The 72,089-nt window shown below is 42.6% G+C and overlaps 1 long non-coding RNA gene across 2 annotated transcripts; it reads right to left on the reverse strand.

Annotated features, from left to right (window-relative positions):
• Positions 1-33,462: 33,462 nt before the first annotated feature.
• LOC133662834 (uncharacterized) lies at positions 33,463-37,432 on the reverse strand. 2 transcript variants are annotated; one of them, XR_009828172.1, is made up of 3 exons: positions 37,298-37,432; positions 34,365-34,458; positions 33,463-34,238 (listed from the first exon to the last, which is right to left on the reverse strand). It is a non-coding gene; the product is annotated as an uncharacterized LOC133662834 (long non-coding RNA). The 2 variants fall into 2 exon arrangements; XR_009828173.1 differs by lacking the exon at positions 37,298-37,432 and adding an exon at positions 37,189-37,291.
• Between the last annotated feature and the right edge of the window lie 34,657 nt (positions 37,433-72,089).

A 72,089-nucleotide genomic window follows, 5' to 3' on the forward strand; every position in this document is an offset into this window, starting at 1 on the left:
GTTTTTGGTAACACTTTAGTATGGGAAACATATTCTAAGTAACAAAGACTTAATTTAAAGTTTTTTGGACACTAGGGAAACATATTCTAAGTAACAAAGACTTCATTTAGAGTTATTTGGTTAGTTTTAGGGTTAGAGGGTTAGGGCCAGGGTTAGAGGGTTAGGGTTATATTAAGGCCATGCCGAATAAGGCATTAATACGTACTTAATAATGACTAGTTAAGAGCCAATATGTTACTAATTTGCATGTTAATAAGCAACTAATGAATGGTGAATATGTTCCCCATACTAAAGTGTTACCATGTTTTTTTACTGGTGCACAAAATGAACCGTGTATGAACATCACCTTGTTCAAAGAACAAAACCAACACAGTGCATAAACTCACAACACATTACACACCTGCAAATCAGTGTGACTTCTGCTGTTGCTGTATCCGTAATACGCCGATAGGGAAAAGTTTTTATTTACACGATGAGTCGGGTGTGTCTTGACCTCCGCCGAACCCCTGAGCCCGACTCACCGAACCCCAAGGGTTCGATCGAACCCAAGTTAAGAACCACTGGGTTAGAGTTTGTATCCAATCAGAATTCAGCTGGCTTATGTTGCCATGCTGTACCAAATCTGCCCGGGGCCTTCAGAATCAACAATGTCTGTGCACTGTAAGTGAACGGGCACATACGGTTGATAGATAATTGCGATAGCCAATCAGATCATGAGTTGTTGTCAGTAAGACCTTCTAGCTGGCCTCACGTTGAACGTGACATTTACACATCCTGTGATTGGATACTCACTGGTTTGAGCCGCGGCGGTACTATGCAGATCAGCAGAGCCACACCCGGATGGATTTGAGAACACAGAGTTGATAGATAGTTGCGATAGCCAATCAGATCACAAGTTGTTGACAGTAGCCTATCTAGGTAGCCTGATGTTAACGAGACTGTGATTGCATCCTCACTTGTCACTCCAAAGTGAGTATCCAATCACAAGTTGCACTTTACTAAAGGCAGGAAGAGTTGCACCGTAGCCATACCCGGCCAGCGGAGAGATCAGTGGTACTCACTTTTTTAATCCACAAAGAAGGAGAACAAAACGTTGATTGGGTGGCAGATATATATTTGCAAAGCCATTTTCAAGAAGGGATATTTAAAGAGAAACTACACCTTGTGAGACGATGTCGGCGATGAAATGGTGAAATGCTCGCCATTTCCACTCGAATCAGCCGACTACGAGGGGTACCACTGGCTTATACGGCGTCGAATGGGAGCTACAAATTGTGAGTTCAAATATTGTATTTCTTTATTTTTTCACGTTTAATGTTTTTTTACAATTTAAATTTTGACAGTACCACATAAGATATGTTTTAATTGCTGATGCCGGTTCATTGATTTTTAAATGCGCCAGAAAATAACCCGTTTTGTACACTGTTGGTGGTGATTCAATGCCCAGTAATGCGTAAATGCGTTTTTGTATAGTATATCTCCAGCAATGGTCATGTGGGGACATAAATGATGGTATTTTGAGAGGTAATCATTGAAGTCGGACATCACTGAAGGCCTAGGTGGGAAACGCACGGCCCGCCACTGGTCCGTTTTACTCAAACCGTTACGTAACTTCCATGTTTGAGGCAGGGTGAACACATTTATGCAGACATACCGAGTATTGTCATACGGGGTGTCAAACTATCACACAGAGGGCCAACAATTTCCGGAAGTCTTCCATAAAAAAATCCCTAAGTCTGAGCATGCATCTGAGAAGCACGTGTTTCCCAGCATGCCTTTTTGTTACAATGATCAATTTTGACTGTGTTATTAGGAATTTTTCATGTGTTATTTTGAACAGACAAGGTTTAATCCGACACCTTTAGTAAGAATGGTCAGTGCAATGGTTCCTATTAATATAAATTTAGCCACAAATCACAGTCGTTATACTTAAGGTGTTTTTAGATGAGAAAACTAAGGCAAACAAGCTAATATAAAGTATTATTCTTATTTGCTAAAATTAGTCCTTCAGGCAGGCCTCACATTGATTTTTAAATGATCCAATGGGCCAGATGAAATACTGACCAAGGCCAAATCCGGCTGGTATAGTTTTTTGAAGTAGCTCCTTTTTTTTTTTTTGTCCTGTGCAGCTACTCAGGCAAATCATATAGTTGATGTAGATGCCCATATCGGCTGTACAATTTTACTTTACAAAAGAAAAGTGTGGGATACTTCTCTTGTTGCCTTATTTGTATTTGACTTTATTAAATGGATTTATATTTTTATTTGGTGCAGCCGGGCCGGAGCAGGAGGAAGTTAGACAGAGAAAAAAAGGAAGACAGAGGGGGAAATTGCGGGGACAAGAGGGGGATAAGACAGAGAGACAACGCCAACAGCAAACACAACAAAAACAACAACAACAACAGAAAAAACATCAGCAAATAGTATATGTACAAATATGATGGCAAAAGTGATAGCAAAGAAGCAGTTAGTGAAATAAATAACATAGAAATGACAATGAACATTATTACACTACAAATGGAGCAATACAAATACCAATAGAAATAACACTATTGATAATGAATAATAACAATAATTACCTCTATTATCAACAATACAATAGTTCAAATGCAACAATACATATATGTAATGATAACTTGAAATACAAAAGAAGGCAGATAAATGGAGGGGAAGAAAGAGAAGCCAACTATATTAACCTTGTATATTGTTATAGTCGTAGTAGTAGCAGCAGTAGCTCCTTAAAAACAGCTGAGTGCTTCTGTTATATAGAGGATATTTGACTAGCCTCAACATATTGCTTGTGAATGCTGATTGCCAATTGCATGATGTTGAACCTGTAAAGAAATATTCAAAGATTTTGAAGGCCATAAACAGGAACATGGAGGCAAGAGCAGTGCTATGAAAATTACTGGGTACGCAGTTTAGAGATGTTTCATTAGAGAAGAGTGCGTGGGTGTGTGCCTTTAAAAGGCGGTGCCTGTTGCCAAGTGAAGCATGACATCAGCGGCGGTGCCACATGGGCTGTTTTAGCTCAGCATTAGTAGTTTGTGGACTGGAAGGAGACTGTTAATAAAGTGAATAAAGTAATTAAACGTGTGTCAATAGCTGTGTGTCTCCTTGTCCACAAACGGGGTATTGTAGGATTATTATGATTATTCTCACTCTATTAAATGTTCATTATTACCCCATAGTAGTAGCAGTGCATGTGTGTGAGTGTGTGCGAGTGTTTGTGTGTGTGTGTGCGAGTGTGTGTGTGTGTGTGTGTGTGTGTGTGTACGGTAGCTGCCAGTTGCACTAGCTAGTAAAGCGCTACTTCTTGAAGTTAACTTGCTGGGAAACGTAGCGGTAAGAGCGATGTAACGTGCATTTAAAGCAATTATTTACATTACTAGTTACTGGAAAAACTAACAGCGTTAGCAACACTGTTATTATGCAACACCGTTTTTTTCCCAAACACTGGGCAAGAAAAAGTAAAGGAAGAAGAGGAGGAGGAGCAGAATGGCATCATGTGGGGATAATTGAATATTGGAGCATTTTTCCCTTTGAGCCTTTGTTGTCCGATCGATACAACAGTTCCAAGGGGGAGCTAATCTGTATTAGCGGAATTAGCCTGCAGGCTAACTTGGATATCTCAACCAGGCGGGGGTGAGGAGAAGGGGAGGGAGTGATCACCCAGAGTGATGATGATGATGATGATGCCAGGATGTGAGAATTGCAACCTAGTGATGTCATGATTAAAAGTTGTTATCGAGGCCTGAAAAGTTTGTGGACTCAAACCTGTTGTTTATCTTGGATCTGTTCGATATTAGGGTGAGAGGTCATTTCCTGTTTTGCCTCAACTGCAATGAGGAGTGAGCACGACAGCATATAAGTAGTGAAATAGGAAATTAGGATGTCCAGGAAAGGATATTAAACTGGCAATGCATAGTCAAAGACAACCATTATGTATCTCACCAGACATGATGAAATTGTTAGTGATACAGTATATGACGTTATTAACTATTATCATTATTAATATTATTGCATGCACATAAAATATCCTCTAAACCAGGGGTGTCAAACTCATTTTAGATGGGGGGCCACATGGAGAAAAATGTACTCCCAGGTGGGCCAGGCTGGTAAAATCACGGCACGATAACGTAAAAATAAAGACAACTTCAGATTGTTTTCTTTGTTTAAAAATAGAACAAGCACATTCTGAAAATGTACAAATCATAATGTTGTTGGGGGTTTTTTACACTTACATGTTGCGGTTAATAGTATTCTATCTTTATACTTTCTGAATAAATCATGTGATAATGTTCATCAGTCAACTCATCGGTGTTTATTTTAAATCTATCAAGACAAAAAAATATCAAAATCAAATTACAGGACGTTATTTATTTAGTTTGCTCATTTTCCTCGACTGGTGTACCAATTATTTTGTTTTACATATGTAGCATAATCTACAAAGATACAAATAATTGCTATTGCGACATCCAGTGGACACATTTAGAACAGCAATTTCTTTCATTCAAAAATGTCGGTTCATTTTTAAACTTAGCAAACTCATCCCGCGGGCCGGATACTATCTGTTCGCGGGCCTGATCTGGCCCGCGGGCCGTACGTTTGACACCCCTGCTCTAAACAATTGATGTTTTTAGGACTTATTGCAGAAATGCACGTTAAAAGGAACTGCTCCAGTCTTCCAACATATCAACATACATGCATGTTTGTTCAATGCAATCATATCATCCAATCATTAAAGTATCCTTACCATGAATTGATTAACGTGGACCCCCGACTTAAACAAGTTGAAAAACTTATTCAGGTGTTACCATTTAGTGGTCAATTGTACAGATTATGTACTGTACTGTGCAATCTACTGATAAAAGTTTCAATCAATCAATCAAAGCTCCAAAGCACAACTTTGTTGGCTTTTACGTTCTCTCGCCTAAAAAGCCATCATACCTCTTAGCTATTTTCGCTTGGCAGCCAGTGGTCAGCTTAGGTTTACATGGCCCTGGCCATAATAAGATACATAGTCAGGGGGTTAGAGGGTGTTGTAACATTGTCACCACCTAATAACTCAACAGTGTTCACCCTGCCAGCACGCAAGACTCTTAGCGTTTGGGCTATATAATTTGCTGCTAATTATATGTAAGGGGTGCTTGTTAAAAGGCAAAATGTGATCAATGCAGGATATAAATAAGACATCCACAACATACCGTGAGACCCTTGACACCATATATTCTCCAACTCTTTACATTTGTCTTAACCTTGACGACTAAATACTTAACCCTGACCTCCCTCATGGTTGTAGGTGACAATCTTGGGCAAGTTATTTTTGTAATGTATTACGTTACGTGGGACCCACACTGTTATTCACATTGTAATCTCGATCATGATTTTGGTGTCACATGGGGGCATACTTGCCAACCCTCCCGTTTTTACCGGGAGACTCCCGGTATTCAGCGCCTCTCCCGATAGCCTCCCGGCAGAAATTTTCTCCCGACAACCTCCCGGAGGCCATGCCCCCTCCAGCTCAATGCGGACCTGAGCGGGAACAGCCTGTTCTCACGTCTGCTTTCCCACAATATAAACAGCTTGCCTGCCAAATTACGTCATAACTGTAGAATGATCAAGGGCGAGTTCTTGGTTTCTTATGTGGGTTTATTGTTAGGCAGTTTCATTAACGTCCTCCCAGCGCGGTAACAACACACAACAACAGCAGTCACGTTTAGTCTACCGTAAAGCAGTCCGTCTGCCGTAAACAGCAATGTTGTGACACTCTTAAACAGGACAATACTGCCATCTACTGGATAGCCTACAGAACACTGAAATTCAAGTATTTATTTTATTTATATGTATAATACAATATATATATATATATATATATATATATATATATATATATATATATATATATATATATATATATATATATTATATATATATATATATATATATATATATAAATATATATATATATATATATATATATATATAGCTAGAATTCACTGAAAGTCAAGTATTTGATACATATATATATATATATATATATATATATATATATATATATACATATATATATATATATATATATATATATATATATATATATATATATATATATATATATATATGTATATATATATATATATATATATATATATATATGTATCAAATACTTGACTTTCAGTGAATTCTAGCTTAAATATATTCCCCTCTTAACCACACCCCCCGCCCCACCCCCGAACACGCCCCCCACCTCCCGGTATCGGAGGTCTCAAAGTTGGCAAGGATACATGGGGGTCGCATATTTGTGCGGGATCGTTCCTCCCTCCAATGCAACACGGACGGCTCCGGACGACAGCGTGATGGTAGGCTTGGATTTATTAACATAAATCACTCAACTACCACAAACACAAACAACACAACAAAAAAGGCAAGCATGCCTAAAACACAAGGAGCTACTCTTTAGCAGAAGCTATGGCATGGACAAGGAAACTTACTTGGTCAGAACGAGACATAAACCGGTGTGACATAATCACAATGAAGGCAGAACGAGTGATCAACAAAGGTAAGCTTAAATAGAGTCTCTGATGAGTAACAGGTGCGCGTACAAGGCAGGTGAAAATCAAGTAACCATGGTGACGAAACAAACTCACAGGTGCACAAGCAATAACAAAAAGGAGTCCAAAACTAACAGAAAACACAAAAACATGATCCGGACCACGGATCATGACATTTGGCTGTTAAATTAGGATGATTGTCGCAATTAATAAAAGACCCATAACGTTCAGATTGTCAAGGCGCGTGCATAATCCCGCATGTCATCTGCCTTAAGCTCTGCCGGCACCTCCACTGCTCGCTCTGCACGCATTGCGGCCATGCACCTGCAAGGCTGCAGGCTATCAGCGCACCGAGGTCTGATGAGGGCAGGCAGCATAAAGACCAGTGCCGGAACGTAGTTCACTCTTGCAGTAAGCATCTCGTCTTTGGCTTCCCTCCTGCGTACTTGCTCTCTCTGTGCCTTCCCTGTTCTCGTGTCGTATGTCCTTTGTGTTCCCCGCAGTGCTTCCCCTGTTTCCCGTGATCGAACTGTGTGCCTCGACTTCCCTCTGGATTCCGGAATGCCTCCCTCGATCCTCGACCACTGCTTGGACACGGACCTCGTTGCTTCTCTCCAGCCCCCGACCGCTTGCTTGCCCATGGACTGCCTTCTCACCTTGCCCCTTTGGTCTGACGAAGGATTCATCCAACACGCACATACAACAAACTCTGGTAACATTTACATGGTTAATTCTATACATCGTCTTGCGCCTTTCACTTAGAGTAGCATTCACATCCCACCAATTCATCAGTGTCAATAAACCTATTGAACTGATTCCAGCCGTTGTGTCGTCTCCTGCCCCCGCCGTACATAACACAGATAACCAAACCAAAATTTCACCCCTAATGTTTTGCTTCTGTATATGTATCTAGCAGTCAGTTCCCTTAATACGAAATAATTTTTGAGTAATCGCCAGATAACTAACAGCCCCTTTCCATCGCAAGACTGGATATGCCGCACCCTTTTGTGACGACATCTGCAGAACTGGAGCCCATTTCCTTGCATATGTAGTGTGGATAAAGGCAGAGGTTCTTAACATTTTTGAGCTTGGGGTACAAGTTTTCCACAACAGAAGGGCCCGGAGCTCACTCAAATATTAACACTGAATTAGTAATCTTACTCTTGATTTTGATTGTATTCAACAGTTATATCTAGCTTACTATTTAATATATACCAATTCATACTAATATCTACTTACAGTTTACAACCTTGTCAAATGATATGAAACCATGTGTTAATCACAAAACATTTTATTAATTTAACACTAACACAAACTTTAGGCTTAGGTCAGGCTGATTGGAAAAAATAAGTGATAATCAAATATACTGCATAAGAAGGAACTCTTAAATAACTGACGAGAAATACATTTACATACAATTATGGTGTGCTAAAAATAAATGAAATACATCAATAATTAATATTTTTATTCAATAAATTTGTCGTGAACCCGCATGGCTGCAGTAGTCGTGACCCCAAGATGCAGGAAACAGGAGATCGATGTGCGGGTAAGACTTTTTTAATAAACTCAAAATAGAGAGAAGCAGTCATGCATGCAGAGGTCCTAAACATAATCACAATCCTCGAGCACTGGAGAACAGGCGAGGCAGGCATAAATAGCAGCCTGATTGGCAACTGCAACCAGGTGGGCCGGGCTGCCAATCAGGGACAGGTGAGGGAAACGAGCGCTCAGAGGAGACATGCAGGAAATGGAAATTGAGTAAGAGCGCTGACAGGAAATAAGCACAAATAAAGGAAACACAAACAGAAGTGAAGTGACAGATCGTCACAAAACTATCAATAAAATAAAGTGCAAATTAAAATACAGCTTCATCGCTTTAGTCATCTTTGCAATTAAGAGACTTCGCTATGACTTTAGCTTCAGACTTCTTCTGTTTGTTTGAGATTGTCATTACTGCCACAATTGGTGGAAAAGTGTATTACCACTGAGTACAGTCCATACAGACAACAGCTGAGAAACAAATACTTTGTTGGCGGCCTTCTAGGGGGCACTCCCGGCCCAATGGTTAGGAAACACTGGATAAAAGCGTGTACATTTTTGATCACTTAATTGCATGACTTGTTCACCCTCGTCCATGATTACTTCAAAACTAATATGGTTAATATTATGAACACTAAAGAAATCACCATTTCTGGATTTCCCTGCTCTTCCATCTCGTCTTCCAATGACACCGTAGTCGGTGATTCATCATGCTCTTTTAGCATTTTCCCAAGCATCTTGAGGAATACATCAGGAGAAGACAATGCCTGATCTTCTTTTTCTCTAGTTTTTGATCACCAGGTCTGCTATTTTTTTTTTCATCTTTCCGCAGGTTCTGACTCAGACTTTCTCCCCTCGAGGGTGCTCCTGATTGGATCACATTTGGCTTGAGTCTTTACTATTTTTTTTTCTCGTACAAACTAAAGCCCTTCTTCCTGGAAGTCAGAATCATTATAATGATCGCTGGAGAGATCCATCCATACGTTCCTGGTATTTCCATCATTTGGAAATGTATGCAGACTGAACCCTTCTTTAGTTGTATTACTACAACCTGCAACATTACATCTGACAGACACATTTGTTATTAATTCCTTCAAACTATATGTGAAAAAAATCAAGATTCGAGATGGACATGCTACCAAAACACATAATAGGCAATATGAAATTGCCTGCAGTCTTCTGTGGGTGAAGTCAGCGCATTGTGGCCCTCATTTTGGAGATAAAAGTGGAAGTTTGTAAATGTTATGAAACTCGTTAGAAAACAAGCCTAAAATCACTACCGTGTCTATTTTGGGGTAATTTTATCTGCATCAGTTTTAGGTCCAGAACTATGAAATAGGTGCCAATATTGTCAGCATTTCAGGGCCCATTTAACATTTAAAAAGCAGACAAATCAAGCACTTTCACAGTCCGTGGTAACGCGAGAGCAACAGTTACTCCTGCTCATGACGCCAGTTGTCAGTGTTTTGTGTTCGTGACCTCTCGGACCACCTCGCCGGCAATGACAAACGTTTCCTGTATTGTTGCAGCCAGTTGCCTCCTTTCACTGGCCCAACTTCCATAGAGTCTCGCTCGGCGTGCGTCAAAGGGCTTTGCCCTCAATCTAACGATGTCCCGACTGAATCAAAAATCTCCCGGATTGTGATGCTTTTGTGTGGTTTTAAAATACACTTGTTCGTCAAACAAATTGTGGAAGTTATTATTCAATATTGTGTGAATGTGTTATTATAGGGGTGCACACAATTATCGATTCACAACCAAATCGTGATTCTTATTCATCCCCATTTTAAATCGATACATAATTTAAAAAAAATTATTTAAAAAAGATGTTTTGATTTTTTTTTAAATAATTTGTTGTTACACAGCCAGCTTTTCTAACATGTTTTTTTAAAAAACAGTTTAAATATAATTATTATACCAAATAATAGGGGTGTGAATCTTGGAGCACCTAACCATTCGATCGGATTCCCGGGCTGACGATTCGATTAAGAATTAACCCTCGATTCAACACGATTCTTGATTCAAACTGATTCTCGATATGTGTTATTTGGTATAAGGGGGCAACGATACACAAAATGTCACGTTGTGGTCGCATGTTATTGCGCAGGTCGTTCTCCCAAGATGCAGACGGAAAGTCCGAAGGCAAGGTGCAGGTAAGACAGTGATTTATTTCCCATAAATCAGACAGGATACAAACAAAAGGGAAGCGTGCCGATTGCACGGGGAGCTAAGGCAAAACTTAGCAAAGGAACAAGAATCAAAAGCATGGATCAAACGTAAATGTTGCATGAAGCAAATAGGACAGCCAGACTGAGTGTGGCGAAAAACAGGAATAAGTAGCTCTCTGATTAGAACATGACACAAAATGCACAGTTCGTTTCGGTTCAACAGTTTATTGTCATGGTTCGATATTTGTTCGATACAAATACATTTCCAAGCTTTCTTTTACTTGTAGTTTATTGATAATGTCAACGTTTTTGTTTCAACTCAAAAGTACAGTTTTTAAATTACATTAAATGTATCTGGTGCAGCTATACCTGCCCCATTATCTGCTGTGCATACTTTGCACCATATAAAACAAAAACAGCACCTTGTAAAAAATAATAATAAAATAAATGCATCTGATAAATCAATCAAAGTTGACTTATGTAGCCCTTAATCACAAACGTCTCAAAGGGCTGCACAAGCCACAACGACATCTTCGGCTCAAATCCCACATCAGGGCAAGAAAAAATTCAACCCAATGAGAACAACGAGAAACCTTGGAAGGGACCGCAGATGTGAGGAGGGTCCATTGGGTGACCGGTGCAATGGATACAGGTTAATAACGTGAGAGTCCAGTCGATAATGGGGCCAGCAGGGAATCCTCTTGCATGTAGACAAGTTGGGGCGCAGAGACGTCACTGACTGATGCATAAGGAGTGGTCACCCTGGGTCCTAACTTCATTTGAGAATCCAGTCCATTCGAAGACCAGCAGGGGATCGTCTTGAATGGAGACAAGTCAGCAGCGCAGAGACATCACTAACTGATGCAAAGAGGAGTTGTTCATCCTGGGTCCCGACTTTGAACAGCTAGCTCATCATCCATGGAGGCTAATAACCTCTCCACGCAGGAGAGGGGGGCAGAGCAGAAGAGAGAGACGACAGATCAACTGGTCTAAAAAAGGGTCTATTTAGAGGCTAGAGTATACAAATGAATTTTAAGATGGGACTTAAATGCTTCTACTGAGGTAGCATCTCTAACTGTTACCGGGAGGGCTTTTCAGAGTACTGGAGCCCGAATAGCGCGCATCGTCAGAAGTTGATAAAACCGAACCAAGACCATTGTATCGAATAGTTCAATACGAATACGTGTATTGATACACCCCTAATTTGGTATGATTTTAATGGTTACAGGTTAGAAAAGCTCATTCTGGTTGCATGTGGATGGCCTAAAAACATTTTTTTTTAATTGATTCTATTAAAAAAATATTTATATTCTTTTTTAAATAATTTTTTAAAGTTATGAATTGAGTTGGAATTGTGACTTAATAAGAATCGCAATTCGGATGTGAACCGATTTTTTTTTGTGCACCCTTACCAAATAATACAATCGGTTTGAATCTAGAATCCTGTGGAATCGAGAATTTAAAGATTAAAGATTAAAGTACCTGCATTTTCAATTTTGAATCAAATCATCACCCCAGGAATCGGATCGAATCCTTAGGTGCCCAAAGATTCACACCCTTAATATATTAGGCTTCTGATCGAAGTGGCATTAAGGACAGCTGACTGGGTGTACCGCATAGAGCGCATATAGCAAGCTTGACACCATCAGCAAGTGTGCCAACAATCGCTAAGCAATGGCAGTGTTGCACGTGATCACAACTAAATGTGTTCCAAACCTAAACATTATCAAACGTACACAGGAGAGTAAAACAGTGAATGGCCATGCATTCAGAAATCTGTGAATATCACGCATTCTGCATGTAAAAAATATACAACATAAAATAGCAATAAGCACGTCAATAATGAACAAAGCTAAATAAAGTCTAGACCAAAAATCACTTCATATTCTTTACTGCTCACTAGTGTTACCATATCTGAGTTATTGTGTAGAAATATGGGGAAACAACTACAAATGTGCACTTCATTCACTAACTGTTACAAAAAAGATAAATTAGTATGATATATAATGTTGGATATAGACATCATAAAAAACCCTTTATTTATCAAATCACAATTATTGAAATGCAACAATTGTGTGCATTTGCAAACAGCTAAAATGATGTATAAAGCAAACTATAACCTGCTACTCAAGAATGTTCAACAATTCTTCTCAACAAAAGAGGAGACATATAACCTTAGAGGAAAATCAAATTTAAAACATGGGTATGCTCGTACAACACTTAAAACCTTTAGCATATCAGTATGTGGAATTAAATTATCGAATGGATTAACCAAATAAATCAACCAAAGCACCAATATGATTGAGTTTAAGAAACTGTTCAAACTACAAGTGTTCACAAAGTACACAGAATAAGAATGATGATGAACATCTTGAACCCTTTTTTTTTTATTGAGACAAATATTATCTATGTATTTAATATGTGTTTGCTTACTATGGTATATTATTTATTTATTATTTATTTGTTCACTGTTCTGTTACAGAGTACAAGGAAACTGGATGAAATTGTTATGGTATGAAAAGGGGTAGGATTAAATAAGCTCTGCTTCTTCGTACTCCTTTTCGGACGTGCTGTAATTAAATAACTGGAATTGTGTGATGCATTACATTGTATCGTATGCATGTTCCAAATAAACTGAAACTGAACAGAACTGAACTGAACTGCTTCATCTACTGGAAGGCAAACACCAAATACTGGCAGCCATACTGGAGACACTTTTCCATCATGTACCCCCAAAACTTCTTGCCACCCATGGAACGAGGTCAAGTGGGGCTGCCCTTTTAAAGGCCTACTGAAATTAAATGTTGTTATTTAAACAGGGATAGCAGGTCCATTCTATGTGTCATACTTGATCATTTCGCGATATTGCCATATTTTTGCTGAACGGATTTAGTAGAGAACATCGACGATAAAGTTCTCAACTTTTGGTCGCTGATAAAAAAGCCTTGCCTGTACCGGAAGTAGCGTGACGTCACAGGTTGTGGAGCGCCTCACATCTGCACATTGTTTACAATCATGGCCACCAGCAGCGAGAGCGATTCGGACCGAGAAAGCGACGATTACAACATTAATTTGAGCGAGGATGAAAGATTTGTGGATGAGGAAAATGAGAGTAAAGGATTAGAGGGAAGTGGAAGCGATTCAGATAGGGAAGATGCTGTGAGAGGCGGGTGGGACCTTATATTCAGCTGGGAATGACTAAAACAGTAAATAAACACAATACATATATATACTCTATTAGCCACAACACAGCCAGGCTTATATTTAATATGCCACAAATTAATCCGCATAACAAACACCTCCCCCTCCCGTCCATATAACCCACCAATACAACTCAAACACCCGCCCAAAGTACCGTTCACCTCCGTAAAGTTCATACAGCACATATATTTCCCTAAAGTTACGTGCGTGACATGCACATAGCGGCACGCACGTACGGGCAAGCGATCAAATGTTTGGAAGCCAAAGCTGCGTACTCACGGTAGCACGTCTGCTATCCAACTCAAAGTCCTCCTGGTTGTGTTGCTGCAGCCAGCCGCTAATACACTGCTTCCCACCTACAGCTTTCTTCTTTGTGGTCTTCATTGTTCATTAAACAAATTGCAAAAGATTCCCCAACCCAGATGTCCAGAATACTGTGGAATTTTGCGATGAAAACAGACGACTTAATAGCTGGCCACAATGGTGTCCCAATATGTCCGCTACAATCCGTGACGTCACGCGCAAACGTCATCATACCGAGACTTTTTCAGCAGAATATTTCGCGGGAAATTTAAAATTGCACTTTACTAACCTAACCCGGCCGTATTGGCATGTGTTGCAATGTTAAGATTTCATCATTGATATATAAACTATCAGACTGCGTGGTCGGTAGTAGTGGGTTTCAGTAGGCCTTTAACAACACGAGTGCCACCCGCGGATCATGGCTGTTTTTTATGGATATGAAAAGCCCCCATCAAAAATGGATGAACATAGCTGAAGTCTCATGTAATAAGAAACAATTTAAATATTAATACTGGAAATAAACCGACGGTTGTATCTTTAAATGCACGTACAACATGTCTTCAACCTTTGTATAATCATATTTCATTACCACTTACATGGTGATGTCACGCTCATCCCCCTGCCACGGAGACACGCAACTACAACAATTAAACTGCTAAAACAAAAGCATAATCAGGAGTTATGATGCACTTAAATCGACGCACCCTTTCTCTAAAGTGGACTCCTTCGCCTCGCCAGCTTTTCTTTTTGTGACCAATCGCAAAGGAATATATACCCCGACAACTCTTTTAGCAAAGAAAAGGCCAAAAGCCGTGAAGATGGCTGCCTTGGCTCGGCCTTGAATTCACCATTCCTACAGAACTAGGCCTTAAAATACCTGACCATGGTGGTGAGGAAGATTTATGTGCGTTAGGGGAAGGTGAAAGAATGGTGTGGCATATACAGTTTATGAATGTATAAAAAAAGAAACAAGAAAGGTCTCGCCTATATATTTAGGCCAAGGCAGAGAGTGCTCCCCGTTGGGTTTATTTATTATTAGTGATTTGTATTGGTACTGATAAGACAAGAGGGGGCCACAGGAAGAAAAATTATTCGCCATACTTGCTAATGCTGCATTATAAATGCAACATTTAGACAATTTAATGTCTTTTAATTGCTACGTAATTCCAATCCCTCACATTAAACCTCTGTCCTCGCCTCTCCTGGCTATAAACGCCACCAAATGTATTTACGGAGCAGCAGGCGGAGCCAGACAGGCATTGATCACATTTCTCGGCGGTAAACGGGCAAGCGCCAGTGTTTACTGACACAAACTAAACCGACTTGAACTATTGATTTCACCTAGCCGCCGCTGAGGGGGGGGGGCATACACCCAAATCAAGCACATGTGGCGAAAATGTGTTAAAAGGGCAGAAAAGTGTAGATTAATAGCTGCTGGTGGCTAGAGCTCTGTGCTTTTGTATCATCCTTTTGTGTTCTTGGTGTTTCCCTCTTGTTTTAATGTGGGTTTTTTTTGCCTTTTGGTTTGGGACCCTTTGGGACTGTGTGACAAGGGGTGGCGTGGAACACCACGGAGGCCAACACAGTGGACATGTTTTTGTTGTTGTTGTTTTACTTTTTTGGCTGTGTGTAGAAGTGGCTGGTTGCATCAGCTCTGCTCTTTTAGAGGCTTACTGAAATGAAATGTTCTTATTTAAACGGGAATAGCAGATCCATTCTGTGTGTCGTACATGATTATTTCACGATATTGCCATATTTTTGCTGAAAGGATTTAGTAGAGAACATCGACGATAAAGTTTGCAACTTTTGGTCGCTGATAAAAAAAGCCTTGCCTGTACCGGAAGTAGCGTGACGTCGCAGGTTGAAGGGCTCCTCACATTTCCCCATTGTTTACACCAGCAGCGAGAGCGATTCGGACCGAGAAAGCGACGATTACCCCATTAATTTGAGCGAGGATGAATGATTCGTGGATGAGGAACGTGAGAGTGAAGGACTAGAGTGCAGTGCAGGACGTATCTTTTTTCGCTCTGACCGTAACTTAGGTACAAGGGCTCATTGGATTACACACTTTCTCCTTTTTCTATTGTGGATCACGGATTTGTATTTTAAACCACCTCGGATACTATATCCTCTTGAAAATGAGAGTCGAGAATGCGAAATGGACATTCACAGTGACTTTTATCTCCACGAAAATACATCGGCAAAGCACTTTAGCTACTGAGCTAACGTGATAGCATCGTGCTTAAATGCAGATAGAAACAAAAGAAATAAGCCCCTGACTGGAAGGATAGACAGAAGATCAACAATACTACCAAACTCTGGACCTGTAACCACACGGTTAATGCTGTCCAACCTGGCGAAGCCTAGCTATGCTGTTGCTAACGACGCCATTGAAGTTAACTTAGCTACGGGACCTCGACAGAGCTATGCTAAAAACATTAGCTCTCCACCTACCCCAGCCCTCATCTGCTCATCAACACCCGTGCTCACCTGCGTTCCAGCGATCGACGGCGCGACGAAGGACTTCACCCGATCATCGATGCGGTCGGCGGCTAGCGTCGGATAGCGCGTCTGCTATCCAACTCAAAGTCCTCCTGGTTGTGTTGCTGCAGCCAGCCGCTAATACACCGATCTTACCTAGGCAAGGCAAGGCAAGGCAACTTTATTTGTATAGCGCTTTTCATACACAAGGCAGACTCAAAGTGCTTCACAGACAACAAAGTGAAATGAAAGAAAATAAAAGCAAAATTAAAATGCAGACAATAAAAATAAAAACAGTGCAGACGTTAAAAGTTAAAAGATTAAAAGATTTAGCTGAAAGCTAAGGTGAACATAAAAGTCTTCAGTCTAGTTTTAAAAGTAGTGAGAGTTGGGGAGAGTCTGACATCTTCAGGAAGTTTATTCCAGCTATGTGTTGCATAGTGACTGAATGATGATCTCCCTTGATTTGACTTTACTCTGGGAACCGCTAACAGATTGGTCTCAGAAGATCTTAGTGATCTAGAGGGCGTATATAGTGGGAGCATATCAGTGATATACTTGGGCCCTAGACCATGTAGTGATTTATATGTGAGCAGGAGGATTTTGAAATCTATTCTCTGATGTACAGGGAGCCAATGTAAGGATTTAAGAATTGGTGTAATGTGCTCACATTTTTTGGTCTTTGTTAGAACTCTAGCAGCAGCGTTCTGAACAAGCTGTAGCTGCCTGACAGTTTTTTTGGGAAGACCTGCAAGGAGACCATTACAATAGTCTAGCCTACTGGTAATAAAGGCATGTACAAGTTTTTCTAAGTCTTGAGCTGACATGAGCCCTCTAAGTCTTTTTACATTTTTGAGGTGATAGTAGGCCGATTTTGTTACTGATTTGATGTGACTGTCGAAATGTAAATCAGAATCTAAAATAACCCCAAGATTTCTGGCTTTATTTGAGGTTTTCAGGGACAGTGATTGAAGGTGTTGGATGACTTTAAACCTTTCTTTTTTAGCACCAAAAACAATTATCTCAGTTTTATCTTCATTTAGTTGTAGGAAATTTTGGCACATCCAGTGTTTGACTTGCTCAATGCACTGGCACAGAAGATCTATGGGGCGATAGTCATTTGGTGATAGCGCTACATAGATTTGGGTGTCATCGGCATAGCAATGATGGTCAATGTTATTATTTTGCATGATTTGTCCTAGTGGGAGCATATAGATGTTAAATAAAGTCGGCCCCAAGATTGAACCTTGGGGGACTCCACACGTTACGTTGGTTGGTTCTGATACAAAGTCACCAATGGAAACAAAATAGTTCCTATCTTGTAGATATGACTTGAACCAGCTTAAAACTGTGCCTGAGATCCCCACCCAGTTTTCCAACCTGTCCAAAAGTATTGAGTGGTCGACAGTGTCAAATGCAGCACTGAGGTCCAAAAGCATTAATACTGAAGTTTTGCCAGAGTCTGTGTTTAGACGGATGTCATTTATAACTTTAAGAAGGGCCGTCTCTGTGCTATGAAGAGGTCGAAATCCTGACTGGAAGTTGTTGTGGCAGCCAGTAGAAGCCAAGAAGTGATTTAGTTGTTGGAGGACAACTTTCTCAATTATTTTACTTATGAATGGTAGATTTGAAATTGGTCTGTAGTTGTTGATAACAGAGGCATCTAGGCTCTGCTTTTTTAGAAGAGGTTTAATGACTGCAGTTTTGAAAGCCTTCGGGAAATTGCCCGATTTAATAGAATTATTAACTATTTGCAAGATGTCTGTTGATAGGCAGTCAAAAACATTCTTAAAGAAGTTGGTAGGTAAAACATCAAGGCAGCAGGTGGATGACTTTAGAGCTGTCACCGTTTCCACTAGAGTTTTAGAGTCTATGGCATTAAAGCTTGCCATCATTGCTGTGTTACTTTTGCCTAAATGGGGTGGTGATCCAACTTTTTTACTTGAGATATTGATGGTGCGTCTGATGCCTTCAATTTTATCAGTATAAAAGAATGCAAAGTCATTGCATTTCTGCGTGGAATGGAGTTCGGCTGGTATTTGTGTTGGGGGTTTAGTCAGTCTGTCAACGATTGTGAATAGGGTTTTGGCCTTATTTGTGTTGCTGTTTATGATATTGGAGAAGAATGTTTCTCTAGCACTTTTTAAGACTAAATTGTAGGCCTGGAGGTTCTCTTTATAGATGTCATGGTGAATATGAAGTTTTGTATTCCGCTAGATTCGTTCAGCCTTCCTGCACTCTCTTCTCTGGGCTGTTACAGCAGCAGATTTTCTCCAGGGTGCCTTTTGCTTGCCAGAAATCGTTTTAACTGTAACAGGTGCAATGATATCTATGATATTCACAATTTTGGAATTAAAGTTGCTTACAAGATCATCAGCATGACATGGGTTTAGAGGTGGTAGTGAGGAGATGGCGTTTTTAAAGAGGACATTAGCATGTTCATTTATGTACCGCTTTTTGACATTCTTTGATTCTGTTTGTGTGTCCGGAATTACAGAAATATTAAAGAAAACACAGAAATGATCAGACAATGAAGGATCAATCACAAGAACATCAGAAACATTGAGACCTTTTGTGATAATCAGGTCCAGGGTGTGTCCCTTATAATGTGTAGCCTCTTTCACATGTTGAGACAGTTCAAATGTGTCTAAAATAGTAAAAAGTTCTTTTGCGCCCTTGTCATTTAAATCGTCAATATGAAAATTAAAATCACCAGTTATAACCAGGCAGTCAAAGTCAGTGGAGATGCTAGACAATAGTTCAGTAAAATCATCAAAAAAATTTGCAGAATATTTAGGTGGCCTGTAGATAATTAACAAGAGAATTTTGGGAGAGCATTTCAACACAGCACACAGGTATTCAAATGATGTAAACTCACCGAGTGACATCTGTTTCCCCTGAAACATGTTTTTAAATATAGCAGCAACCCCTCCACCTATTTTCCCCTACAGCTTTCTTCTTTCCAGTCTCCATTGTTCATTAAACAAATTGCAAAAGATTCACCAACACAGATGTCCAGAATACTGTGGAATTTTGCGATGAAAACAGAGCTTTTTGTATTGGATACAATGTGTCCGAATACCTCCGCTTCAACCATTGACGTCACGCGCAAACGTCATCATACCTAGACGTTTTCAACCGGAGGTTTCCCGGGAAATATAAAATTGCACTTAATAAGTTAACCCGGCCGTATTGGCATGTGTTGTAAAGTTAAGATTTTATCATTGATATATAAACTATCAGACTGCGTGGTTGGTAGTAGTGGGTTTCAGTAGGCCTTTAATGCCTTTAATGTCCTTTGTGTTCTTTGATGTCTCCCTCTTACACACATGTTTATGTGTGCTATGGCTATGAGTTTTTTTTCTCCCCTGGCCTCAGTCTGGACCCCCTTCAGCGTTTACCTGTTTCTCACCTTTTTTTAAGGGGCTCTTGAAGTTGGCAGACCCGTCAGCGATCCTGTTCTGTCTCCCTGTAATATTTGTCTGCTCTTGAATGGGATTGTGCTGAAAATCTTAAAATTTCCCCTCCGGGATTATTAAAGTATTTCTGATTCTGATTCTGATTCTGATCATAGGGAAGGATATGAAAATATGTCTTTAGAATTGCATGTTTAGAAATGCTGCTCCTGAGCCCAAACACCAATAAAAATCATGAAAACGTCAGATCCCTCCTGTCGTATATACATGATCTTTGAGTTGCAGTAGATTCACAGAGTGTTCCTGCCATACAGAGGATACCATCCATCCATCCATCCATCTATCTATCCATCTTCTTCTGCTTATCCGAGGTTGGGTCGCGGGGGCAGCAGCCTAAGCAGGGAAGCCCAGACTTCCCTCTCCCCAGCCACTTCGTCCAGCTCCTCCCGGGGGATCCCGAGGCGTTCCCAGGCCAGCCGGGGTACATAGTCTTCCCAACGTGTCCTGGGTCTGCCCCGTGGCCTCCTACCGGTCGGACGTGCCCTAAACACCTCCCTAGGGAGGCTTTCGGGTGGCATCCTGACCAGATGCCCGAACCACCTCATCTGGCTCCTCTTGATGTGGAGGAGCAGCGGCTTTACTTTGAGCCCCCCCCCGGATGGCAGAGCTTCTCACCCTATCTCTAAGGGAGAGCCCCGCCACCCGGCGGAGGAAACTAATTTCGGCCGCTTGTACCCGTGATCTTGTCCTTTCGGTCATAACCCAAAGCTCATGACCATAGGTGAGGATGGGAACGTAGATCGACCGGTAAATTGAGAGCTTTGCCTTCCGGCTCAGCTCCTTCTTCACCACAACGGATCGATACAGCGTCTGCATTACTGAAGACGCCGCACCAATCCGCCTGTCGATCTCACGATCCACTCTTCCATCACTCGTGAACAAGACTCCGAGGTACTTGAACTCCTCCACTTGGGGCAGGGTCTCCTCCGCAACCCGGAGATGGCACTCCACCCTTTTCCGGGCGAGAACCATGGACTCGGATTTGGAGGTGCTGATTCTCATCCCAGTCGCTTCACACTCAGCTGCGAACCAATCCAGTGAGAGCTGAAGATCCTGGCCGGATGAAGCCATCAGGACCACATCATCTGCAAAAAGCAGAGACCTAATCCTGCAGCCACCAAACCAGATCCCCTCAACGCCTTGACTGCGCCTAGAAATTCTGTCCATAAAAGTTATGAACAGAATCGGTGACAAAGGGCAGCCTTGGTGGAGTCCAACCCTCACTGGGAACGTGTCCGACTTACTGCCGGCAATGCGGACCAAACTCTGGCACTGATCGTACAGGGAGCGGACCGCCACAATCAGACAGTCCGATACCCCATACTCTCTGAGCACTCTCCACAGGATTTCCCGAGGGACACGGTCGAATGTCCTCTCCAAGTCCACAAAACACATGTAGACTGGTTGGGCAAACTCCCATGCACCATCAAGGACCCTGCCGAGAGTATAGAGCTACAGAGGATACTTAAATAGCATTTTTTTTAACCACCTGATCGACAGTATTGCAGTAGTTAGCGTTATCCACCTCTGCATGCACTTTGAAATGTCACTGCATGTTTCACTTGCCGTCCTTTTTGTCTACAACAAACTCACCAGCGTTACCATGGCCATTAGCACCTCAGCGCTATTACAGCATTGGTTCTGTTGCTACTGTGTTGTTTCAAAATACTTGCTAATAAATGATGATCAGATCAAAGAGAACTATGTTTCTCTTTACACTTTTCCGTGCACTCTAAACCATTATTAAAAGGTAAACGGGAACTGCACTCTGTTTTTTGGTCATTTTGTTCGTCATCTACAATCCTTATGTGAGACAAGAACACATGTCCTTTTCTTTTCTGTGCATACAAAATAGTGAAAAACTACTACTAAGGCAATGCAGGTAAAGGGGATACGATATATTCCGCCTATAAAAGCCCTCTAGAAAATCCACAAACACCTCCATTAGTGTTTTATATACATGCTGCAAGTACTGTATATACTAGGGGTGTGGGAAAACATCGATTTGAATTTGAATCGCGATTCTCACGTTGTGCGATTCAGAATCGATTCTCATTTTTTTAAAAATGGATACACAGCAATACCAAAACAATGCAATCCAATTCCGAAACCAAACCCGACCCAGCAACACTCAGAACTAGGGATGTGCGTATCGATCCTGTGGTATCGATATATCGATACTCACACGCTACTCATTTGGCATCACTTTTCTGAAAAAAGTATCGATATAAACCAAAAAACGGCGTGTGGGGGGTGCAAGCATCACTTTCAGATGTTTTTGATGACTTACTTAACTTACTATGTGCTGGGACACCCCTGTACCTGGCAGAGTATAGAGCTGGCCCAGTCACGTGACAGGAGACAGCGAATGAGCGTCGTCAACGTGCAACACACACACAGCCAGCCGACAGCGATGCAGCCAGGCATATCCAGTGTCAGGCATTGTTTATTAAATTTTTTTATTGAATATTTTTGTTTAAATGATTATCCTAAATTCAAATAATTTCCACACAGGGGAATTTACTGTTAGTTGAAAATTGCTTGAGTATTTAAAACAAGATAAGAAAGAGATACAATTTGGAGATTCTTCATCTTTGCATTACAGTTTTATTTTTTTCCAAGAAAATCTTGAAATATATGATTGAATGTGATTTTGGTTTTAATCTGTAACATGATTTCTTACATTTCGAAAACATTAGCCTATTTTATATTTCATTAATTGCTAATTATATGATCACAAACTTTAAAAAATAACTGCAGCTTCTTGCGATTCGGATTTGACGGTTAATTGGAAAGCCCTAATATCTAATTATTATTATATATAATATATAATTATTATTATATATAATATTTAATTTATTTTTCATATTTATGTTATTTATTTTAATTTTACTTGTATTATATATTGACCATAATACATGTGATATAAATTGTCTGTATTTGTCTTGTGATTTGTCTTAAATAATAATAGTAATAATATTTTTGACTGACAAAAATTGCCAATAAGAAATTAATGGTATCGGTATCGGTATCGATGAAAATGCAAGAAAAAGTATCGGTATCGTATCGAATCCTAAAAGTGTGGTATCGCCCATCCCTACTCAGAACTGCAATAAACAGAGCAATTGAGAGGAGACACAAACACGACACAGAACAAACCAAAAGTAGTGAAACTAAAATTAATATAATCAACAACAGTATCAATATTAGTTACAATTTAAACATAGCAGTGACTAAAAATCCCTCAACGACATTATCATTAGACATTTATAAAAATAAAAATAAAGAACAATAGTGTCACAGTGGCTTACACTTGCATCGCAACTCATAAGCTTGACAACACTCTGTGTCCAATATTTTCACAAAGATAAAATAAGTCATATTTTTGGTTCATTTAATAGTTAAAACAAATTTACATTATTACAATCCGTTGATAAAACATTGTCCTTTACAATTATAAAAGCTTTTTACACAAATCTACTACTCTGCTTGCATGTCAGCAGACTGGGGTAGATCCTGCTGAAATCCTATGTATTGAATGAATAGAGAATCCTTTTGAATCGGAAAAGTATCGTTTTTGAATCGAGAATCGTGTTGAATTGAAAAAAAAAAATCTATTTTGAATTGAATCGTGACCCCAAGAATCGATATTGAATCGAATCGTGCGACACCCAAAGATTCACAGCCCTAGTATATAGGTAATGTAGTAACATGCACATTCATGATAACATGTAATATTTACAGTATTTTGATCATTTTAACTTCTTTCCTGGGCCCATTGATATCACGTTCAACATAGAGGGCACTTTCTCGGTTTGCTCACACTAATAGCAGACTTTGTGTGAGTCTTGAAGCATTACCATGTAGCACTATTGCTAAACGTTTCAAATATGAACATAAAACATGTGACTTACAATATCTGCTCTCATTAGGATGCCAACTGATAGGATGTTGTATCTTTCCGCACTTACGCTGCCCTTGAGTGGCTAATATCAGAATAATCCTCACTCCTCAAATAAATAAATAGAATGCTTCCTGGCGACGTTGCTGAGAGTGACACAGTTCTAAGGTTGCAGAATTTGGATTTTCAAAGTTGACCAATTATAGAGTAGTTGTCCTGCTGAAAGATACAACCGATGCTGAGACTGAGTTCAAGAGTGCTCTGGAGCAGGTTTTAATCTGGGATATCTCTCTACATTGATGCATTCATCTTTCCTGACTAGTCTCCCAGTTCCTGCCGCTGAAAACCATCCCCACTGCATGATGCTGCCACCGCCATGGGGATGGTATCGGCCTGTTGATGAGAGATGCCTGGTTTCCCCCAAACATGACGTCTGGCATTCACGGCAGTTTTTCCAGGTGCATACTAGGAATGGCATCTTTCTGGCTACTTTACCGTGCAGGCCCGATTAGTGGGTTGCTGCAGATATGGTTGTCCTTCTGTAAGGTACTCCTCTCTTCAGGAATGCTGCATCTCTGACAGACTGACCATCGGGTTCTTGGTCACCTCTCTGAAGAGGGACCTTCTCCCCCGATAGCTCAGTTTAGACAGCCAGCGAGCTCTAGGAAGGGTCTTGCTGGTTCTAAACTTCTTCCATTTACGGACGATGGAGGCCACTGCGCTCATTTGGACCGTCAAGGCAGTTGGTATTTTTTCATATCTTTCCCCAGATTTGTGTCTACAGACAATTCTGCCTCAGAGGTCTACAAATGATTCCTTCTAAATCATGTCCAATCAACCAAATTTACCACAGCTGGACTCCAATTAAGCTGGAGAAACATCTCAAGGATGATGCGTTGAAACAGGCTGCCCCTGAGCTCACTTTTGAACTTCATAGCCAAGGCTGTGGATACTTAAGTATAAGTGATTTCTTTGTTTTTATTGTTAATAAATTAGCAAAATATAAAAATACAAATACATTTTTTACAATGTCAACATGGGGTATTGTGTGTAGAAATTTGAGGACAAAATCAAGGTATTCAATTTGTATATAATGCCGTAACATATGTGGAAAAAGTAAAGCACTGAATACTTTCGGATGCGTTGTATGCTAGTCACAGCATTCAAATGGAGCGTTATTGGTGGTTATATGTTTTAGAGCAGTGGTCCCCAACCGACCGATACCGGTTCGCGGACCGATTGGTACCGGGCCGCACAAGAAATAAAAAAATAAAAAAATAAATACTTTTTTTTTTTTTTTTTAATTAAATCAACATAAAAAACACAATATATACATTATATATCAATATAGATAAATACAGTCTGCAGGGATACAGTCCGTAAGCACACATGATTGTATTTCTTCATGAAAAAAAAAAAAAAAAACATTTTAAAAAAAAATACCCCCCCCGGTCCGTGGGACAAATTTTCAAGTGTTGACCGGTCCGCAGCTACAAAAAGGTTGGGGACCACTGTTTAAGAGGGTTTTATATGCGGGATGGATCATTTGGATAAACCTGCATTGTTAGCAGCCTCTTACTATCGGTTTACCACCATTTAGAATACACAAAAAAGGTATCACGTAGGGATTGTGGATAATGGGCAAAATTCCAAAAATAAACTGCAAGTTCCCTTTAAAAACTAAAATGTAAAATATCTTATTACTAAATATGTATGTTATTAGCAATATATATCCATCCCTCCATCCATCTTCTTCCGCTTATCCGAGGTCGGGTCGCAGCAGCCTAAGCAGGGAAGCCCAGACTTTCCTGTCCCAAACAACTTCGTCCAGCTCTTCCCGGGGGATCCCGAGGCGTTCCCAGACCAGCCGGGAGACATAGTCTTCCCAACGTGTCCTGGGTCTTCCCCGTGGCCTCCTACCGGTCGGACGTGCCCTAAACACCTCCCCAGGGAGGTGTTCGGGTGGCATCCTGACCAGATGCTTCTCACCCTATCTCTAAGGGAGAGCCCCGCCACCCGGCAGAGGAAACTTTTTTTGGCCGCTTGTACCCGTGATCTTGTCCTTTCGGTAATAACCCAAAGCTCATGACCATAGGTGAGGATGGGAACGCAGATCGACCGGTAAATTGAGAGCTTTGCCTTCCGGCTCAGCTCCTTCTTCACCACAACGGATCGATACAGCGTCCGCATTACTGAAGACGCCGCACCCTCGCAGCAATATATACAGTAAAATAAAAGGAATACGTAGTAATAGCGAAAAGGCAGCCATTTTTATCATTTTATTATTAAAAACAGACCTGCAACATATTGTGCTTCTTACCCTCAGCTTGAGAAACCTCCTGCAGGTGTAAAACAGTTTACTAGACATGATACTTATTTTGCTTGTGTACAATCATGTTGACTTTTTCATAATACAACTTTAACACACAGGGACACATGTCATATTTATTAAATACAACATTGTTTAAAAACACAATATTTCTACCTTCCTTTGGGGCAATTGCGGCTTTTTAGGGGGGGATGAAAGAAAAGATTTACATCTCTACCTGGCAATAATTGGCTTGGTACCTCAGTCATGGGGAGTTCAAATAATGAGAGTCAGATTAGCACATTATTGGTTTCACTCCATTAACGGGACTTGGGAACAAAAAGGACACAAAAAAGAGACACATAAGAAAGTTAAAGTCTTATCTTTTAAATGATTCCAGTAGAAAAAAAATCACCTTGCTGTAAAGTCAGCTTGGACTATTTTAATAAGAGGAACATTGGGATTGTGACTGACTTGCATGTGTGTGTATACCACTGGTGTATATATATATATATATATATATATATATATATATATATATATATATATATATATATATATATATATATAGACTGACTTGCATGTGTGTGTATACCACTGGTGTATATATATATATATATATATATATATATATATATATATATATATATATATATATATATATATATATATATATATATATATATATATATATATATATATATATATATAACTATGATCATAATTAAAGATACAAGTTTTTTTTTAATTTACTTTCCCAAAATATCTAAAAGTGTTTATATTCTCTTCATGTCATATTATGCTCCTTCCAGTGCTGTTGTTTTTAGGTTACAGTTTGTATCCAATCAGAATTCAGCTAGCTTATGTTTCCATGCTGTACTAAATCTGAATCAGAATCAACAATGCGGCCGTCTGTGCACTGTAAGTGAACGGGCACATATGGTTGATAGATAATTCCGATAGCCAATCAGATCATGAGTTGTTGTCAGTAAGGCCTTCTAGCTGGCCTAAGGTTGAACGTGACATTTACGCATCCTGAGATTGGACACTCACCGGGACCGTTAGCAGCTGAATTTGAGAACACAGAGTTGATTGACAGTTGCGATAGCCAGTCAGATCACAGGTTTTTGACAGTAGCCTATCTAGGTAGCCTAATGTTAACGAGACTGTGATTGGATAATCACTTGTCATTCCAAAGTGAGTATCCATTCACAATATTCAATATAGCAGGAAGCAGGAAGTGTTGAGCTGTAGCAGAGAAGGAGAACAAAACGTTGATTAGGTGGTAGATAAATATTTGCAAGGCCATTTTCAAGAAGGATATTTAAAGAGAAACTACATCTTGTGAGACGAGGTCGGCCAACCCCGGAAGGTTGCTCAGCTGTTCTGGTGATGAAATGGGGAAAAGCCCGCCATTTCCACTCGAATAAGCCGACTACCAGGGGTATGTTGTAGTTATACGGCATCGAAGGGGTCCTACAAATTGTGATTTCAAATATTTAATTTTTTCCACTTTTAATATATGTTTTTTGCAATGTTTAATGTTGACAGTACCACACAAGATATGTTTTAATTGCTGCCGTCTTGTCCAGGGTGTACCCTCCTTACCGCCCGGATGCAGCTGAGATAGGCTCCAGCATCTCGGTAGAAAATGGATGGATGGATTTTTAAATGCGCTGGAAAATAACCCGTTTTGTACACTGTTGAGGTGATTCAATGACCAGTAGTGCATACATGTGTTTCTGTGTAGTATTTTTCCAGCAATACATGTGGTAATTATGGTATTTTGAGAGGTAGTCATTGAAGTCAGACATCACTGAAGGCCTAGGTGGGAAACGACCGGCCCACCACTGATATACACACACACTGTAGGACAGGGGGACAGACATCTTCCTTTGTATATAATCATCCATCACTCCTTCCCATTTGTACCTCACCTGGTGAATGATGTAATAATTATGTCATTAAGTAGCAGGTCTTTAAAAACCGCACAGTGCATTTTTGTAAGCGCATCTTAAAGACCGCAGAGCAGAGCTCAGAATATTTCTTTATAGCCTCTTGGTTCCAATGTATAGTTTAATGACAATAGGTCATAACGTCATTAATTAATTGCAAAAAAAAAAAAAAAAAAAAGTTAAGTGCCACCTTGTGACCCGCAGATCCCTGATGGTGCCCATAGCCTAGTTTGAGAGTCCATGATATTGAGTATCTTTAAAGAGTGTTTTTGCAGTCGGTCCTTAGAAACAGCATCATGTTCCTAAGATCTGTGCATGACAGTTTTGCATTAGGTCTTTAAAAAACAGTACAATTAGCGCCGCCCATACATGCTGCTAAAGCTCCACCTTGCAGCGCTATCTAAATCCTTGTGCAGGTTAATCCAACTCCGACCTCGAGTTCTCACTGACCGATGATATCGTCTTCCTCATTTCTAGTCCACCCTTGTCTTCCATCACTCATCCTCGCCATCTTCTATCCCTTATAGAGTCCTTATCGCTTACCCGGCTGTCCTTCTTGCTCACCCCCTACCCCAAAGTAGCCTTAAAGAAGATTTTAAAGCTGCAGTTTGATGTGCAGATAAAGTTTTCTGTTTACCACTTGTTTTTGGAGGATGAATAACAGCCTGTACGCCCTTAGTGGTCTTCAATTGGAGCATGGAAGGAGGTAGTAGGATATAGGGAATGGACCATTTTTGGAAAAGGTGACTCCTAGTGTCCCCAAAGGAAGGTGATGCTAAGCCTGGCCGCACCCTCAGGCAAGGTAGCCAATAGATGAATGATTTGGAGAACTTTGCTGCGTACTCGTGGAAGTAGCTCAATTAGGGTGTATATTTTCGTCATTTATTATGAGCCTTCCCTGGGTGACACGTGCAAAGGTTGTGAAGGGAAATGTCATGTTTTAAGGGGATTTTAAAAATCAAAAAGGCACAGATGTAGGAGAAGTTTGGATTGAGTTTCTTTTTTTCCCCTTCTCAAATGTGTCGCAAGATTCAAGGATTCATGATCCCAACCTGTCGTCGTCCCTCTGGATGTTTCCCCTCCATGCTTAATGACCGCATGTGACGTTTTGCACCGAGCGTCTTTATAAACAGACACAAGCTCTTTACTATTCTAGCTGTCAGAGGGTACGTAGGTCAAGCAGCTGGAGGTGATTGTAAATATTTGTCCTGAATTCCCTTCCGCTGTTAAGACGACAACAGACAGATCCCATGACAGTTACATTATATGTCAGTTATTTCGAATGTACAAACCCAAAAAACCAGTGAAGTTGGCATGTTGTGTAAATCGTAAATAAAAACAGAAAACAGTGATTTGCAAATCCCTTTCAACCTATATTCAATTGAATAGACTGCAAAAACACGATACTTAATGTTCGAACTGGAAAACTTTGTTATTTATTGCAAATATTAGCTCATTTGGAATTTGATGCCTTCAACATGTTTCAAAAAAGTTGGCACAAGTGACAAAAAAAGACTGAGAAAGTTGAGGAATGCTTATCAAACACTTATTTGGAACATCCCACAGGTGAACAGGCTAATTGGGAAGAGGTGGGTGCCATGATTGGGTATAAAAGCAGCTTACATGAAATGTTCAGTCATTCACAAACAAGGATAGGGCGAGGGTCACCACTTTGTCAACAAATGCGAGAGCAAATTGTCCAACAGTTTAAGAACAACATTTCTCAACGGGCTATTGCAAGTAATTTACGGATTTCACCATATACGGTCCGTAATATCATTAAAAGGTTTAGAGAATCTGGAGAAATCACTGCACGTAAGCGATGAGATTACGGACCTTCGATCCCTCAGGCGGTACTGCATCAAAAACCAACATCAGTGTGTTAAGGATATCACCACCTGGTCTCAGGAACACTTCAGAAAATTACTGTCAGTAATTACAGTTTGTCGCTACATGTGTAAGTGCAAGTTAAAACTCTACTATGCAAAGCGAAAGCCATTTATCAACAACACCCAGAAACACTGCCGGCGTCGCTGGGCCCAAGCTCATCTAAGATGGACTGATGCAAAGTGGAAAAGTGTTCTGTGGTCTGACGAGTCCACATTTCAAATTGTTTTTCGGAAACTGTGGACGTCGTGTCCTCCGGACTTATGAGGAAAAGAACCATCCGGATTGTTATATGCGCAAAGTTCAAAAGCCAGCATCTGTGATGGTATGGGTGTGTATTAGTGCCCAAGGCATGGGTAACTTACACATCTGTGAAGGCACCATTAATGCTGGAAGGTACATACAGGTTTTGGAGCAACATATGTTACCAACCAAGCAACGTTATCATGGACGCCCCTGCTTATTTCAGCAAGACAATGCCAAGCCACGTGTTACAACAGTGTGGCTTCATAGTAAAAGAGTGCGGATACTAGACTGGCCTGCCTTTAGTCCAGACCTGTCTCCCATTGAAATGTGTGGCGCAATATGAAGCCTAAAATACCACAACAGAGAACTGTTGAACAACTTAAGCTGTACATCAAGCAAGAATGGGAAATAATTCCACCTGAAAAGCTTCACAAATTGGTCTTCTCAGTTCCCAAACGTTTACTGAGTGTTGTTAAAAGGAAAGGCCATGTAACACAGTGGTAAAAATGCCCCTGTGCCAACTTTTTGCAATGTGTTAATGATTATTTGCAAAAAAAAATGGTTTCTCAGTTCGAACGTTAAATATCTTGTCTTTGCAGTCTATTCAATTGACTAGAAGGATAAAAGGATTTCCAAATCATTGTATTCTGTTTTTATTTATGAATTACACAATGTGCCAACTTCACTGGTTTTGGGTTTTGTACATTTAACCCAATAATATTAATGTTGATTTACACCAAATGATCACATTGGATGCAATGGAAATACAACTAATCAGTTCCAGGGTTAAACTATGACCACAAGAAACAATATTTTCACAAATGCCTGAAGTAAAAATTGAGGCAAATTAAACTGGTATCATGTAATACAATCATGAAGAATCATGACAAATAGTTAATTATCAAAACATTTTAAAAAATAAAATGTAAAAAAATAAGTTATAACCATTAGAGTAACATGAAAATGACTGATAGAAATATTGTGTTCCAGGGTCAAACTGGGACCATCACCAATCTTAAAATGTACAGGTAATCTAACATTTGAACACTTGGTGGGTCATACATGAGTAAAATATATTAGGCCTTTCAAATGGAGGCCAGTGGATGCGCTAGCATGCCTTCCAATATCTCATGTCCATTCTGACTGCATGGGGCTTTCATCAGGGTGGGGGATGGCTGGATGGATGGTAGCGAGGACCTTCTCATGCCACTAGCCTGCAATCGTTGAGCTGGGTGCGTGCAGTGGTTGCGTGTAAGAACTGTTAATTGCGCAGTGCCTTGAATATCTCCTGCATTATGCATTGTGCGCATACATACATACATACAGTAGAGAGGAAGCCTATAGACCACGGACCTCCAAAGTGCACCCTGCAGATCTCCTTTTATTGGCTCGCAGTATATTCTGAAAATACCAATAAATGTGAACTGTAGTAGAGCACTACACATAAAACAAAGAAAAACTGCAAAATGGTGTGAATCCCTCCCCAACACCTACATACTAAAATGGCATCTTGTTTGATACCGACCTGCAAATTGGAACAAAAAAGTAGTAGTGGAATGTGAGAACATAATTATTGTAAGTGGTGGTCTGTCAAAGATAAATATTCCAATGGTGTGAATGTGTGCTTAAAATTAATTGTGCTACATTTAGTCAAATTAGTATGAAAACATGCTTCTAAAATTGCACAAAACTTTGGATTCTCATACTTGAATAGCCTCACCATCAAAAGGATTACCTGATTTTTCTTTTCCTTTCTCCCCCTGTAAAATTTACTGTAAAAAGGATCAATCATCCATCCATCCATCCATTTTCTACCGCTTTTCCCTTTTGGGGTCGCGGGGGGGTGCTGGAGCCTATCTCAGCTACAATCGGGCGGAAAGCGGGGTACACCCTGGACAAGTCCCCACCTCATCACAGGGCCAACACAGATAGACAAACAACATTCACACTCACATTCACACACTAGGGCCAATTTAGTGTTGCAGGTGCATGTCTTTGGAGGTGGGAGGAAACCGGAGTACCCGCAGGGAACCAACGCAGTCATGGGGAGAACATGCAAACTCCACACAGAAAGACCCCAAGTCCGGGATGGAACTCAGGACCTTCATACTGTGAGGCACATGCACTAAGGTCTGTACCACAGCTGAACAGGCCCTCTGATGGAACACCAGAAGTATAAATTAAATATAAAATTGGCCTAATTAAGTCTTATATGTAAGAGTGCAGCATTTGTCCTAATTTCTATTATTATGTTTTGGCGATTAATTAAGATATTCACCAAGCAGGACGTCTTTTTCTAGGTTAAGGATTACCAACTGCTGACACACTTATGATCAAATTTTGGCAGAACAACATGTTGACACATTTAAATTTTAACTCCTGTTCATCAGAGCATTGGTGAGCCTTTGGCATGAGCCATATCAAAAGACAAGCTGTGAACCATACCTGTACCGGCATGCCACTCAATGCTATCGAGACTGCTATTATCAGCTGTACAGGCAATGCTAAGAGGAGTTGGACTCTCTTAAAGCACTTCATCCACAGGATCATCAGCTTATCCCTTGGTTTCAACATATGAAATCCTAGTTCTAACATAGAGGGACTACCCAGGATGTGACAAAGCATCTTCACGTAGTGGCTGCGTTTTAGTGGCCAGGGAACGGCCATAGCAATGGCGCTTGGAGGATCCTCAGGGCTACCAACACACTCAAGGCTACTATATTGGGTGAAACGACTGTCAATGTGACTATTTGGATGTTAATTCATGTTTAGAGGGCTCGCATTATGTTAAAAATTACTTCAACGTCTGTAAACCATTTTTTATGATCTTATTATGAAAATATTTGATTTATTGATAATAATCCTACTTTCTGGAAATTAATTGACCATGGTCAGGTATGGACCCATTTGGCCACGATAAACAACTGTAGTATCCATCATTTACTGATAATACCCTTAGTATCAACCCGTTAATGGATTGAGCCATCTTCCCCTTATGTGTATGCTTGACTGTGTATTTAGACGGCAACAAATTACCCTACTTGTTAGTTTCCTGTTAATAACTGCTTACTTTTTGCTGTAACTCAGTTCCATCTGTCAAAATATGATTGCGTCGATGCGAGGGTATAGTTTTCCCAGTGTGCAGAAGAACAAGCAGGACAACAGATTGCAGGTGAGAGCGGTCTTTAATCCTCCAAGAAGACAAAGAATAAACATGCCGCTGGAATCACATGAAAAGCTCAAGGCTAACCAGGGCAATGTTTAGCAGATTTCTAAGAAGCAAACGGAACAAAGAACTAACTACAAAGTAACTTGTTATGTATAGTGAGCAATGTCGCCGCACCGAGTGCACAGCGCCATAGGTATAAAAAGAGGCATGTTTAAGGACCACTAATCATAAAACAGAAACAGGCGTGAATAACGCTCCATGCTCTTAGCAACAGGAAACACAACCAAGAGAGGTTTAGGAGCACTGACAACATGAATAACAAAACAAAACTGGAACAACAGCTGGAGCAAAATAACATATGTGAACCAACCACCAAGCTTCTGGCGACCAAGAGTGGGGCAACAAACTGAATGTTTTTTTCAACAGGTTTAAGTCTGGCCCCACTGCAACACCTTCACATTCAACCCCCGTTCCACACCAGCCCGAGCCTTTCACAACTCAGCATGGACCACACCTACCCAACAAACCCCTCTCAGACAGCCCTCCAAAACCCACCAGCCCAGTTCAACATACCCAGCCATCACCAATCCAACATTCCATCAGTATGGATCAAGAGAGGAGAGACTTGGGAAGAAACAAGGTCAAGAAGGCTACAAGGCCCAGGTGGCATCGGTTCCAGGATACTCAGGTAATGTGATGGTTCACAAAATTTTTAAACCTGTGCCTCAGCCTGGAAAAAGTCCCAACTTTTTGGAAGACGTCTTGTCTAGTTCTAATCCCTAAAACCCCTCATCCCAAGGAACCGAACCAATTCAGACCTGTTGCACTGACCTCCCACCTCATGAAGATCATCCTCAGCCACCTTCGCGCGCAAACAGTGTCAGCAATGGACCCCCTTGCAGTTTGCTTACTGTCCAAGCATTGGGGTGGATGACACCATCTACCTGCTGCATCAGGCCTTCACCCACTTGGAGACCACAGGAAGTGCGGTGAGAGTCATGTTCTCCAATGTTTTTTAACACCATCCAGCCAGCCCGGCTGCAGGTGAAACTGGAAGAGGCGGAATTTGACTATCACCTGGCTGCTTGGATCATTAACTACCTCATCGAGAGGCCGCAGTACGATGTGGTAGTTTGCAGCACAGGGGCTCTCCAAGGGATGGTGTTCTCACCTTACCTGTTCACGCCTTACACCTCAGACTTCAGGTATGACTCCAACTGCTGCCATCTGTAGAAGTTCTCGGACGACTCCTCAGTGGTGTGATGTTTGTCTGAGGGGAGCGAGCAAGAGTATCGAGAAGTCATCATAGGCTCCGTTGAGTGATGTGTACGTAATTACCTGCATTTAAAAACACCCGTAAAACAAAATAGCTTGTGATTGACCCACACCGGTGAACATCCAGGTATCAGATATAGAAATAGTGGACTCAAATACCTGGGTTTTCACCTCAATAAACTGGACTGGACTCCCAATTTAAATGCTCTGTACAGGAAGTACAACTTAGACTTCCTTTTTTGTCATTCAAATTTGAACCTTACAGTACAGATAAGAACAACATTTTGTTGCATTAGCTCATTGTAGTGCAGGATAAAAGAGCAATAAGGTGCAGATATAAATAAATAGATTACTGTACAGATAAATATATTGCACTTTTGCATGTGCATCCATGTTTATGGATGTATATTATATTGTCTTCATAGTCCAGTGAGTAATACGTTTTTTGTGGTAATTGAGGGGATTATTATGATGTGTTCAAGAGTCTTATGGCCTGAGGGAAGAAGCTGTTACACAACTTGGAGGTTCCGCTACGGAGGCTGCGGATCCTCTTTCCAGAGTCCAGCAGTGAGAACAGTCCATGGTGGGTGTGTGAGGAGTCTCTACTGATTTTCTGAGCCCTTGTCAGGCAGCGGCTTTTTGCGATTTCCCGGATATGAGGAAGAGGAGTCCTGATGATCTTTTCCGCTGTCCTCACCACTCTCTGCAGAGACTTCCAGTCCAGACAGTGATGCAAGTTGGTCAGTAGGCTCTCTATAGTGCCTCTGTAGAATGTGCTGAGAATGTGGGGAGGGAGTACAAAGTACAAAGTCGTCTACACCTCTTGAGGTGTTTGGGTTAGGGACTGAGGTCCTTCGGGGTGTGTGGGTCGGTGCGATGCAGCTTTTACGATCCTATGGTGGCTTCTGCTGTGTTCTATGACGTTGTTTTCTGGGGTGGTTGCAGCATGGTCAGAGACAAGAACACACTTAATAAACTGATTAATAGAGCGAGTCCGTTCTAGGCTGCCCACGAGACAGCATTGAGGAGGTGGCTGACATAAGAATGCTGACCAAGTTGATATCTATAGTGTCCAATCCCTCTCACCCCATGCACAGCACTGTGAAGGCCCTGAGTAGCTCCTTCAGCATTAGACTGTTACATCCACAGTGCAAGAAGGAGCACTACCGCAGTCCTTTCTACCCACAGCCATAAGACGTTACAACAGACTTATGTAATTACTGGGATCTTTTTTTCTTGGTGTGCAATATTGATGTTAGTGTTTTGGTTTTATTTGATCTTTTATTTATTTATCTATGTAAATTATTGCACAATATTTAGTATTTATTACTATTTTTTTGTTTTTCATTGCGTTTTACTTCTGTTACCTGCACTGCGATGACCATTGTAGGATTAAAAAAAAAAAAGTCTATCTTTTCCTATCCTATTACCCTGCCTGAGCCTGCATTGCTCTTCCTCTGTGTGTATCATGTTTAGCCTCGTCCTTTAGTGATTATAATATTTTAAAAACTGCAGTGTATTTGCCGCAATGGAGGATTATTGACTAAGGGGAGCGGCTACACACGCTGTATGGAGATATAGTTAGCTGCTAGCCTCCTTTGTGTAGATAATTCTTCCGGTCGCCGGACTGAGCATTGGAAGTAGGAATCGACGTTGAAAAATGTGGGCTGTTCCAGGAGTATTGGAATATAAGTCCCGGTTCCCATCGATGCTCTTGATACACAAACCATATCCACTGACAAAAACTGTGAAAGAATAAAGATTATATCCACAGTATTTGTGGGATCCCCTAAGGCTCAATTGTAAACCACAAGAATCCAATCTTGGAATAATAATAGGAATTCTGACAGGCAATGTCCAGCAGGTCCATATGAGTGCAAAGGTCCCCATCCACACAGAACAAGCCTATCCATTAGAAGGCCTTGTCTTAGTTCCCAACAGAGCGAGTCCAAGTAGGGCATGATTCACACTTGGAGTGACCACCCGGCTTTTTTTTGACAACAGGAAGAGTCTTGTGAATGAGGTCAGTCCATTTGGTAAAAAAGACTGCTTTTATAGGCCCTGTGAAAATGGGAGGGAAATTAAATCGTAGACTTTCTACACTATTGTTGATGTTTTTGCAGAACAGAGACATGGATAAAACGCTGGCTTTTTTATTTGCAGTTTCACATTTGAAAAAAATTGCCTTGTCGACATATTTGGTGTTGCTGATGTTCATGCAGAACAGTGACCGAGAACAATACCTGTTTTTATAGGCTTTGTGAGAGGGAACACACTGTTTTCTGCAGGTTATAAATTGCCTGATTGACTTTTCATTTGCACCAAATAAAAATACTTTTGGTCAGTATTTTAAAGCCTAAATTAGAGCCAAACAACCCTGACTGGATGGACCAAATTAATGGGATTTCAGGGTGTGACAGCAATACAGAAAATGAAAGTGACATCAAATATGTTAACCTTATTTATGACTTTCAGGAATGAACATTATTCCAAAAAATGTACTTACAATTTATAAAATTAACTTAAAATGAATAGAAGGAACTTTTTTCCCCTAATATTTTGGGGGTGTAGAGTGGAACATATTTGGAAGATTTTTTAACGTCTGTGAAGTAAAAGGTCACCATTTGTAAATGGCAGTTTCTTGTTCTTAAAAAATATGTTGAGGAAAAAAATGCAAAAATATTCAAGAACATCACTGTAGCCTATACAGCATTCTTTTATGTACCGTATATTTCAGGCTATTGTCATGGTCAGGTTGAGCGTTGCTTCGCCGTGACCCCAAGGATGCAGAGAACGGCAGGCGGAATGCAAATAAAACACAATTTATTACTCACAAAGAGGCGTGGAACCCAAAACAGCACACCAAGCATCTCAAAAGGAAGAGCAGGAATGATCCAACAAAGAAGGAAAGACCCAGGTGGAACTAAATACAACTAATTAAACAATGAACAGGTGTGCTGACAGGACAGGGGAAAAAAAAGTAAAGGTGCTGTAAAACACAGGGACCAAACAGGAAACACTGACAAAACAAGAGCACCGGGACAGGAAGTGATTCTAAACACAGGAAAACCAAAACATAACCAAACTGTCAGTAGCACTTCTGACAGCTATAAGCTGCTCCTTTTTTCCCCCTACGCTTTGATCCTTGCGGCTCCAAAAACGGTGCGGCTAATTTATGGCTTTGTCTTCACCAATGCAAATAGTTTTAATAATACACAGACAAAGACACTAAGCAGGTGTGTTATTGTTTGTGCTATGGCCCCATATCTTTCTCCTTTTTTCTTTTTGTCACACACACACTAGGTGTGGTAAAATGTGTCCTCTGCATTTGACCCATCCCCTTGTTCACCCCCTGGGAGGTGAGGGGAGCAGTGGGCAGCAGCAGTGCCGCTTGGACGAGTTTGCTCACTGCAGGTGCTGCAGGGAGAACGTCTACGGTATTTATTTATGTTAAATGCTTTGAACCGGAAAGACAAGTGCCGTTCCGTCATTTAGTTTCTACCCATATGGATTCTTCAATCAATCAAAGTGTATTTATAAAGCCCTTAATCACAAGTGTCTCAGATCCCACATCAGGGCAAGAAAAAACTCAACCCAAAGGGATACAATGAAAAACCTTGGAGGGGACCGCAGATGTGGGGACCACCCTTCCCGGGCGACCGGTGCAATGGACGTCGAGTGGATCTAGGTATTAGTGTGAGAGTTCAGTCCATAGTGGGGCCAGCAGGGGATCATCTTGAGTGGAGACAAGTCAACAGCGCAGAGACGTCCGCAACTGATGCACAGATGAGTGGTCCACCCTGGGTCCCGACTTTGAACAGCTAGCGCGTCATCTGTGGTCATCTAATAACCTCTCCACGCAGGAGAGGGGGGCAGAGCAGAAAAAGAGACGGCAGATCAACTGGTCTAAAAGGGGGGTCTATTTAAAAGCTAGCGTGTACAAATGAGCATTAAGATGGAACTTAAATGCTTCTTCTTCTTCAGTCATCACTCCAAACGATGTTTGTAAGTTTTACAATACAACTAAAACTATTCATGCTTACGAAACCGGCCCATGTTTGATATCTGTAGGAGTGTTTTCATGCATATGTGTACGTGCTAGCATTGTTAGCATGAGCTAACATGTTAACACATTTGCGAGTAGTCTGTCTTAGTAGCATTAACTTACAATGGCATTCTTTTTGTATAGTTCCAGTTTCACCAAATTCCTTCGTAAATTCACCAAAACTTCCCCGTGGAGTTATCGAGTCTGTTTAGCTGGTAGGAAAGCTAGCTTCCGCAGCTAGTAAGTCCATGGCGTTGACTTCTGTTTTGTTTGATCAGCCGTTTTACTGCCGTGTACAGGCACCATTTGGAAACAACTAGGGTAAGTAAATAAATATTTACAAAATCTTTGTATATCAGTTTACGGTCAGGTGCGGCTAATACATGGAAAACTATTTATTTGTTTCTAAAATGTAGTGGGTGCGGCTTATATACCGTGGGCTCTATAGTCCGGGAAAAAAACGGCATACCTTTGGCTTCGTTAGCCAGGCCAGTTTCACTGGTATTCATTCATATTTGAGAGTTTTCCATATTATTTAGGCTCCAGACCAGCAACATATACCCTTTTGTCTACCAGACTACCCTTCTTCCTTCCCTGTCTCTTTCCCTGCTATTTGGAACACGGAGTCTCGCCGAGCATTCAATCTTTCATGGCGCCGCCACTTTTCAGTCTCACTTTGACTCCTCACCCAGGCGGCATTCTCGTACGGCTGACTTTAAACCAAAGACGCTCCATGTTCAGAATGAAGTAGTAGATGCTAAAAGGACACACACACACACACACACACACACACACACACACACACACACACACACACACACACACACACACACACACGCAGGACTACATTCCCAGTAAATGTCAGCCTCTTTGATACTGCGATGCTTTGCCCTGATTTTCTTCTTAAGTAGCTGATGCGTGATCCCTGCAAATGAGAAGTTTTTGGAGGGGTGGCCAGTTAAGGCCACTTAGCGGGCACACGTGTGTTTTTAAATGAGAGGCAAATGCAGCCGAGCTACTCTACAATTCCCTATCATAGAGTGGGGAGCAAATGAGGGAAAACAGCTTTAAAAATTTAACTGATGATCCTCCTTAGAAGCTTCAAAAGCATGGCTGTTGGTGGTTGTTACATACAGAGTTGTCCCGATACCAAAATTATTTCCATACTTTTTGGTACTTTTCTAAATAAAGGGCACCACAAAAAATTGCATTATTGGCTTTATTTTAACAAAAAATCTTAGGGTACATTAAACATATGTTTCTTATTGCAAGTTTGTCCTTAAACAAAGTAGTGAACATACAAGACAACTTGTCTTTTATTAGTAAGTAAGCAAACAAAGGGTCTTAATTAGTCTGCTGACATATGCAGTAACATAATAATATATATATATATATATTTTTTAATTCTATTTTTCTCTCTGGCACTCATCGAGGGCGGACGCTCCCCTTCCCTCTCCCTTATCTCTCCTGCTTGCTTCTTTGTCTTGTCTTAACCTTCTTGTTGCCTCTTTTTGCACTGCTCTCCAAATCTAAACATTATAACTATTTAACTGGCCTCAACGGAATTGACAAGATCTTGGGTTTGGGGGAACCTGTTTGTCATGACGAAGTGGTTGTTGCTGGACACGCGACGGACTCTTAGGAGAAGGAGTGCCGCGTGCCTGGCGACCCTTTTCTGTCGAGGACGTGAAGATATCTACCTATTCGGAATTATGACCACAGGACATCTGCTGATTGGAGTAAGCGTTGCTCTGGTTTGTCCACAAATTGGAAGTTGCTGGCAGTCTTCAAAGTAGCCCAAAGCTGCCACAAATGATTGGAGGATGCGGGAACAACTGTGGACACTCTTGTGATTTTGGATCACATCGGACTGTCTGCCCCGCAGGTTTGAGGACCAGTCATAGACAATTTAGAGTGAAAAGCACATTTCATTTTCACTCGCATACAAAACATTCTAAGTTGGATTGTTTCCCTGGCGTCGAGACTCTCCCGAAGGACAGTGCGGAGAAGACACAACCAACTCCCTTCTTGTCTCTCATGGACACACACCTGTTGTTGTTGACTTTGGACTAGAAACTGCACAAGATCAAGGCCGCGGAAAAGAGACACACTACGGGCTTACACACACACATGCAACCACAAAAGTATACGCCACACATACATACCCCACCCCCCCAACCCAACGCCCTCGACGCAAATCCCATAGGGGTGATGAATGGATGGTCAGCGCCTGAGAGCTGCGGCCAACCATCATGGCCTCGCACTCTCTCCCCTCGGTTGCTAGATATCTCAAGATGTACGTTGTAATATGTATATGTGCTTTGCTATAGAGGTTTTTTCCCACTCCACTTTTTTTTTTACTCATCCTTCCAGAGCGTTTTACCTTTTTCCCCATCTTTTACGGGGCGCCTTGTGGCGACCCATCAGCGTTCCTGTTCTGTAACCCTGTACACTGTTTGTTTGTCTAATCATGAGCGGGTTTGTGCTGAAAAAAAAGTTCTGTTGTACTTGTGCAAGGCCAATAAAGACCTACCTACCTACCTGCCTACCTATATTGTGTCATTTTCCATTCTATTATTTTGTCAACATTATTAAGGACAAGTGGTAGAAAATGAATTATTAATCTACTTGTTCATTTACTGTTAATATCTGCTTACTTTCTCTCTTAACATGTTCTATCTACATTTCTGTTAAAATGTAATAATCACTTTTTCTTCTGTTGTTTGGATACTTTACATTAGTTTTGGATGATACCACACATTTGGGTATCAATCCGATACCAAGTCGTTACAGGAGCATACATTGGTCATATTCAAAGTCCTCATGTGTCCAGGGAAATATTTTCTGAGTTTATAAACATTATATACATTTAAAAAAAAATAAAGAAGATGTTGTGATGCCAAAAAATATTGACGTAATCATACTAGTATCGACTAGATACGCTCCTGTACTTGGTATCATTACAGTGGATGTTAGCTGTAGATCCACCAATGGCGTTTGTTTACATTTTGCCGCCGGTGAGCTACGGTGTGTAGTGAAGCATGTTTAGCTATTCCTTGTCCTGCAGGGATGATAGTTGTAAGAAACGTACTTTATTTGTCGCCATGGAGGCGAGGATTAGTAGATAAAACACTGCCGACTGGGGCTGGACTTTAGCCGCTAGCTAGCTAGCCAAGTCTTAAAGCACCTCTTCCTAAGGGCGTTTCAGTGTTATAGCTTCACCTTTATCGTTAGTGTTTAAGCCAAAATGCATCCGTTCTCCCTTTTCTGTCTACACACTGTGTCTCCTTGTAAGTACTCTGTGATTGTGCGCTGCCGAACATGCTCATCTGCTCGTAAACCCAGCAATGACATGACTTGACGATGGCGGGGTGGCGGACCGATACTTTTCAGAGGCGGTATAGTACCGAAAATGATTCATTAGTATCGCGGTACTATACTTATACCGGTATATTGTACAACCCTATTACTAACATACAGTGATACCTGGATATTCACTTCAAATTATACATAATTTTTTGCAACAATATTTACTAAAACGTTCTTTGGCTTTCTGGTGAAATTTAGTTTGCCGAATCCCAAAGCATTTAACCTCTGTTTTCTACCCTTTCTAAGTGATGAAACGTTCCAGCCTCAAATAAAAAACTACAGGACATGAGGACTTTTGGTTTCAGGTACCCCCTTGACTATTTTTACAACTGAATTGATTGCTCACGATGTTGACTCCATCCTAATGACTGCTGTTGTACTGGCAGAGGTTTATCTTCTTTGGACCTTAACAACTGTCATTTTTCACCACAATGCCGCGAAACCATTCCTGTCGGCGCATTCTCCCTCCTGGAGAGGATAAATACTTTGGATCTGGCACCGGCCGCTCTGAACGGATCTGTCCTATCTAGTCTGTTAGCATGAACCGATGAAGCCTTCTTAAATGAGAGGCAAAACAAAACGTTTTCGAAGACGAGCTGAACAGTTCAATTGTGATTGATTCAATGCCCCGAGAATACAAAGACTTGGATGAATGAAATCTTTCACGGGAAGCATGACGAAAGTAACTGTTTAAATAGCAATTGTATTTGAAGTGGGAAATGTAGCACATACAGTCGTGGTCAAAAGTTGACATACACTTGTAAAAAACATAATGTCATGGCTGTCTTGAGTTTCCAATAATTTCTACAACTCTTATTTTTTTGTGATAGAGTGATTGGAGCACATACTTGTTTGTCACGAAAAACATTCATGAAGTTGAGTTCTTTTATGAATTTATTATGGGTCTACTGAATATGTGACAGGAAATAAGAGTTGTAGAAATTATTGGAAACTCAAGACAGCCATGACATTATGTCCGTCAGAAGTGTATGTAAACCTTTGACCGCAACTGTATGTTTGCTGTTCAGCTCCTTGTTAGAGAGTTGTACAAAAAGTTGTTACACATCGAACAGTTAGCATGCGGGTTCAAACATTTAAAGGTCAAATTAAGTCAACATTAAAATGCTGAGTGACCTTACAAAAAAACAGGGTTATTTGGCATTTTTATATATATATATATATATATATATATATATATATATATATATATATATATATATATATATATATATATATATATATATATACACACTACCGTTCAAAAGTTTGGGGTCACCCAAACAATTTTGTGGAATAGCCTTCATTTCTAAGAACAAGAATAGACTGTCGAGTTTCAGAGGAAAGTTCTCTTTTTCTGGCCATTTTGAGCTTTTAATTGACCCCACAAATGTGATGCTCCAGAAACTCAATCTGCTCAAAGGAAGGTCAGTTTTGTAGCTTCTGTAACGAGCTAAACCGTTTTCAGATGTGTGAACATGATTGCACAAGGGTTTTCTAATCATCAATTAGCCTTCTGAGCCAATGAGCAAACACATTGTACCATTAGAACAGACATTTGCAGCTAGAAGAGTCATTTACCACATTAGCAATGTATAGAGTGTATTTCTTTAAAGTTAAGACTAGTTTAAAGTTATCTTCATTGAAAAGTACAGTGCTTTTCTTTCAAAAGTAAGGACATTTCAATGTGACCCCAAACTTTTGAACGGTAGTGTACATATATACATAAATATATATATATACATATTATATTTACATGGCCTTACATTTCTAGAGGATATTTTAAAACAACGTGTGTAAATTACTGCGTTTTACTTTGATATTTTTGTTTTTATATGTTGCCTTACATCTTCCCTCAAGGTACACACTCCTGACTTGTTTATGCCACAAACTTCTTTCAAAACAATCTGTTGTCCATACTATAAAAGCTAACATTTCCCCCTTGAGCAAAACAGCCGGTTCCTTAAACGCGATCCTCTTTTTATTTGTTTAGTACCATGCCTAGACAATAAAAATATATTGCATATTCTCAATCTGAAAAAAAAAAAAAAGTTCAAAAAACAGCAACAAAAATATTTTGTGGTATTAAAACCAAGGAAAATAATCAGATTATAAAATAAGGCACACATCTATTAGCAGTCAAGCTCACTGGCGTTGTCTTCGTTTGGCCTTACCGGTCGTGCAGAGCTGCAAGGCTTTGATTGTTTGGCCTTAAATAATCAGTGTACATATAAATAATGCATATATTCAGAGAATGCTGTCTTTTTAATTGTAGCTCTTATGACACTGCATGTTTTCACATTGCCATGCATGCATAATTCAGCCTCCTTGGTCAAAATCCAAGCTTTGTACAAAAAAAAATAATATTGTGTCACATTTTCCATGTATAAAAGAGATATCATCTATTGCATGAAGTCTAAAGGGGTCATATTATGATTATTTTTTTTTTTTTTACATTTAAAACACTTCCTTATGGTCTACATAACATGTAGTTGTTAAGACTTGGCGTAAATGAGGACTCAGATGCAGAGGAGTGACAATTGACTCAGACCTTTATTTAAATAATTCCTTGCTATCTCTAGGACAGAGTGATTAAAGAAAGTGGCTACAAAATCTATCTAAGATATATTCAAGCACCTATAGGGTATTAGCATAGGACATAAGGCAATAAACAGAAAATCACTCCATAAGGAGGAACCGGCAATAGCCAAAAAGTTATATGAGTCGAATACACAAAAAAAAACCAACAATCTATAATGATCTACAAAAAGGAAATTATCTCATGCTAAAAGGTTGAGACGCTATAAACAGAAAGTATGTATAAAGTATTTGCGAGGCCTGAAAACTAAAAGCGCTCCAGAAGGAGGAAAAAAAAAGGAAGACAAGGCACTATGAAAATTGATACAAAAGACTTGACCAAAAACTTTAGCAAAAGAAAATCACTCTCTCAGAGGGAAAAAAGGAATCCATAAACAAAGCGAGACAATACTTAACAAACTTGGTTGATGGCTGTGAACAAGGCTGTGGACAAGGCTGGAGGTACGTAGCGAGACGATATACTCTGGCAACAAGACAGGGGAAGACGAGGACTATATACACATGAGGGAGGGTGACACAGGTGGACACAATCAGGCAATCAGGAGAGACATCAGACCAGTGACACAGGAGGAAGGGCAAGTGGCCTGAAACGAGAGGAGGATTAGAACTTTCAAAATAAAACAGGAAATGTGCCAGACAACCCCAAAACAGGACTTCCCTCACCACGGTGTGACAGTACCCCCCCCTCTATGGCCGACTCCGGACGGCCCAGACTGTTCGGGGTGGTCTCTGTAGAAGTCCCTGATGAGAGTGGGGTCGACAATGTGGCGGGAAGGAACCCACTGTCTCTCTTCAGGTCCGTATCCTTCCCAATCCACCAGGAATTGTCTGCCCCGACCCCGGTTGCGCACTGCCAACAAGCGTTTAACCTTGTATACTGGTCCACCTTCAATTACTTCGGGTGGTGGAGGGGACGTGGTGGCTGGGACCATGGTGCTTTCTTTGGCTGGTTTGACCTGACTGACGTGGAAGGTGGGATGGACGCGGAGGGATCGAGGCAGACGAAGCCGAACCGCTGCAGGTCCGACGAGCTTGGTAATTGGGAATGGACCTACAAAGCGTGGTGCCAGTTTCCTAGATGTGACCTTGAGGTGTAAGTTCTTGGCTGAAAGCCAGACTCTCTGACCGGGTTCGTATGCAGGCGCAGGTCGTCTCTTGCGGTCTGCCGCTCTCTTCATCCGATCTTGTTGTCTAGACAATACTTGACGGGCGGCTGCCCAAATGCGGCGACAACGTCGGACCATGGCATGGGCGGAGGGAACAGACACTTCTGACTCATTCTCTGGGAAGAGAGGGGGCTGGTACCCTAAGGCACAATGAAAGGGAGAGAGGCCGGTGGCTGATGTAGGCAGTGAATTGTGCGCATACTCTACCCAGACCAGGTGTTTGCTCCATGTGGAGGGGTTCTGGCAGACCAAGCACCGGAGGCCGGTTTCCAGCTGCTGATTAAGTCGTTCGGTCTGGCCGTTGGCTTCCGGATGATATCCTGATGTCAGGCTGGCCTTGGCTCCAATGAGTCGGCAGAACTCCCTCCAGAACCGTGATGCAAACTGAGGTCCCCGGTCTGTAACAATGTCTTTGGGAAATCCATGAACTCGGAATACATTAGTCATCATAGTCTCTGCCGTCTCCTTGGCGGATGGTAATTTAGGCATAGCGACGAATCTGACCATTTTGGAGAATCTGTCGACTACAGTGAGGACGGTGGTGTTACCTTGTGAGACCGGGAGGCCTGTAACGAAGTCCATCGAGATGTCTGACCACGGTCTGGAGGGGATGGGGAGCGGCTGAAGAAGTCCCATGTGAGACCTGGAAGACGTCTTGTTCCTGGCACAGACCGAACAGGCCTCTACATACTCTCGGACCTCTGTCTCCATGGCTGGCTACCAGAACCGCCGGGAGATCACAAACATGGTTCTTTTAACTCCCGGATGACACGAAAGCAGCGAGGTGTGAGCCCAATGAACCACCCGGGGACGCAGCTCAGTGGGGACAAACAATCGATTAACAGGACAACCCCTAGGTGGCGGGGCCACACCGTTAGCTTGCTTTACCTCAGTTTCTATTGGCCAAGTTACCGCTCCTACCACACAGTTCAGTGGAAGGATGGTCTCAGGTTGCTTGGCCTCAGGCTCGGGGTCGAATAATCGTGACAAGGCGTCTGGCTTGACGTTGCGGGACCCCGGCCTGTAGGAGAGCGAGAAAGAAAAGCGATTAAAAAAAAGCGCCCACCTGGCCTGGCGAGAATTGAGTCTCTTAGCCTTCTTTATGTATTCTAAGTTCTTGTGATCTGTCCAGACAATGAATGGGTGTTCGGCCCCCTCGAGCCAATGCCTCCATTCCTCCAAGGCGAGCTTCACCGCCAGCAACTCCCGATTGCCGACATCATAGTTTCTTTCAGCTTTGGACAGCCGCCGCGACAGAAAGGCACAGGGATGCATCTTCCCGTCCTGCTGAGAGCGTTGAGACAGCACTGCTCCAACTCCTTCATTAGAAGCGTCCACCTCCACGACGAACTGGCGCTGTGGGTCCGGAATGGTGAGGATGGGCGCTGAGGTGAAGCGGTGCTTGAGCATCTGGAATGCCCTCTCTGCCTCTGGAGACCAGTGGAACCGCACCTGGGTGGAGGTAAGAGCATGGAGAGGAGCAGCTATTGCGCTGAAGTTTCTGACAAACCGCCTGTAAAAGTTAGCAAATCCCAAGAATTGCTGAACTTTCTTGCGGCTGTCAGGTGTCGGCCAATCGGCCACAGCGCTAACTTTAGCCGGATCCATCTGCACTCTTCCAGGGGCTACAATGAAGCCCAGGAAGGAAACAGTGTCGGCATGAAAAACACTCTTTTCAGCTTTAACATATAGATCATTGTCTAGGAGTCTCTTTAAAACCTGATTTACATGGTCTTGGTGAGTGTCACTGTCAGGTGAATAAATCAATATATCATCAAGATAAACATAGACAAAATGGTCCAGAAAGTCTCTTAGTACTTCGTTGATCATGGCTTGGAACACGGCCGGGGCATTGGTGAGACCAAAAGGCATGACCCTGTATTCATAGTGACCATTGGGTGTGTTGAATCCGGTCTTCCACTCGTCTCCCTCTCTTATTCGGACCAGATGGTAAGCGTTGCGTAGGTCCAGCTTGGTGAATATTTTAGCCTGTTGGAGTTGGTCGAAGACAGAAGACATGAGGGGAAGAGGGTAACGGTTCTTGATGGTAATGTCATTCAGGGGGCTGTAATCGATGCAGGGCCTTAACGACCCGTCTTTCTTCTTCACAAAGAAGAACCCTGCTCCTGCTGGCGATGATGACGGGCGAATCAGGCCGGATTCCAGTGATGCCGAGATGTAATCGTTCATAGCAGCTTTTTCTGGACCCGAGACGGAGTACAGACGCCCTTTGGGAATTGTGGCCCCGGGGAGTAGATCAATGGCACAGTCGTAGGAACGGTGGGGTGGCAGTGACAGGGCCTTTGTCTTGCTGAAGACTTGTCGTAGATGGTGATAACAGGGGGGGACAGAATTCAGGTCCGGAAATTCTGAGTCTGTGACAGGTTTAGCAGAAAAAAGATTAATTTCTTTGACACTTTCTTTCTGGATAGTAGAAAAATTACAGTTCTGGGTACATTCCCTTCCCCATTCACTGATCTTCCCTGTCTTCCAGTCCACACGAGGGTTATGCTGGTACAGCCATGGATACCCCAAGATCAACGGATGAGAAGGAGAATTAATCAAATATGGACAAATTTGTTCCTGATGGCCGTCAATGTTCATTTGGACAGGTTCACAGATGTGTGTGATGGTGAAAAGCTCCTTACCATTCAGAGACCTGGCCTTAATGGGTTTAACTAGTGGTTCTGACTTGAGTCCTAGTCTCCTAGCTAAACCCCAGTCCATCAGACTCTCATCTGCCCCAGAGTCTATTAACGCCTCAAGCGATGTGACTGTGTGATTTGTTAACGTGATCTTGGTATGAGTGCGTGGCCTCTGAGGAACAGCCGGAATGTGACTCACCGCCTGGGATCTCTTGGTTGGACATGAAACGACAAGATGGCCGCCCTCTCCACAGTAAAAACATCTCCCCTCCATCAGCCGCTTGCGTCGCTCCTCTGGCGTCAGTCGGGCTCTCCCCAGCTGCATGGGCTCCCCCTCCTGGTTGGTGCGTAAGTGAGGATGTAGCTCCAGGGGTGAGCGCCGAGTCGTCGACCGGTTAGGTGCTAAAGGATGGGTGGTTCTTTCTGCAGCTTCCGATCCTCCATCTCGCTGTCGTTTGAGCTGGGCCCGTCGATTGTCCGTCCTGATGGCAAGCTCGATGAGGGCATCTAGATTGTCGGGTAGGTCCAGAGGAACGAGGAGGTCCTGTATGTACGCACTGAGCCCTTTCAAAAAGACGTCGTAAAGAGCCGTGTCGTCCCACCCGCTTTCTGCTGCCAGCGTGCGGAAGCCAATGGCGTAGTCACACACGGGCCCGGTGCCCTGCTTTAAACTGCTTAGTTCTTGTGCCTTTTCTCTGTTAGAGGTCACCGGGTCAAAAGTCCTGGTTAGCGCAGCTTGAAAGTCTGTGAAGGAGTGGCAGAGTGAAGAGTTCCGCCCCCATTCGGCAGAAGCCCACGCCTTAGCTCTATCCGTAAGATGAGAAATCATGAAAGCAATCTTGGAACGTTCAGTGGGGAATGCATGGGGCATCAGTTCAAAATGAATAGCACAGTCTATCAAAAAAGTTTTGCACAAACCAGGAGCGCCAGCATATGGCGCCGGAGGGGCCAGCTCGCAGCCGGCTCCGGAAGGAGGTGAAGACACAGTGGGGGCAGCGGGTGGCGTGGGGGGATGGGTCGCCGGAATCGGTCGAGCAAGCTGCTCAAGTAGTCCTTGTAGCTGGGAGGAAAGGTGACCCATGTTTGCTGCCATCGCCGTCTGAAACGCCTCCTGTCGGGCGAGCCGTGATTCCTGGGTGTGCAGGATTTCCGTCAGTTGTTTTGCCTCTGCTGAGTCCATACTGGCCAGAGTATACTGTTAAGACTTGGCGTAAATGAGGACTCAGATGCAGAGGAGTGACAATTGACTCAGACCTTTATTTAAATAATTCCTTGCTATCTCTAGGACAGAGTGATTAAAGAAAGTGGCTACAAAATCTATCTAAGATATATTCAAGCACCTATAGGGTATTAGCATAGGACATAAGGCAATAAACAGAAAATCACTCCATAAGGAGGAACCGGCAATAGCCAAAAAGTTATATGAGTCGAATACACAAAAAAAAACCAACAATCTATAATGATCTACAAAAAGGAAATTATCTCATGCTAAAAGGTTGAGACGCTATAAACAGAAAGTATGTATAAAGTATTTGCGAGGCCTGAAAACTAAAAGCGCTCCAGAAGGAGGAAAAAAAAAGGAAGACAAGGCACTATGAAAATTGATACAAAAGACTTGACCAAAAACTTTAGCAAAAGAAAATCACTCTCTCAGAGGGAACAAAGGAATCCATAAACAAAGCGAGACAATACTTAACAAACTTGGTTGATGGCTGTGAACAAGGCTGTGGACAAGGCTGGAGGTACGTAGCGAGACGATATACTCTGGCAACAAGACAGGGGAAGACGAGGACTATATACACATGAGGGAGGGTGACACAGGTGGACACAATCAGGCAATCAGGAGAGACATCAGACCAGTGACACAGGAGGAAGGGCAAGTGGCCTGAAACGAGAGGAGGATTAGAACTTTCAAAATAAAACAGGAAATGTGCCAGACAACCCCAAAACAGGACTTCCCTCACCACGGTGTGACAGTAGTGATGGTCATTTGTTTAAAACATTGCATAGATGATATTTTATGCCCCTTTCTCACCGTCTATTCAGAACGCGCCGTTTTATGGACAGGAAATATTTACGTGCCTCCACTTTGACGACGTCTTCTCCACGCCCACTTTGTTGTAGTTTTTAGTGCTTCCATATGAAATCTACTGATAGATATAGGTTCAAACTATAAGTTACTTTGTTTTAGAAATGGCATCGAAGACCTAATCCACCCCACAACAAGAATTGTCGGCAACTCGCGGATCTCGAGCCGCATGCGGCTCTTTAGCGCCACCCTAGTGGCTCCCTGGAGCTTTTTCAAAAATGTCGTAAAATTAAAAAGATGGTAGAACAAATTAATTTTTTGTTTTAATATTGTTTCCGTAAGAGAGCAAACATGACACAAACAATCCTAATTGTTAGAAATCACACTGTTTATATTAAACATGCTTCAATGATGAGAGGATTTGGCGAGCGCCGTTTTGTCCTACTAATTTCGGCGGTCCTTGAACGCACGGTAGTTTGTTTACGTGTACAACTTTCTCCGACGCTGCCACGGTAAGACATATTTTATGCCACTCCTTTGTCTCATTTTGTCCAACAAACGTTTTATGCTGTGTGTGACTGCACAAAGGTGAGTTTTGTTGATGTTATTGCATGACTGCAAGCTAAACAATGCTAACAGGCTATTTAGGCTAGCTGTATGCACATATTTCATCATTATGCCTCGTTTGTAGGTATATTTGAGCTCATTTAATTCCCTTTACTTATGTCCTCGGTGTATTTAATTTATATTTGCATGTATCATGACACATTATCTGTATGTAACATTGGCTGCATGTCTGATAGTTGTTTGTGTGACATGTTGTTCCAGACCACAGCAAACGTTACCAAGCTTGCCAAAGATTGTAATAAATCCACTAGAAGACAGCCTGCCGTTTCCTTTAACTTGGACACACACATCTATAATTTTGGCCATTCTAAGCCAGTCATTTCCAGGAGTTATCTCACCCTCTGAGAAGCCTCCATTTTACTAATGTTTTCCAATGTTACAAAAATTGGTAGAATAATTATTACATTTCAACATTTCTATCAACAAAGATTTGCATCAGCCTGCGAAACATAGTCATTTTGATAGTTAATAGCTAATATAAACACTTACATCATGTGTTACTTTCAATATAAGACTTATATACGGCTTTTAATTTTTTGCAGCTCCAGAAGGATTTTTGTTTGTATTTTTGGTCCTCTTTCAACATTTTGGTTTGCCGACCCCTGGGATAGAGAAAAGAATAGAATAGAAAATAATAAAATGGCGGGTGCGCGCAAGGCACTCTGGGTACATTTTTTACCATATATGGATAATCCGCTGATGTCACACTTGTAGCAAATTCCAAATGGCTCATTTAGAGAAAGTATGAAGGTCGGAAAAACTATTTCATAATTTCATTATTTCAATGCCTTTACGGTTTGATTTCAAATTGCAGATCCCACATACACAACAGCGGGTACCAAATGGTAAAAAAAAGGTGGTTTTATTTAATAGGGCCCCTTTAAGATGTATTTTGTGGGACCTACTGCAAAAAGCACTTCACAGTTCTAGATGGCAGGAGCACTGCTGTTAATAGGACCGACTGCAAAAACATGAGTCAGAAATCCTCCATATGAAAATAATATTTTGCTATTTTTTAGGATCTACTTTAAAAAAGAATGCAAGTGAAAGAATTGTGCCAATTAGAAGCTTGCTATATCAATGCAGCGATAACATAGCGTAAAAGTAGTTTTATTATTTTGCTCATAAGCTCTGCCTACTGATTTGGGATGCACATAGGTTGCATTTGTTGACAACAGACCAAGGGCGTACGAACAAGCATTTAAAGTGGGTTGCAATAGTGTCTGTTTTCTATTATACAAACCAGGAACCGTTGAAAACAAAGAAATTGTGTATCTTCCTGTCTTTCCTCGTTGTGTCTGCACATCAGCATTCACGTCGCATCATTTGCAATTCGCAGCAGCCCTCCCTGGCGCCTTGTACCGATCTCGGCCTACTTTTGTGTGTTTTCCTCCGTGCATTGTCGTAGCCTGCAGCTAGTGCTTTGGATTGACTGGTGGCCCTGCTTTACCTTTCTGCTCTGATAGATGGTTGATGGATGAGTCAATCCCACTCCTGCAATATCATGACCACCATTCTAAACAATCTCCATTCTCATTTTCACCAAACAGTACAGATTATATATAGTTGGCACTAGGACTGGGCATTATGGCAAAAAACGCTTCACAGTCATCCGATCTCGATTAATATCAAATTTTTTTACATTTGTTTCTGAACCTGCCAGTTTTATAGCATCTGTACTAAAAACTAAATAAACTCAGGATTAGTTCAAAATGTTATTAAAGGCCTACTGAAAACCAATCTGGCGCTCTAGGCAAGATTTTAGGTGGCGCCCCCCCACATCGACAGTGAAGTGTATATACTCACAAGAAACCGCATAGCTTTGTCTTTGATCTTTTTTTTTACTTAAAGAAAGCAAATTAACAATCAGAATAGTTAACAAGATTAAAAAAAATATGGATAAATAAATTAATACAAAAAATTAATATATGAAATACAATATTTTTTACATACATAAACACAAAATAAAACGTGTCAACAAGTTGCATAAAATAAATTAAAAATACAATATAAATAAGGCACTGCACAAAACAAGATATCAAACCAGTATGACTTTAACAACTATATTACAAAAAAAGGGGATCCTACAGAGTTCTCTATTTGTGCTTTTTAATATTGCATTAACTAGAATGACTTACAAATTACTGTACACCAGGGAGCGATTCGGACAGAGAAAGCAACGATTACCTCATTAATTTGAGCCAGGATGAAAGATTTGTGGATGAGGAACGTGAGAGTGAAGGACTAGAGTGCAGTGCAGGACGCATCTTTTTTCGCTCTGACCGTAACTTAGGTACAAGCTGGCTCATTGGATTCCACACTCTCTCCTAATTCTATTGTGGATCACGGATTTGTATTTTAAACCACCTCGGATACTATATCCTCTTGAAAATGAGAGTCGAGAACGCGAAATGGACATTCACAGTGACTTTATCTCCACGACAAAACATCGGCGAAGCACTTTAGATACGGAGCTAACGTGATTGCATCGGGCTTAACTGCAGATAGAAACAAAAGAAATAAACCCCTGACTGGAAGGATAGACAGAAAATCAACAATACTATTAAACCAAGGACCTGTAACTACACGGTTAATGCTTTCCAGCCTGGCGAAGCTTAACAATGCTGTTGCTAACAACGCCATTGAAGCTAACTTAGCAATGGGACCTCACAGAGCTATGCTAAAAACATTAGCTATCCACCTACGCCAGCCAGCCCTCATTTGCTCATCAACACCCGTGCTCACCTGCGTTCCAGCGATCGACGGAGCGACGAAGGACTTCACCCGATTATCAATGCGGTCGGCGGCTAGCGTCTGATAGCTCGTCTGCTATCCAAGTCAAAGTCCTCCTGGTTGTGTTGCTGCAGCCAGCCGCTAATACACCGATCCCAACTACAGCTTTCTTCTTTGCAGTCTTCAAAGATTAAACAAATTGCAAAAGATTCACCAACACAGATGTCCAGAACACTGTGGATTTTTGCGATGAAAACCAAGCTTTTCGTATTGGATACAATGTGTCCGAATACTTCCGTTTCAACGATTGACGTCACGCGCATACGTCATCATACATAGACGTTTTCAACCGGAAGTTTCGCGGGAAATTTAAAATTGCACTTTATAAGTTAACCCGGCCGTATTGGCATGAGTTGCAATGTTAATATTTCATCATTGATATATAAACTATCAGACTGCGTGGTCGGTAGTAGTGGGTTTCAGTAGGCTTTTAATATACTGAGTAAATAAAGGAAATTAAATAAGAAAAAGCACAATAACATAACAATGCACCAAAAAATGTAGTTTACATTCCTTCAATTAAAAGAAAGCACACACAAGGATGCGTCAGTTATTATTTCAACACTGGTGCTCCAACTATAGTATTAGAAGCTGTCAAGTTATCATTAACTTACAAATGAAGATTGGTGGCTGCGTCCACAACCTCCGAGCATTGGCAGCAGGAGCGCAATGTTTTTCACACAGCTTTTGGAGGGAAAGTAGTCATCAAAGTTGCAAATGAAACGTATCACCTGACATGTAGAAGTCATTTGGCAACTGTTTGGGTCTGTATTTTGGATTTAGTTTCGTAGTTCGAGGTGCCTGTGTTTCCCAAGGGCAGGCACAGAGATGGCCCGAGAAGGGTGCAGGGCTGCCGGCTCGATTGTTGGCAACTAGCTGGCCAGACTGTTACGGCTCAAGCTCCTGCCGCCGCACATTCAGCCGCGCGGCTGCACTTAATCTATAATCAACACACCTGACGCTGATGAAAGCAACTCTGCCTTTTTAAGCCAGTGTGTCCTGCGTTCCAGTGCCAGAACGTAGCTACATTTATCCGTACAGTAAGCCCTACACGTCTCTAGCTCTCCTCGCCTATGTGCTTCCTTGCTCTCTGTGTCTCCCCTCCTCTGTGCTCATCGTGTCTTGTCCTGTGTCGTCATCCTGCAGCCTCGCGTCATTCCCTGGTTTCCCTTGTGTCTCGTCTCCCCGGATCCCCTTTGGACTCTCTGCTGCCTACCCGGATCTCAACCTTTCGCCGGCCCCCGGACAACGACACCTCGCTCCAGCCTTTGACCCGGACCTCAGAGCCTGCCCTGCCCTTTCTGGACTTCCGCATCTGCCTTAACACGCACCTCAAACACCTCCCGATAACACTCAACAGATAATCGCTTCACATAGTCACACACCACGTATTTGGTTTAATTACACACGTCACACAGCTATGCAAATAAACACGCTGCAAGCTAAACAATGTCCCTATCTCAGTGCCGTCCCCTTCCTCACCGTACCGTTACACAGACTCCATGGAGGTGAGTGTTTGTCAAGTGCGCAGTCCTCGTAAAAATGATTTCCCCTTTTCCTCTCAATGATAGCATCTCGGTCACATTACACAACCTTCCACATTCAAAAGTAGATTATGTTTTGGGCAAACAATGCCTTGATTCAGTCTGGGCTTCCAAGGATGCGTAAAAAAATAGGGCCCCAGATAACAGGTGTGGCATATCAAGGTGCTGATTAGACAGCATAATTATTGCACAGGTGTGCCTGTGTTTAGCCACAACAAAAGGCTGTGGCTTTGTGGAAATGTGACCTTTTTTATGTTGTATTGGCACTTTTGCTAACTCCAGCTGGCAACTATACCATACTTTTTACTAACCTGTCCTATGCGGCTTCTCCTTTGTGGTTTGCGTCTGTAAATTCCACATTGTCTGGCAGAGGGAAGTCTGACAAACCAGGCCACTCCAAGCCTCGTGCGTCTCTGGATCCAGATATCATGGATGAGTCGTTCGTTGACTCGACTCTATTGAGAAGCATACGACTGAAGAGGGACGAAATGGGAGCAGACACTCTCCACAATCTTAAATCCATTGTCGGGGGAGTAGCGGCTGTTTTGAGTCATTCGAAAGCATCATCTCGTCCCATAGCAGGCCATAGCTAGCCTGGAGCTCGCTGCTAATTAAGTGAATTGTGAAATGACTTATATTTATATAGCGCTTTTCTCTAGAGAATAAAGTGCTTTACATAGTGAAACCCAGTATCTACATTTTTAAGCTACATTTAAATGGGTGGCACAAGTAGCAGGCGGATTAAGTGTCTTGTCCAAAGACACAACCATCGAAACTGGAACCCTCAAGTTGCTAGTGTGGCCACTCTACCAACCGACCCATGCCGCCCCGATGCCAATGCTAACAAGCTAGCGTTAATAAGCTAACTGCCAACGTGGATCTTCTCTCTAAAAAAAGGTGATGATCTGGAGGGCAGCTTGAGGTGGAATAACATCCAAGTGGTGGGCCTCTCTGAGGGCTGTGACGGCCCCCGTCTGACTGAATTCACCGATCAATTCTTGCAGGAAGTACTGAAGCTTGACGGCAAGCCCATGTTGGACCGTGTTCACCGGACCCTTTCTGCAAGGTCTAAAGATGGCGAACCTCCTTGGCCGCTCGTATGTATGAATTTATTTCATGTCCGGAACCAGATTCTTTGACGGGCAGGTGTGGCTTCTCCGCTACCCTATAAGGGCAAACGGTTTCTCCAGACTTTACACCGGACTTTGCTGCGGCGAAGAGAAGGCTGCAGCCATGTCCCAATGTGAGGTTTGGTCTTCTCTTCCCGGCGACGTTGCGTTTAACTCTATACAATATAGACCCACAGATTCGATGATCCAACAAGGGTGGCGGACTTTGTGGACAAAAACATTAAAATGGGAGTTACCCAAGATTCGAACGAGGAGGCATGCTGACATGATAGCTGGCCGCCGCCATTTTGGAACTAAAGAACTACAAATTCGCTTCCAACTATAAAAAGATCAATTACACATTGTTATAAATATTTTTTTTATTGTACGCCCTGAGTCTCTACATTCAATTAAGTCACTTTGGAAGGAGGATTTATCAGTGACCCTATGAAAGGATAGCTGGAGAGAGATTGTAAGTAGAGTTCTCATGTCCCATGGGACATATCACAGAAGAGGCTGTGATATGCCAACTTAGCAACTGAAGCAGAGGCACGGGGCTGGAACGTGAAAGTGTGGCCAGTGGAGGTGGGCTGTAGAGGCTTTGGAGCCAGTTCCACCACAATGTTCCTAAAATAAGTAGGGATCAGAGGACAGGCCCAATGGAGGGCAATCAAAGAACTTTCCACCGCGGCATAACGGAGCAGTCACTGGCTATGGCTGAAACGCAGGGATGCAGCATGGACTGCCAAATAACCACGTGTTGCCACCATGCGAAACACACCAAGGTCTGATCAGCCTGTGGTGGGCCAACCTCGGCAGAGGGTGTCTTGTGATAAATGGCTGAAACACCCAATGACGTCGGGTAACACAACTGAAGATATGTCGTACTGGTGGTACCACGTGATTATTGCCAAATTCCACCCCACCCAAGAGGACATTTCCAACCCCATTCAATTGTTGTGCTGAATATTTAGGGATCTTTAACAACTAGTCCTATTAAGAATCCTATTTGTTATATCGTACTTATTATACCAAGGTTCGACTAGCTAAGATATATGACGGAATATCTGAATCGGGAAATCGGTGCCGACAGTCTCCAGCTAACTTAATACATATGTTTTGATGCTGCCCATCCATGTGCAGGTATTGGACAGATTTGTTTAATACTTTGTCTTTGGTAATGGGCGAAAGGATTGAACCAAATCCTCTAAGTCAGGGGTCTCAAACTTGCGTTCGCGGGTCAATTGTAGCCCCCAACTAATATGAAAATGTTATGTTAGTGCGGCCCGCGAGTTGTACATGAATGACACTTTACATTGTTGTGTGCGGAGCTGAACGAACCTACCGATCACGGTGGGGTACACGGCTCTCGGGGGCGGGACATCGACCCGGCTTGTTGCATGCAGAGAAACATTTCTCAATGAGTAAAAGTTACAGCAGCGTTGCCATGGAGAGTTTTCTCTCATACCTGGCTGGCTGGCCCACTACTGTTGGGCACATGCAGACAATTGTCCCATCGCGTTGCATTCACAACACTTCCAAAGAAAACGTTTTTCAAGTTGCTGCCCAGCGGGACATTAAACGTATATATCGCAGCTAACTGTGATGGATCCCAAAAAGCGCAGAGGACAACAGCGGTGAGTGGGACAAGTATTTTATTATCCACACTGTCAATGATTAAAACAACTACAACTAAGGTGCCAATAGAACAAAAAGGCACCGCGAGAAAAGGCTCAGGCACAGAATCACAAAACACGATGAGCAGACAACCAGGCGGGCTGCCGGGACGGGCAGGGCGGGATTGGTCTTTACCAAGGGGACGTGAAGCGTAGCCTGTGGCATGCGGCATCAAACAATACCCAGCGCCCTCCTAACACAACTGAAGGGATACATAGGAAGGGTTAATTAGAATCAGCTGTGGGTGCCTGGCGGTCACTACATTAGGGAAAACGGAAAAAATCTCAAAACAATGAAACTGACCCAACCTGTGTCACAGCGGGTGTGACACATATAAATGTCTCTCTCCCACTAAATGAATCAAAGTGATGTAAATGTGGCCGGATAAAAGAAAAGTAAGGAACTCAATGTAACCTAAACAGTTCCCGGTAACTCAGACCAATTGTAGGGTCACACCGTTATTTGCGGGTCATTATTTTCAAATTGCATCGTGATTTTGGCATTGTTTAACATGATGAACACTACATATTATTTAATTTCATTTGTTCGACCGCCATTCTGCTGAACATGCAAAAGAAGCGGAAATTACATTCTCCGTGGATCGAGACGTTCTCCATGCGTTGGCTAAACACGACTGTTTAAGACTGTTTAAACACACCAAGTTTAATTCAAATATATTCCACATTCCCAAACATATTGTAGCATTGAACAGGTTTGACAAATGTCTTTGCTTGAAGATGTCAAGAAATGCTGACCCAATGAACGGTCGGTTTAACTTTTAATGATCAAGTCAATTTTAAACACACACACAGAAGTGAAAGCACAGCATACTAAGTCAACAGCCACACATGTCACACTCAGGGTGGCCGTATAAAACAACATTAACACAGTCACAAACATGCACCACACTGTGAACCCACACCAACAAGTAGACAAACACATTTCGGAAGAACATCCGCACCGCAACACAACATAAACACAACAGAACAGATACCCAGAATCCTTTGCAACACTAACTCTTCCGGGATGCTACACAGCCCCCACCTAGCTGGGTTCGTTGTCCCCAACAGCCCATGTGTTCATCACAAAGTCCCGCAAGTGCTGAGGCAACCGGCGTCGTCGACGCCCCTCTGATGGCGGCTGGCTGCTACCACTGTCTGCAGGTAGGTCGGAAGGGGGGGTTACCTCAGCATCTTCGTTGCTCCCTGGGGGTATCTCCCTCTCTGGCAGGGTGCTTGACTCCAAGTGCCCCCGGCTCTGGTCCAATGGCTGGTATGGGGCCAAGCGGTCTCGGTGCAGCACCACCAGCCGGTTCCGAGGTGCCAGTCGTATCCGATAGACCACGTCGGACAACTTCTGGAGGACCTTGCAGGGTCCCACCCAGTGGCTAGTGAGCTTTGGGGAGAGTCCTTTCTTTCTCACCGGGTTGTAGACCCAGACATGCGCGCCTGGTTCAAAGTCCTGGCCTCGACTGCGGAGGTCATATGCCCGCTTCTGTTGGGCCCCAGCCTCCGTCAGGCTGGTGCGGGCAAAATCGTGGGCCTCCCGCAGCCGCTCCACAAGGTTGTAGTAGTAGTCCAGGCCTGGTGCTCCTCTCACTTCTGGTTCTGGGGCTGGGCCAAAAACCAAATCAACAGGCGTGCTCACTTCGTGACCAAACATCAATGATGCAGGGGTGCAGCGCGTTGACTCCTGCACCGCTGTCCTGTAGGCCCAAAGAATGAGTGGAAGGTGTAAATCCCAGTCTCTCTGCCGCTTGTCTGTGAGAATGGCAAGTTGTGGGGCCAAGGTTCTATTAAAACGCTCCACCAACCCGTCGCTCTGAGGATGCAGCGGCGTGGTGCGAGTCTTTTTCACACCCAGGCGACGGCACACCTCTTGGAATACCTGGGACTCGAAGTTCCGTCCCTGGTCGCTGTGCAATTCCTCTGGAGCTCCAAATCGGCAGAACATCTCCGAAACCAATCTCTCTGCCGTTGTTGCAGCGCTCTGGTCGGGTACCGCATACGCTTCTGGCCACTTCGTGAAGTAATCCATGGCCACCAAGATGTAACGGTTTCCGCTATCAGTGACCGGAAATGGGCCTAGAATGTCCACACCCACTCGTTCCATGGGGGCCCCCACCTGGAACTGCTATAGGGGAGCATGGGAGCGGCGTGTGGGGCCTTTCTTTGCTGTGCATGCATCACAGTGGTAGATGTGCATCTCCACGTCACGGCGACAGCCCGGCCAGTAAAAACGCTACCTCAGTCGGAGCAAGGTCTTGGTCACTCCAAAATGGCCAGTCCCTGGGAAGCCATGCATCACTTCTAGGACCTGAGGCCGCAGCACACGGGGCACCACGAGTTGGAGGGCAGCATGTTGTCCTGTCGGAGCTTCCCAGCGACGATACAGCAGGTCGCGAGACAACAGGAGGCTGTCCCACTGGGAGTACAGTGCTTTGGTCTCAGTATCCAAGTGCACCACTGTGGTCCATTCCGGCCGCTGCTGTGCCCCCACCCAGCTGCGAGCTCTCTCAAGCACTGGGTCTTGTCTTTGATGGTCGATCAATTGTTGGGGGGTGAAGCTGTCCAGGTCGACTGTGATGTCATGTTGCCTGACTGCAGCTACTGATGGGTCTGGCATGCACCGCTCTTCCGCCCGCTGGCAGAAACGACACGCCTCCTCATAGGGCCGTCTGGACAGTGCATCAGCGTTGCCGTGCAGGCGGCCTGGTCGATGAGAAATCGTGAAGTCATATTCCTGCAAGATCTCGACCCACCTGGCCAGCTGCCCCTCGGGTTCCTTGAAGTTCAGTAACCAGGTGAGGGAGGCGGGATCTGTCCGCAACACAAACCGTTTACCATAAAGGTAGGGACGGAAATGACGAAGGCCCAGGACAATGGCCAACAATTCCCGACGGGTGACACAGTAGTTCCGCTCTGGCTTGCTCAGCCCCCGACTGTAAAAGGCCACGACCTGCTCGCCGTGATTCCCTTCCTGTGACAGCACAACCCCCACACCGACATCACTGGCATCTGTATCGACCAAGAAAGGTCGGCTGGGGTCTGGGTAGGCCAACACTGGGGCTCGGACCAAGGCCTCTCGCAGCTGTGCAAATGCCTCATTGCAGCTGTCAGTCCATTCAAATAACTGTCCCTTGTGTGTGAGCTGGTGCAAGGGGCCAGCAATCGTTGCAAAGTCCTTGATAAATCTCCGGTAATAGGATGCCAGTCCCAGGAAACTCCGCAAGTCTTTAACATCTCTTGGCGCCGGCCAGTCACGGACAGTGGCAACTTTGGCTGGATCAGTGGCAACACCTTGCCCACTGACGACATGCCCCAGGAAGGAAACTTCACGCCGAAGCAAATGGCACTTTTTGGGGTTCAATCGCAGCCCAGCCTGACGAATGGCTTGGAACACATGCTGGAGGTTCTGTAGAGCCCCCTTAAATCCTGCAGCATGCACCAGGAGGTCATCCAGGTACACCACACAGCGATCACGGGGGATGGATGCCAGCACTCTCTCCATCAACCGTTCAAACGTGGCAGGTGCGTTGCAAAGCCCGAACGGCATCACCTTGAACTGCCAGAGTCCTTGACCTATTGTGAACGTTGTCTTTGGTCGAGCTTCGGTGGCCAACTCCACCTGCCAATAGCCACTTCGGAGATCCAGGGAGCTGAACCAGGAGGAGCCAGGATGTAGTCCAGCGCATCATCTATGCGCGGCAACGGGTAGGAGTCCTTGCGGGTTACATCGTTGAGCCGTCTGTAGTCGACGCAGAACCGCCACGAGCCGTCCTTCTTCTTGACCAGAACTGCGGGTGCTGCCCATGGACTGCTGGAGGGCTCGATGACGCCCGCCTGGCGCATCTCCTCGATTTTTTCCTGGGCAGCCACTCGTTTGGCAAGGGGCAGACGGCGTGGGTGTAGCCGGATTGGTCGTGCGTCTCCTGTGTCAATGTCGTGGAGTACGAGACTAGTGTGCATGCAGTCTTCATCTTTCGCTGCAAAAATGTCTTGGAAGGCATTCAGTAAGCTTTTCAGTCGCTCCTGCTGGGTGGTATCCAGGCCTTGACTGCTTCGCTCTAACAGTTCTGCAATAGCCTGCTGGGTCTCTATAGTAGGCGGTCTATTAGTAGAAGGGTTAGGTTGAGACTTCTCCTGGTCCACCATGAAGGCCGTAGCCGGGGATGGCTCTGTGGGGGCTGTCCCTCTGCAGGCGCCTGGCTCATCAGTACCCTGGAGGGCAACTGTTTTCTCACCAAGATGAAGCGTGGCCCTAGGCACATCGACCACAGCTCCCCACATCTCCAACAGGTCAAGCCCAACAATGCAGGGGTCTTGAATGTCGGCCAGCCAGAATGGGTGTCGTCTCTCTTGGTCCGCCACCTTAATGCACACTGTCCTTTGGCCCAGCATGGCAGCCTTGCTACCGGTGACGGTTGTAATTCGGGCGTTGGTGATTGTCCAGCCTGATGGCAAGCTGCGCTGCAAGTGGGGAAGGACACCCGGCCGGATGATGGAGATAGTGGACCCCGTGTCAACCAGGGCTCTGCAGACTGTTCCATCAAGCTCACATTCCAGGTATAGCCCCCGGGCCCTGCCCAGGCGGCCCAAGCGCTGTGCGTCACATTCGGGTACAGTGGAAACCATCCCGGGTGTCAGTTCCCCGACACTGACACCTCTCTCTAGTTTGACGACACCTCAGCGGCAACGTAAATGGGGGCAGGGGCTGGACAGTGTCTTGCAATGTGGCCAGGGACACCGCAGCGGTAACAGTTCACTTCGGTCTGCCTTCTCCGGGAGAAGCGTGGCCGGGGCGTTGCAGTCACTTGGTCGGTTCCCTCTCGTTCGGTCTCGTCCCATCCAGCCTGGCGGACTCGCGGAACATCACGGCGGCCATCTGGACACAGGACGTGCTCCACACGTTTGGCTTCAGTCAATGCGGCAGAAAGAGAGTGTTTAGCAAACAGTCTGAGATGTTCCCGAAGTCGTTCAGGCTGTAGACCACGGACAAAGGCTTGCACGGTGAGCTCTTCCTGCAATACTTCTGGAAACGCTGGGTGGCCCCTTCGCACCAGACGGCGAAGGTCCGCAGCATAAGCTCTGAGACTTTCTCCCAAAAGGCGTCGCCGCTTGTACAGCTGCTCTCGTGTTTCGTCTGCATGGATTGGTCGCCCGTAACGTCGTTGAAGAGCCTCGCGCATGGCCCCCCAATCAGCCAATTCCTCCTCTTGTAAATCGACCAAACACTGTAAGGCTGGGCCTTCCAGGGACAGCGCCACATGCCCCGCGGTTGCCACATCAGACCAGCCATTCAAACGTGCTGCTAGCTGGACCTGGAGGAGGAATGATTCAATAGAGCCTTCTCCACTATAGTGAGGAAGCTTTGGAGTGGCGATGCTTGGCCTGTAGTCATCTCGCAGGGAATTTGTGTCCACCATCACCGCAGGAGAGGCACTTCTTCGCCAGGCACTCCTTCCAACACGAGGCGCACTTCTTCCATCTGGTTGAGCTTCCAATCTTGTCCCATTATATTAAGCTTCCATTCTTCCTCCAAGTGGATGGGCCTCCCGTCCACTGGGGCGGCGCAGGTTCCTCTCATTTACTTGGTGGTAAGGTAGTTGAGCCTCCAATCCACCAGGGCGGCGCTTGTTCCTTTCCTCTTCCTGGTGACGAGGTAGTCGGTCTTCATCCAGAAGTGCATTCTCCCAGCACTTGATGAGATCCTCAAGCTTCTTTGAGAAAGCCATCCCACTTCTGACACCAATGTAGCGTTGAACAGGTTTGACAAATGTCTTTGCTTGAAGATGTCAAAAAATGCTGACCCAATGAACGGTCGGTTTAACTTTTAATGATCAAGTCAATTTTAAACACACACACAGAAGTGAAAGCACAGCATACTTAGTCAACAGCCACACATGTCACACTCAGGGTGTCCGTATAAAACAACATTAACACAGTCACAAACATGCACCACACTGTGAACCCACACCAACAAGTAGACAAACACATTTCGGAAGAACATCCGCACCGCAACACAACATAAACACAACAGAACAGATACCCAGAATCCTTTGCAACACCAACTCCTCCGTGACGCTACAATATATTTACTTATTTTCTTATTAATTCTTAGTTTGTTTATTTTTTCATCCTATTTTGTGAACTAACCTTTTCTTGTGAATTACCTGATGCGGGCCAGCCTCACCCAGACTCTGCCTCCAGCAGACCCCAGGTAAATTGAGTTTGAGACCGCAAAGTAGTGACTGCCACCAGATTCTTGTTGGATTTGCTGAGAGAAGATGACATAGGGGCTACCCCGAATAGTCCACTTAGAGTCTAAGTGGACTATTCGGGGTAGCCCCTATGTCATCTTCTCTCAGCAAATCCAACAAGAATCTGGTGGCAGTCACTACTTTGTCAGATGGAAGACTTATTGTGCTTAACTGGAAGGCTGCAGAGCTTCCCTCCCACTCCCGCTGGATCAGAGATATTCTTTATTTCCTTAAATTGAAGAAAATTAGGCTTACTTTGAATGGTTGTTCAGTAAAATTTCAAGAAGTATGGTGAGCTTTCTTAAACCTTGTAAAGGAGACTGATCTTCAGTTTGGGCTTGATTGAGATGTGGTTGAATTGTGGATGATTGATGAGCCTTTGTTTGCTTTAGTGTATTGCTGCACCTTGTTGGGGCCATTCGGAAGTGGCTTTATGTATTCAGAAGTCTGTGGCTTCATATGAATATTTGCCTGTACTTATTTGAAGGATCTTTATTTATTTATTTATTTTTGGTTGGGGGTAAAATCATAACATTTGATTTGTACTTTGTGTCAAATAATTTCAATAAACAAATGTAAAAAAACAACAAAAAAACATACAATTAATATTCATTTTTCCACCGTGGGCCATCCCAAAAGACTTGGCAGTACATCCACAACCACAGACCATGTAAAATCACACCAGCCCAAGACCTCCGCATTGAGCACCTTCACCTCCAAGATCGTCTGAAACCAGCCACCCTGACAGCTGCTGCAAAGGTTGCTTTGCATAACCAAAGCATTTCTGTACAGCCTGTCAGAAACCATCTTGTAGAAGCTCATCTGCATGCTTGTCATTCTCATCGGGGTCTCGGCCCAACTTCAGTTCTTCAGTTACTGGCTTGAATGGACAAATGCTTACATTCGATGGTGTCAGGCACTTTGAAGTGTTTTCTTTGAGGATGTAGTGTGTATACTACGTGGCTTGTTGCTTACTCAGGAAGTAAGTCTTTGCCATTGAGGATAGTCTTTTGTAGCACCCGACAAAGTGTTTATACTATAAGTATCAGATTTATTACACACTAGCTGTTTTATTGTTAAGTTAATCTTAGTTGTAGTTTTGATTATCACATTTGGAGGTATTAAAAATTACCATGTACAATTGCTAATGCTAATCGGTAGCATGTGTATGGCATATCTAATTAACATCAAGCTAACTTATTTTAAAAAAGTAGATCCTTACCGTACTTGCAAGCGCTTTCTATTAGGCATACTGGCTTTGTTGGCATGGAAAATTGCAACATTACTTAGACACAGTCAGGCTGAGTACCTGAGAGCATTTTTACGGGGCACGTGCTTCAGTCTGCAATAAAGTTAGTTCCGATGGAAGTACGCCAGTACCTATATAAATAGGGATGTATACAGAGTACCAGTATTTTTTGGAAACGTTTTCCAATTTGGTCGATCCAGGTTTATCCAGCTTACTTTTGTAACTATGACACATTAGCTTGAAATGATCACAAATAAGGAGGCAACACCACACTAAAGTTTGTAACACTGGCATATTTCCTCCTCAGAAGTCCATCAAAGTCACGCTCGCAAATAGGAGTTAGTGTCAGTTTTAAGTGAACATACTATACTCACGATCGCCGCTACCGGGCTTCATCAACCATCCTCCTAGCGATACAATAATCTACAGGCCAATATTAATCCACTCAAAAAATATAATAATTGAAGCAGTATAAAAATCCATGAAAGTCCTCTGAAGCAAGATCGCATCCACTGACAGGTCTCTCGTCGCTGACTGATGTTTGCGAGGCATCAAAACACACCTTGCTTAAATGTGATTCAGTTTGTTCTGTCTCTTGACTCTACAGACTGGACGATCCAACACTACCCTTACTCATGGTGTCTTTTTATTCATATAGTACACACGACACAGACACATAAATCGCTAGCTGTCAACACTCAATATGGCCTGCGGTCCGTCACTCAGACAAGTCTGTGTGCAACATGAACACAATCAAAAGTTCTTACTGTTTTAAAATGCATACCCACCCAACATACTGATTGATTGTATTGATTTATATCATATTTTATATGACATATATATAAATATATAATGTAAAAGGTTTGTGCTCTACACATGAATGCTATACATAAATATTTGTATTAATTAACTCTATACAATTAAGAATACTTGTAATTGATAGAAACACAGTGATGGATCTGTGTGGTCTTTATAAGATGATGACATAACAACTGCGATGCACCTTGCACTGCAAACATAGTTGACCTGTTTAAAGGCCTACTGAAACCCACTACTACCGACCACGCAGTCTGATAGTTTATATATCAATGATGAAATCTTAACATTGCAACACATGCCAATACGGCCGGGTTAGATTAGTAAAGTGCAATTTTAAATTTCCCGCGGAATATCCTGCTGAAAACGTCTCGGTCTGATGACGTTTGCGCGTAACGTCACGGATTGTGCGGACATATTGGGACACCATTGTGGCCAGCTATTAAGTCGTCTGTTTTCATCGCAAAATTCCACAGTATTCTGGACATCTGTGTTGGTGAATCTTTTGCAATTTGTTTAATGAACAATGAAGACAGCAAAGAAGAAAGCTGTAGGTGGGAAGCGGTGGGAAGCGGTGGGAAGCGGTGTATTAGCGGCCGGCTGGACTCTTACCAGGAGGACTTTGAGTTGGATAGCAGACGCGCTACCGTGAGTACGCAGCTTTGGCTTCCAAACATTTGATCGCTTGCCTGTACGTGCGTGCTGCTATGTGCATGTCACGTACGTAACTTTGGGGAAATATATGTGCTGTATGAACTTTACGGAGGTGACCGGTACTTTGGGCTGTGGGATTGAGTGTGTTGTGCGGGTGTTTGAGTTGTATTGGTGGGTTGTATGGACGGGAGGGGGGAGGTGTTTGTTATGCGGATTAGTTTGTGGCATATTAAATATAAGCCTGGTTGTGTTGTGGCTAATAGAGTATATATATGTCTTGTGTTTATTTACTGTTTAAGTCATTCCCAGCTGAATATCAGGTCCCACCCGCCTCTCACAGCATCTTCCCTATCTGAATCGCTTCCACTGCCCTCTAATCTTTCACTCTCACTTCGCTCATCCACAAATCTTTCATCCTCGCTCAAATTAATGGGGTAATCGTTGCTTTCTTTGTCCGAATCGCTCTCGCTGCTGGTGTAAACAATGTGCAGATGTGAGGTGCTCCACAACCTGTGACGTCACGCTACTTCCGGTACAGGCAAGGCTTTTTTATCAGCGACCAAAAGTTGCGAACTTTATCGTCGATGTTTTCTACTAAATCCTTTCAGCAAAAATATGGCAATATAGCAAAATGATCAAGTATGACACATAGAATGGACCTGCTATCCCCGTTTAAATAAGAACATGTCATTTCAGTAGGCCTTTAAGACTTATAAGCAGGTGTTTATAAAAAAAAAAAAAAAATCCTCCCTGCTGTGAGATGTGTCACACTCTTGTGACTGTTTTTAACATTTGTGTTTTTTTTCCCCAGTTTGTGTGGTGTTTGAGTTCCTGTCCAGTACACTTATTTTTTGGTTTAACTTCCCCTGTCTGTCCTTGATTGGCATGCTATACCTAATGCTTATTGCTTTACCTATACTTCACAAACACGTGTCGTTTTCTGATTCAAAAGAAGTTCCGTGACTTGTGCATTGATTAATGCAGTCGCCTTCTTTTGTCCTTTTTTTCCACTCCTATAGTTAAGTGTACTCTCACTCCCCCGTGAGTGTGTTTTCTTGTGTTTATATCAAACAATAATATTTTACTCATCGTTTGCTTCCCGTGTGCTGCATCTTGGAGTAAAGCTGCCTTTTACCTCCTGACATTTACATGATGTACTTCCTGTGCTAATAAAAATACTCATAAAAAATGCATTATTTTACAAATTAATTTACACCAATTACATAAAATACCGATAAAAGTGCCAATGAATACAGGTAAATCTATCTTGGTATCAGTATCCATAAAATGATATCCATCCCTGTTTATAAATAATGAATTTGGTGCCTATCCTGACCACATCTACAGTAGTCAGCTGGAGGCGTGTCTTAATGAAACTAAACAATGGATGTCCGCTAACTTTTTGCAACTCAACGCTAAGAAAATGGAAATGCTGATTATTGGTCCTGCTAGACACCAACACATATTTAATAATACCACCTTAACATTTGACAACCAAGCAATCACACAAGGCGACTCGGTGAAGAATCTCGGTATTATCTTCGACCCAACTCTCTCACACATTAAGAGTGTTACTAAAACAGCCTTCTTTCATCTCCTTAATATCGCTAAAATGTGTTCCATTTTGTCCACCAGCGAGGCTGAGATCATTATTCATGCGTTCGTTACGTGTCGTCTCGATTACTGTAACGTATTTTTTTTCGAGCCTCCCTATGTCTAGCATTAAAAGATTACAGTTGGTACAAAATGTGGCTGCTAGACTTTTGACAAGAACAAGAAAGTTTGATCATATTACGCCTGAACTGTATATACCTTTATATACCTATATACATATATACCTACATATATACCTATACTGGCTCACCTGCTCTGGCTTCCTGTGCATTTAAGATGTGACTTTAAGGTTTTACTACTTAGGTATAAAATACTACACGGTCTAGCTCCATCCTATCTTGCTGATTGTATTGTACCATATGTCCCGGCAATAAATCTGCGTTCTAAGAACTCCGGCTTATTAGTGATTCCCAGAGCCCAAAAAAAGTCTGTGGGCTATAGAGCGTTTTCTATTTGGGCTCCAGTACTCTGGAATGCCCTCCCGGTAATAGTTAGAGATGCTACCTCAGTAGAAGCGTTTAAGTCCCATCTTAAAACTCATTTGTATACGCTAGCCTTTAGATAGACCCATTTTTAGACCAGTTGATCTGCCGTCTCTTTTCTGCTCTGCCCCCCTCTCCTGTGTGGAGAGGTTATTAAGTGACCACAGATGACTGGCTAGCTGTTCAAAGTCAGAACCCGGGGTGGACCACTCATCTGTGCATCGGTTGGGGACGTCTCTGCGCTGCTGACTTGTCTCCACTCAAGATGATCCCCTGCTGGCCCCACTATGGACTGGACTCTCACATTATTAACTAGATCCACTCGACGTCCATTGCACCGGTCGCCCAGGGTGGGTCCCCACATCTGCGGGCCCCTCCAAGGTTTTTCATTGTATCCCATTGGGTTGAGTTTCTTCTTGCCCTGATGTGGGATCTGAGCCGAGGATGTCGTTGTAGCTTGTGCAGCCCTTTGAGACACTTGTGATTAAGGGCTATATAAACAAACTTTTATTGATTGATTGATTGACATACTGACTGTCTTTATTGTGGCCAACCTAAAGCACACCTGTGCAATATTTATTTGGTTCAATCAGCTTCTTGATATATCACACCTGAGATATACAAAAATGCTTAATCATCAAGATTTGTTAAAAAGGAACATACTTTTTGTGTACGTAAAAAAAAAAATGTTTGAGGTCAGCTCATGAAAAACTGGAACAAAAACAAAAGTGTTGACATTTACAATTTTGGTTGAGTGTCGGTTGTATGACAGCCAACATGTTTCAATTGTGCAGGCTCCTGGTGTATAAGAGGCTCGCTGAAGTAACATATGTAGTGGTTACAGTACCAAAAAATATTGCGCTAGACATGTCAGAGTCTATTAGTTGGTCCTTATAGAAAACCATCCTATCTGGCTGACGCCTATTTGTTATCAGGATATTTTCTCCTTCCTTATTGAAGCTTTTCCCTGCCACCCAGCTCAGTTGTTGCACCTTTTTATTAAGTTCAATGCAGTTGGATTACCCCCACCGTCCCAATCCTCCTCTCACAGGGTTAGCAGCCAGTGGCAGTGGCAGTGATTAGGAGGTGGGAGAAAGAGACGAATGTGTTGTTCCCATAAAGCGCTCTGTGCTGTCAACACCAGCTTTGGTGAAATGGAATCAGTTTTTTTTTTTTAATTGCATAAATACACTGTATGTGTGTGCGTGGATGGAAAAATGGTGCAGGGGGGTCAATTAGTAAATTCTATTGAGACTATATTGACTCTCTCTCTCGTCTACTACTGTATAGTCACTTTGCCCTTCAGCCGTGCTTTACCTTGCAGATGTAAGAAAGAAAGAAAGACGAAAAGATGGCAAAAGTGTCTAAAGGAATACCTTGACCCTCCCGGCATGCCCTCGCATAAATGTTTGGCAATGCATGCTGGGCAAGTGATGACAACATTTGGCACCGGATTGGAATGCCAGTGGGTGCAGAGAGCAGTCAGGCACACCAAGTTTAGAATTATCAGTGCCTATTCCGTGGCATTTAGACTCTTTTGATTTCATATATCAACAAGACTTGTGTCCAACTACACAGAAAACTGCGGGAAAAAAAAAAAAAAGCATGCATTTTAGCATACAATTTCACAGATTATAAAACGACATAAGACCGCTGTACTGTACCATTTATGTTCTGGAGCAAAACAAAAAAAAGGGAAAATATTCTATTACAAGGAAGGATGTCATGATGTGTCACAAATGTAATTGTTAGTTTGTAGACTTCCATACTTACTGACTCAAGGACAGTTCATCTAAATTATTTTCTGTTACGCCCCCCCCGAGGAAGAAGAAAACAGTTTGCAAAAACCCCCACGCTTTCTGCCTTGACTCTAAATAGTATAATTTGTCTAAAAATGTGTTATAAGTACACCTCTGCATAACACTGTATCCTTAATAACATTAAATACAACCAAAATAAATGAATGAATAATATGTATTTATTTATTTGAATTAATTAATTAATATTCATCAACATAGAGCAACAAGGTAAATATGCTGGAGTTAGCATAATTGCTAATTTTCATCCGTTGTCCTAAGGCAGGTTAATACAGTAAACATTCAACAGATCATGTTACAGAAGAATACAACAATCACAAGACATTACACATTACAAGCATACCATAACCACAGACCATGGACAAAAAAATAAACAACAAACAAAAAAACAAGTGAACATTTGAATTGATCAGCAACATTAACTCAGAAGTACAATAAAAAAAAACACTTTAACCTACAAAAAAGGTTGTTTTTTTAATCAAAATGAGGAAATTAGGATTAAACCAGCATTTTGAAGCGGGTTTGAAGCATGATACTGATAAAGCATGTTCCCCCAAGTCACACGAGGACCCTCTGGTATCGCACCAACAACCCCCACCCTCCTTCCAGGGGGTTCACCCCATTTTTGGAGAAGAACTGTTCTAGGTGTAAGGCAACAGGCTTGGACCATTCAATGGTAAAGAGAGCATTGTGACTTAAACTAATTATTTGAACATAAATTACAACATTATTGAGAGACGTTGTTACGATGGTGGTTAAGCCAGAAGTTGAACCCCGAAGATTTACTTGGCAAAAGTTAGCAAAAATAAAAAGGTAGAAAATGATGAGGAATAAGAGGCGTGAACGACGTTGGCAAAAACAAGGAAACCGCCTTGCATGCCTCACAGCTCCAACTGGGTTCTATTAACACAGATACGAATGTATATACGACGGATATTGCCCTCCAAAATAACATGAATAACATAACATAACATAAATGAAGAAATAACATTAGGGGAACTCCTCCGACTTGTAAATGTGACAAAACAAACATCATGTTTACTTGACCCAATTCCTGAGAAACTTGTCATGGAGCTGTTTGTAATATTAGGACCATCATGTTAAAGTACAGAGGGGAAGAAGACGGCACAGAATGC

The sequence above is a fragment of the Entelurus aequoreus genome, linkage group LG12 (genome assembly GCF_033978785.1).
Source record: "Entelurus aequoreus isolate RoL-2023_Sb linkage group LG12, RoL_Eaeq_v1.1, whole genome shotgun sequence".
Classification (NCBI taxonomy): Eukaryota; Metazoa; Chordata; class Actinopteri; order Syngnathiformes; family Syngnathidae; genus Entelurus; species Entelurus aequoreus.